This window comes from Buteo buteo, chromosome 3, assembly GCF_964188355.1.
Source record: "Buteo buteo chromosome 3, bButBut1.hap1.1, whole genome shotgun sequence".
Lineage (NCBI taxonomy): Eukaryota > Metazoa > Chordata > Aves > Accipitriformes > Accipitridae > Buteo > Buteo buteo.
Genome location: NC_134173.1, coordinates 40,277,148 through 40,338,095, shown reverse-complemented (window position 1 = coordinate 40,338,095; position 60,948 = coordinate 40,277,148). Strand labels below are relative to the sequence as shown.

The window sequence follows — 60,948 nt, the reverse complement described above, 5'->3', positions numbered from 1 at the left end:
AGCTTGTCAAGGTGCTAGAGTAAAACATGAGTAGTTTTGTTCAAAGCCACCTTTCCTGGAAAGGGGCTTCTGTCTTTTCCTACCAGGCTGGATTTAGAAAGACTGGTTCTAATCCCATCTATTGGTGTACGTGGAAGCTTCTGACATTTGACTGAATTACAGAAAAACCCAAAAACCTAAACCACAAAAAAAGAATGCCTTCTCTTGAACATGCTGTCTAGAAATGCCTTCTACAAATCTACATTGAATTTCAACATTCCTACAGCTTAAATGTTTCATGAGAGCTGAGAGCATACATGCGCCAGGAGCATACCTAATGTGCTACAACCCCTAACAGCCAGTCGTCAGCCCATGTGAGTCCAGAAATATGTCACGGGATGGAGGCCAGATCCCCACCATAAATTGTTTCAATCTACAGCTCTGCTCCCAGTGGGCCGCACTATTCGCTCACATACACAAGACAGATACAAACAGGTTATGTCCGAGGTCTCTGCCTGGTGTGCATGAATGTCCTTATTTTGAGTACTTCTGCTCAAGATATTCTTCTGCGGGCAGCGGCACTGTATATGTAAAAGATTTCAAGTAGAAAGATACAAATTAAGGTACAGAAAAGTATAAAATAAATTATTTGATGGCAGCTTTGTGATTTCATTTCCTTGGGCAGATGACTAATAAGGATTGCCACATGTTTGTTTATTTCTGGGCTCACATCAGCAGTTCAAATGGACAATGTTTGGTGTGGGTTTTTCTCATCTTTTAGCCTAGTTTAATAGGTCAAGTGATATCCTAAGTTTTCCAAGTTAGTGATTTTATTGGACTGAGTTACTTCATTTGAACTTTAACATTGACAATAATGTAAGTAGAAACATGTTCAACAGAGGTTTTGTCTCTGAAAGAAGAAAACTTCAGCAGAGGTTTTCTGGGACAGCTGTTCTGAACCTGTGGCCTTTTGGGAGGGGGATGGTTGTGCCACACCAAGGGCCTCTTGGGGAATCCAGTGTACTAGGGGATGGAGAGACTATTGAATGAGTACCTTCCTGTTTTGTTTTGTGGTGAGGCATAAACTTCTCACTGGTTCCCGATAATTTTTTTTTTATTTTATTTTTTTAATCTGAATGTAACTGAATTAACAGTACTGTGCTGTTCTACAACTAATTCTACTGTTACTCCTGCTGCACAGCAAGGTAAGTAGTCCAGTCTGGAAGGAGAAGCATGTAAGTTGTCACTACATTGATTTATAGTCACTATAACAGAATGTAAACTATACTTTATTGTGGGTGCTATCTGGCTGCTATTATTTGTAGAGTACCACAAATCACATAGGCAATGTTTACTTTAACTGCTTTTAATTTTATATAGTGGCAGTAGAGCATTAAATACAAAACTTGAAACCAAAATTAACTTTCAAAAAGGTGTTTTAAAGGCATTTGAAAGAACACAAAGATTTAATGGCCTATCCATAAGGCTGATGGCAGAGTGTTTTGAAAGGAAGTTACATTGTATACATATTAACACCATTTCAAGTTTCACACCAGAAAACATCCTCCTCAATTGGAATGTAGACTGTACAGTTATAAGCCGCAAAGCTTCAGTCATCTTCAGGAACCTCATCAGAGCCATTCAGCTGTCTGTATTTAATAAGTGCTGCTTTTTTCTTTTCCTAGAAAACAGAAGATCCAAAAGGCACTTGTACTTTTTCCAGTTAGCCAGATCGACTTAGAACTCTGAAATACCCAGACTCAGCTTTTTCTTTGTCAGAGCAAACCTTGGCTTCGTTTAAGTGTGCAGCTAAGTTGTAGCTCTCTGGTTCCTAAACAGCTTTTTTCAACCTGAATTTTTTTAGCTGGAGCTCTTTCTACACCTGTGGCTAGAGCCATGAGCTCAGGTGGTTGGTTAATGAACTAGCTCTGTACAGGTCTGGCAGCAAATAGCTGCTATGGGATGACCCCAAAAGAGCTTCCCCTGGAAAACAGGTTATGTGCAACAGCTTATACTTTCTCTTCCCTGCAAATAGGACCATGAGGGCTTGTGCAGTCCCCAACTGCTATAAACCTATCCAGGGACCCAAGACAGCTGGGTGATAAAAAGGTGTCCATGAGCATCTCTTAGCACAGCTGAGATGAGCAACATACTTTTGGCAACTTGCACCCCACAGTACTTGTACCTTTTTTTCTTATCTACACCACTTCTATGCTAGTTAACACATACTCTGACATTAATCATTTTACTCTGCTGCTGTCTACTGGTTATTTCAATTTTGCTGGACTACCTATCCACAGAGGCCCCCACAGCATGATTTACTCATTTGTCATGCACTCACTCACTTGTTGGCCACAGGATGATACAAGTAGGTTTTGCTCTCTTATCCTTGCAAGCTCATTTGAAACAAACAAAAAAACTCTGCACAAAAATGTGTTACTACTAAAAATGTCTCACTACTAAAAATGTCTCATACCAGGTGACCTCTGCAGGAGATTTAAGTTTTCATTTTCTGTCAGTAGGAAGCAGAATGCACTCAAGTTTTGTTTGGGCTAAAAGTTTTCTAAAATTAAGTTTAAAAGAAGGACTTCAACATGAGAAAATCAGTATCAAACTAAACATTGTAGTGCAAGTTATAGTTAGAGCTCAAATGACTGTTATTATCTTAAGGGTCTATCACTACCATTATTAACATGTACACAAATTTTTAAGGTGGTCAGTTATGCACAAAGAATGTTGTATAGATAACTTAGTGTTAATAAACTAAAACCACCATGTAAGTCTTAGTAGAAAGCCAGGTTTTAATACAAAATTAATACCTGAGTATAATGGTCAAATTTATTCCCCTTGATAAATCACATACAAACATGTTTAGTGCCTTAATTCTACATTTCACATTAAGTTTTCCCTGTGTTGTAAGAGACCACTCTGTACTAGTGCTATTTGCAACATAAAAGATTTCAGACAAAACAGCTGAAGTCTTGCGCGTAGTGATCTTAATACATTAGGATTTTTCAATTAAAGTCTTCATTTTTCCTGTAGACTTCAGCATGTGCGGTCCAAACTGAGAAGGAAACAAGAAACACATTCAGATTGCTTTCAGCAGAAACCTAGTTGAACTATTATCCATAAAAGTTGTAAGTAAAATTAGAACTTGGGCAGAAATAATTTCCTTTATCAACCTGCTTCTCTGCATGTGGATTTCACCCCCTTCACAGCCACAAAGTAAAGGGAAACCTGTGTCAGCAATCAGCTGAAATCACTTGAGGCAGCTAACCATCTGCTGGAGCAGCTCTGACTAGAGATAGGTCACTGCCACAGCAAAAGAAGATAGATGCAGTTATCTTTAGAAGTTGACAACCAATAGCTCTAGTGGCAGTTTAACAGTATTTCTGTTCTTACTCTATCCTGCATTTTTGTGCAAGTCCTTTTAAAAACTGTATCATACAAGGATATTGTACGAGGACTGATCTTGCAAAGAAGTCACATATTGATAAGGAACTGATGACAGATGTTTATTAGTGCATTATGGATCAACATTCTATCACTTAACAAATTACAACCTGCAATTTTCTTGGTTTTTGAGGACTTGATCCTTAATCTCAAATGATGGATTGTAAATTTCAAAATTGGAGAGTCATGAAAAATTCATGTGTGAATAAAACATTGCCAGCTCATGTTCTTTTCCTTAAAGCCCCAGAGATGCTGGGAAAAAAGTGATTGATTCTTGGGGAATATCTAGCCTTTCAGTTATGAAGAACAGCCTGAACATTACAGGAATATACCTTAAAGGCCTAAACCAGAAGGCAAGTAAGTCAACATTAATAAGCTGAAGTACTCAGAAGTCCTGAGATTTGTGGCTTGGGAATCTTATTTTCCTCAGAACTTAATTCAGAGTGCAGACAGCTTTTAGAGTTTTATGTGCAAAGGAAAAAATAACTCTTCACTCTTCCTCTCCAGTTCTATAGCACAAGGCTTCAAGGATTGCTTATTAACAAAACTGATCTATACTAGCCTGTTTTTTAAGTAAGTGTGTATTGCTAGAAACTTGCATCTTGAACATTCACCACTTTAAAAACCCCTTACTTCAATTTCAAATCAATCTGAAATAAACTAGAAGCCATTAACTTGCACCATGATGTGGATTTTAAATATAATTTCATTTTAACATTCTCACACTATAAAGAAACTGCTTTTATTTGCTCAGCATTTCCAATTATTAGAAGAAACTGTCTATACCAAGATCCCACAGGCATTCTGAACAATTTGCTTTCTGCATTCCTGGGAACGGCTAACATCTTTCAGGATCTTGCTTCAAAATTTCACTTACGCTATCTGAATGGTTAAGGTTGGTAATAACAGGCAAACTCAGTTCAGATTTGATTCTGGTATGAGCCCTTAGGAATCAAGTTTCCAGAATATCACATGCTTGTGGCAACAGAATGTATTTTTTGTTGTTTTTTTTTTTTTATGCTGTAACAGGGCTTTTTAGTCCTAGGGCCAAAAGAGTACACACAATCTTAAGACCTGATACTAAAACCCTATGATTTGCCACAACTCCTGGCATATCAGCAGTACTTCATTGGGTTTTGTGAACAGGGATGCTAACTTGTAGGTATTTGCATATGTTGGCAGAAGGACATACGTTGGCTTTCACAACAACTATAATTTAGTCCAAGCATGTGTTCAGAATCACAATACTCACCAGCACTACCTCAGTCTTTGTCTTTGTTTCAGTCTTTGGAATAACTTTTTCTGTTTCACTTTGGCTATCATTTTGGTATCGATACGCAAATTTCTTTTTGAGTGCTTCTGCTATTAATGCTGCAGGATCTGTAGGGTCAGCCACTTTAGATTTTGTACCTTCTGATGATCTAGAAAAGAAAATGAGAAGCATTAACATAGTCCAAAACAAAGCTTTAGATGTTGTCAATGCTTTTGTGTTCTGTTTGTCAGATGTTACATCAGCATCTCTCTCACCTTGAAATGGTTCCGAGTCATAAAACCAAATCATTAATGCAAATGTTAATACACTGATATTTATTTACATTTACTACCTTTTCACTGAGCGTAGTTTCACGCTGTTCATGTCTTTGAGGATTTCTAGCATGTTTGGTATTTCAGACTTCTTTGGCCCATTTTCTGTCAGATTCTGTCCAGAGTTCATTTTTTTGTTTTTCCTTTCTTTAATGAGTTCAATTGCAGACATACTCTGTTGTAGACCTGGGGGAGGGAGTGGTGGTGGAGGAGGAGGTGGCGGCGGTGGTGGAGGTGCAACAGCGATAGCAGCTGAAGCAGCTGGACTTGACCCAACTACAAATAAAACATGCATTACACATCAGTTTACTTGTAAATCCCCCTTATATCTCTCAGATGCTCAGGTAAGAATACAACTGTAATAACTTCAATTGCCTCCCCTCTGCCTTCTTTAGATTATCACATAATTTATTCATTCCTGAACCACCTAAGGAGACTCAACTGAAAAGCCACATAAAAATCCTTCTCCAAGAGTAAGAAGCTTTCTTTGAATTTCTAGTTCAAGTTCTATGTGCATTAATGTTTTTACTGCAATGGGATGGACATCACGATGTCTTTTAGTTATGTTCTGCTCCTAACGTTACCAATATTTCACTTTCTTCAAAGAGACAGGTACTGAGCTGGAAGTCACATAAAATCTGCCATGTGAGCAGTGTTTCTTCCTATTTACCATCACAAATAAGAAATTACAAGATGTTTAAATGTAAATTTCAGAGCTCAAATAGTGCTTAAATTGAAGCTTATTCCAGCTCTCTGAGGTTAAGGATTTTTAGGCCAGCTAATCAGATAGAGATTCTCACAATAATCTTGAAATCAAGTTCCCTGTACTCTTCAGGTAAAAATTGATGTTATAGTATCAGTAATAACTTGACAAATAAATGAAGAAACCTCTGCTCAACTGCATCTTTAAAGAAATTGGCAAAACCAGATCAAACCAGAGTTTTGAAGCTTGGAGTATGAAGTGTGTAAAGATACATATATAGATAATACAGAGGAGTCTTATTCTGTGTACATGTAGGCATACACGCGGTGTCATTACCATATTCTACCAGAAGAGGGAGGTAGAGATGATAAAATCAAATCAAAATTTAATTTTCCTAATAAATAGAGGTAAAGGGAAAATGATGAAAAATAAGTTATTGGTTATTTCACAAAACTGCACAATAAGTACAATTCCAGAGTGAAACCACATGATCCTTAAAACTACTTCATAGTTTTGAATATGAACAGTCAAGGAAAAATAAAGTAACTGCTGTCAGTTCACAGACAAAAACTAAAAAGCATCTGAAGAAGCAGAATATGATTTTATACATAAACATAGGCGATACTGTACTTGCTAAGTGACCTTAGGAAAGGGTGAAAACCAAATGGCTGTCAGCTGCAGTCAACAAGGGCCATCTCCCACTAATCTTTGGAGATGGTAGACTTAGAACTGGAAGGCAGTCAGAGGTAAGGGAAAGAGGAGAAAGAAACTCAGGAAAAAAAAAGAATTATTCTGTTTACTACCAGAAACAGTGCACTACTTTTGGTTCCATCTGGACAATGTGTCTGATCCCAGAAAACAATCTCCTCTCCTGTTATTTAAAAAACTTGAGATGTATATTACATATTCCAAAAGTGTACCTAGCATCTTATATGATTACCTGATGATATCAGAGAGCCTATTTCATTACTGGATGGGAAGACTTAGGTGTTAGTAATTAAATTACATTCTTTTAGTTTGGTTTAAGCCATCATGTTTATCATGAGATTTGCTCTGAAAGCTGTTTAATACTTCTTTACTCATCCACAGATTCAGAATTCTGGCAGACTTTCACACAAACATGAAGACTCTCGGAATACTAGAAAACACAGAAAACCTGGCAGATCTCTTGTCTTCAAGGCCTATTCTGTATCCCTTGGTTAGTATGCTACATCCGTCTACCAAACTAACCAAAACAATATGGAGAAGTGTTCCGTGTGCAGTATCTCACCAAAATGAATTAGCAAATTATTGATTATAAAAAGGACAAATTAATTAACTAATTTTTGCTAATAGTACAGCAAGTTTAATACCTGTTGTCAGGTGCTGTTGTTCTTGCAAGATTACAATTTTGGCTATTTGTGCTCTTAAAGTGGCTAGTTCATTTTCTAGAGCACTGATCTTCTGCAGAGCTTCCTCATTTGTGGACACTGTGCTCCTGGACACTGATTCTTCTTCCAATGGGTTTTGTAAGGATATCTGTCTGCATGGGGACTTTCCAGAATGATGTAGTTCACCTGAAAGAGGCTGGGCTGTTTTTGACCAAACTTCTGACCTGTAACAAAAATATCACAAGATTCCTTTTTTAAAGGCTTTGTAATAGATAAAAACTAAAGCAACGTTACATACAAATAAGGAATACAAGTTGAAGGCCTGACTTCAAAATTGTCTTTACACATATCACTTCCACCCAGACATTATATAGCTTAAAATAAATCAGAGCTTCACATTCTTTGTTTGCATCACTATCTGTATTTCTTCTCTTCCCCTAGCTAGCTTTTTGTGGAATCTTTGATTTCAGGAGAAAAAAGGAGTACATCCCCCCGACCCCTAGTCTACTTCTCTGCCTCATACCTATTGTATTTTTTGTTGGAATTAAGATTAAAACTTTTTTTTACCCAAATGCTTCCATTTTCCCCCCCATGGGCTGCAAATAGTCACTTGTAGTTGATTCCTTTGAAGAAGAAAGAAGAGTTTCTTAGTTCCACAGCATATTTTTGTACTTTTTGGACTTCTGAAGGGACAGTCCTCCATTTTAGCAGTGTTGGGAGTATGGAGTATGTGGAACAGCTCAGTGATGCAGAGGCTGCTTATCAGTAAATAAAAGGGTCTTTTATCTAGTTTCTAACACAATAAATAAAACTACAGAGAAAAAAACTTCATACAGTTTTTAAAACTGTAAAATCCATGTGCTTCCTTCCTTTTTCCCATAAGAGCAAGAAAATGCAACTCTGTTGCCTTCCTTTATTACTCACCAGAGCTCAGGCTGTGTTAAATACTGAGGCATTACTAAGCATCTGCAGTCAAATAAGCACTTAAAGGTTATATTCATTGAAGACAGCAACATTTTTAAACAGTTTATCTCAAGTATCTGACCACCTGATCTAGTTGAAGATGTCCCTGCTCACTGCAGGGGGGTTGGACTAGATGACCTTTAATGGTCTCTTTCAACCCAAACTATTCTATGATTCTGTAAGTAGAATTGATAAGGATTAATGACAACAGATTATCGTAAACATTATAACTGCAAAATATGACCACATACTTAACTCCTCAGTCCTCCTTAACTTCAATCCCAAAACTTCTCAGGCAGGTCTGGATGCCATTATTTATTCAAACATGAGAGTAAAAACAGTGGCTAGTGATAGGACTTTTCAAAATGTGTAGAATGGCTCCAGCCTAATACAGCTTAAGACCCCCACCGCCCTGGATGCATGGGTTAAGGTACTCCGGGTGCGCATCACGTTAGATCTGCAGCTGTGCTAGACTTAAAGCGAGAACCAAGACTTAAGGCTAGAACAAGCCCTGTGCTCTGACCACTTCAATCTGTGATTACATACACATTTGAGTCTTCCACAAGGCTGACAGAAAACATCAGTACAATTTGCAGAAATCTGATCAAGCAGAATTGAGTATTATCAAGGATGTTAAAATTTAGGTGGTGTTAACTAGATTGGAATAGAGAGCAACTAAAGCCGAGAAGAGAACAGGATGCTTCCTATAGCAGCCATCTCCCTGCTCTCCCTAAATAAGTAAGGCGGAAGGAGCCAGTGGTCACTTTATTCTTTGAAACCCGCCTTCTAGAAACTCTTTAAAGCAGAATAGCTAAACAACAAAGGGTATTTTCTGCTCAGAGCAGTAATGGTGTTTTAAGGAAATGTCTTGATTGGAATCTAACACTGTGGAAAAACATTATGCATGAATTGTCACTACTGCTTTGACTAGGGGTAGGGGAAAAATGATTTGTCATTTAGTTGCTTCCTCTATAAAACTGCATTCACAGAAAAAAACTATATCTGCAAGACTGTTTACTGAATTATACAGTGAATATATATTTAACAGTAACACCTATGTGATCTTGTCGAAACTGAGAATTTCAAACGCCTGGAAAACACCTAATGCATACAAGCTTCACTACATAATACTGTGTACAGACATAATAAATGGTGCACATTGAAATACTCGTATTTGCTAACTAATTCACTTACCATGCTTCATTATAAGCTGTTTGCCTTAAGGTCACTATATATCTGCAGGATTATTTTAGTCCCATCCCACATCCATCTGTCCCCCTTCCCCCCTTCACATGCAGACATCTCAGCAAATATGCAAGTCCTACATCTTTCGTAATAGGTTCTTTGAAGCACCAAAGAGCTATTCTCCCTGTTGTCTCCATTAAACATAATAGCTTTACAGTTCAATCCTTAAACAAAATGTTTCTGTGCAAACAAAAGTAGTATTGGCCAGTTAACTTCCTTTGCATCAAAGAGACTTTACAAATAGTGTTTCCCAAACCAGCATTGATTTCTGTGACTCCCCTCTGAGTCTGTGAAATTAATGTAGCAGTGCCAGAATGTTTGTTATGCAAAGCTTCACTGTGGCAAGTCATGTTGGAGGGCATCTAGGTCATTACTAACCTATTTCATGCTTTCAAATTAAGAACAGTATCCTCCAGTAATCTCTGAAGCCAACAATCTGTGCCTTTCTCTGGAAGGTTAGTTTGTTTAGAAGAAAAACTTCCTCTGCGCTACAGAACTGTACCTTTGTTTCTGGCTAGTCTGAATGGCAATTTGGGTAGGCTGGAATACAGAACTTCATCACTTCAGCCAACCTGTTTCATGCAGTTACAGTGCTATGTAGTACTCCTGGTCCAACCCAACAGTACCTATCCCATCATTCTGGACACAGGTACTCACATGCTTCCCTGCCAGTTTTCGTTACAAAGATTAAAGATGAAATATACACCATAATTTTTTAATTGCCTTTAGCAGACTGCAGAACCTTAACCAGAAAGGTGAAAAACGTGTCAGTTATTGGATTGTCAGGATGACCATTGCTACTAATTAGGAAGCTGTACCATACACCACCCCACATTAATGAAAATCTCAGGAGAAATGGAGAATCAGCGTTAGCAATTGTACCATACCACAGCACACATTTTTGAGGGGACAAGGTTGAAGCTGTCACATGCAATTCTTTGCAATAAATAAGTAGACAAAAACCAGTCTTCCTTGTGTAAAGTCAATCCGCTATATCTTCTCAAACCAGTCTTTCATTCATAATCCTGGTAGTCAAACCTCTACTACTTCTTTTCCAGACCCTACCTTTTCTATCACTCTTCCTTCTCTCTTCTCCCAGCATTCAAGTGCTCTCCATTAATTGCAATGCACAGTAGATTCTCATTGGACAGAAGCTAGGTTTCTTCCTCTCAGTTCAGAAGTTCAAAGAGAAGATTTGCAGAGCATACCTGAGCCTTGTAGAGACTTCACCTTCTTCTTGAGCAACCCATCCCACGTCTGCAAAGGACGCCACTGCATCTTCTCCAAGTTGATTAGGATGGTTTCCTTCTGTGGCATGAGAAGTAAGCTAAATTTTAAAGACAAGATTGAAGGTTTTAGAGTCACTATTCCCAGCCCAAGTCACACTTATTTTACCCAATGCTTTTAGTGAGGCTACATGTAACTATTAACACATACGTGCATGAAACACATCTGTAGACTTAGCACACTTATTTCTGTCCTGGGCTTAGCCCAGAACCATTTCACTGACTTCAAACTATTCAATCTAGTCTGCTGAACACTTTACTGAGGTTCACTGCTAACTACACATACTATCACATGACACTACTTAACACTACAAATCCAATGCAAATTGTTACCTTAAAGACAAACAAACATTCTCAAGTAGTTTGCTATACTAACTCAAATAATATGTTTTTAAATTATATTCATGACCAGTAGTTAAAAAAGACATTAAGGCTACTAGTACTTCTAAAGCCTTATGCTCTGATTTAGTGTTATTTTGAAAGTGAAATGCCATTGAAGTATGTTTCCCTTCCCCTCCAACTCCCAGAATTTCTGTAAAGGTATGTACATTACACCGTGAGGCGTGGGAAGCAAAAAGCCATTTCTACTAGCTCAGTAATCACAAAGACTTTGAGTGAGAGGTAGGGTGCAATCATAACAGAATACACTATTTGCTAACCATCTTATTTACAGCATGCCAAACAAATTGACCATTTTCCAGCATGTTTCTGCCACTAGCTTTATAGCTGTTTGAAGCCAAAGATGAGCAAGGCTACAGAGACTGGAACCTTTCTTAGATTTACAGTTAAGTGACCTGAATGGAGATCTGAAAAATTGTTTGGACCATCAATACATGCCCCATAACCACAACTATACAAAATGGTTTCAAATCTACTTGGAAATACTGGCTGCTTCCCTGGGTTAGACAAGGGCATGTGTACTCAGTCACTGGACTACTGAGCAGCCTGGGCTCAGTATCTTAGCAGATAAAAGCTACCGAAACATTTTTCAGTAATTTCTGTTCAGTCTGTCACCTTGAGTTACTTATCTCCAATGCAACTATGCCACCTCTTTTGCTTGTATTACATACAATCCACAGGCCAAATTTGCACATGACTTACTGCAGCTGTTTAAGTGCTGCCTGCTGCTGGTTGTGGCCAAGACACTAGTAATACTGACAAAGATGGTGGTAGTCTGTAACAGTCTGTGAAGACAGCTTGGATCCAGCCTGTTAGCACTTAAGTCAATTTTCAAGGCAACTCACCTCTGTAAGAGGAAACTATTATGTAGCAAAAACTATGAAACATTAGCAATAACCTGAATTTGTAGCAGACCTATCACAGTAGGACTGCAGTCTGGATGAGGTAAAACCATTTCTGAAGAACATCCACAGATATTTTAGTTATAGCCTTTGATACAGAAGTCCCAGGAAGATAGAAGTTGTGGGTTTCGGGTTCTTTTTTCCCCAGGAGTTGTTACAAACAGCTTTGGAAATCGAGATTAGTCATCTTCACCTCACACTCTCGCAACTTGTATGTGAGCCTTTATCACAACTCCCAGGAGTGTGTATTGGCACCATCAGATCATTTGGAAACAACAGGGTTTTTTCCAGGTAGCATCAGCACAGATGGTAATATGTTTATCACATTAACAGTTGTGCCTAATACCATCACAGTCTGCCTCTCTTTAAAACAGTCTAGAGAATACTATATTGCATGTTAGGATTTTCATTGTTTGAGGTTTCCTTGGCTTTTTTCTTTTTTAAAATAAAAAGAAATTTTCATGACCACAGCATCTGTATTGATGTTAATGGCAATTTAAAAAATCCATAATACCGTAGCCACTTCTTGCAGGTGATACAGATTTTCCTGATGGTAATGGCCACATGAGGAACTATTACCGTGAAGAGACTGAAGCCACATTTAATAAAGGCACTACACATACTTGCATCAAAAATAATTTTATAAATCAACAGTAAGGAATGCATTTACCACTGCCAGGTTTCCTGCATTGTGAGATAAATAACTTCTAATCCAACATTTAGTAGCAAGCCTTCTGTTATATTGTCATGCAAATTTCTTCCTTCTTTTTTATTTGTATTTATATGTAAACAGAATCTGCTTGTTACCCCATATACAGATGTTTCTTTTCTCCACCCCTAAAAACAACAAGGCCTTCCACAGCAATGGATTTCAAATTTCAAGTTAATGCAAGATTTTTACTTTAATTTAAAGGTTAAAAGCCAACATCCATCTCTTAAAACCTTTGCCTGTCTGTAGAATGATGCTTAAACAACTCTGTGACTACCCTATTCCTCCAGCTAATCTCAGCTGAAGAAAACTTGGACAAATGCTCTGCCAGCACCTGAAATGGAGAACAGAGAGCTGCAATCCAATTCTACTGGATGGCAGGAACTGAATGAAACAGTGAAAGTAGCCTGCTTTTCTTTCTCTGGAAACTACGTAGCTGCTTTCCCCGCTTCTTCACAGGCTTTTTTGCCTATTCTAGCGTGTATGTATGCTGCACACACACAGGGCACACCTATGGGTTTCGGACCCATTACTCTATTAATTTCTGAAGAAAAGACTAAACACGCTGTATTGTTTTGGCTGATGTCATAGAATCATAAAGTATCTCGAGTTGGAAGGGACCCATAAAGGATCATTGGGTCCAACTCCCAAAGAGTCAGCCTTGCCAGTGTTCCCACCTGGTTTCAAACCAGGGACTTTTCACATGTTAGGCGAACACGATAACCACTACACTACCGGAACACTGCTATAAAACCTGTCAAAGCAGGTTCCCTACTTTCTGTTTGCTCCAGAAGCTGAAAGCACAACAAGTATTTTTGTACATTTAAGGACAGAATAAAACCTCTAATTTCAAATTACTAATACAGTTAGAGATTAAACATTTGGAAATACTTCTTCAAGTAAGACAAACTTGCTATGATTTTTCAAATTAGTCCAGTAAATTTTGATGTTTGCTACATGCACACCGATTCCTTAGGAGACTTCTATTGAGTTATCAGGTTTCCATCAGACAAACAGGAGAAGCATGGGACTAGAACAGAGATGGTGTAGCTGAAGGATACTATCTTGAGAAACAGTATTGTAGGTTTGGTTGAATCTACCTAGGCAATATTGATAAGTTTAACTTTATTTTCTCCTAAAGACTACAGATAAACCTAAAAAGTATGCCATACAAAAGAACTATATGAACCATTTTCACTTGTTCATGCCATATAGAGTATATAAGGTAAGCTCTGCCACCACTTACTGAATACATAAGCAGCATTTAGCAATTAATTTAAATGTTCACTATGGCAAGATCCATACAGATACTACAACAGTCAGTAGACCTCAAAAATCAAAATGTTAGGCTACTACTCTTTTTTTTAGACTACTTGAACAAAAGCATGCTAGAAGAGAAGAAAGAATGAACATAACAGAGATATTCTTTCAGTATCTCCTATCCATTTATCATAAGGAAAATGGAAACCTGTGGAAAGTTTGTTGCTCTTAGATGAAGTTAGAAACACTGATGATATACATGCACCCTCAGATGAGGCAAGTAAGGTTTGCTTTGGTTTTTAAATAAAGTGACTTACAGCAAGGTTCAGTGCATGGTCCTTTCATAATATAGCTTAAAGCTGGCAAGAAAGAAAGAGGAAGAGACAGCTATAGGAAAGCATCACTTGCAACAGCATAAAAACAATCGAGACCAGTATTGAACTTCACTAAAGAATCTTAATGCTGAGGTAAAGACATAAAAAACAGATGTTAGCATCACACTTTTACATGTTCAGCAGTTTATATATTAAAATAGTTTAAAGCCTGCATAAACCATATAAATTTTAATGTGTTTCAAGGCTCAAATTTTGAAATTCGTATTTTTAATTCAACCAACTCTGACAATTGTACTTCTGTTTTTAGGATCCTTTCCTTTCATCTAATAGAAGATGAATGTTTATAATTAGTGTGCACAAAATCTATGCAAAGCTGACTGTCTAAGAGGAAAAAGGGCAAATATTTTATTTATTCTAACACAAAATTCAGAAGAAGACATATACGTATTTTTATTTTAACACTAAAAATATTCAGGAACAGATTCCCCAGATGTATCTTACAGCTCTTAGCAAGAACTTAAACCAGAATTCTTTTATGTACCATATTAAGAGAAGGCAGTATTTGGCTAACTATTTGCAAATGAGCATCATCTTCCCTTGTACGGTCTTTACAGTGCAGAAAATCAGACGCATTATAGGAGGACTTCCTTTCAGATCTGAGGCACACAGAGCCTTATTGCTGGCATAACTACTATGAATTATACATCCAAAAGTTTAAATCCAGCATGTCATTTTCTTGTCCTCACCTGCACAAATCCCCACCCCCGCAAAGCCACTAGTAGTGGGAGATGGTTGCCCCCCTAGTTTCTCAATGTAATTATTTAAGAGAGGTAAAATGTTAGCATGGCTTTCACTATCACACCAAAAAGGCTTCTGTGGTAATCTGAACTGTCTGATTTTGCTACTATAATTTCAAGTCTAAATATTGTTCATATATTTCGTATAGGCTAAAGAAATTAATTTAAACAGTGAAAAATTTAGCTGTGTGGAAATTACATTGTCTTAGTGTGGATGACGATTCCCACCATTCATCTTTATGTTTTCCACCCCTGCTCAGCCTAAGAAACATTCCCCTCTCAGCTTGAGTTTCAGACACTAAATTTCTCCAATTCTATACCCACCCCCTACCCCTAACACACACAGAGTTGAAGAGATTATGTGTAACAGCTTCCATTTTTCCATCTGTTCCTGAAGGACTTGTTATAAAAAGCAAGGGTTTTCTCCTCCTTAAGCTTTTACCCTCACTCTTTACCCTCCTACTATACGCAGTTGAAGTTAAAAGCAAACAAGTCAGAAAGCTACACAGAATTGATATTCCCCTTTCACCTATGCAGTGCTAGCCTTGTATTTAAACAAATAAAACCCAGTGTACTCATGTTATCTTGTTATTAATTTTTTACTTTCTGATAAAGTTGTTTATTTGCCCAAATATTTTTAAGTAACACTGTTCATCTTTAAATACATCTTAAGCCTAGCTTATAAATACTATTTATAGAAATAAGTTTCAAGCATTTTTCTCTTTTATGAATGTGGTTTTTTTGAAGAATAACTTTTTAATACTGTATTGTCTCATTTTAGAAATTCAAATTTCCTTAGGAAAAAAATTTGTTTAAGTTTCATTATGTGTGTTACAGCAACATGGATTCAGGTTTTAGGCAGTGCAGAAGCTGAAGAATCCACATTTGAAAAAAATCTAAACTGGAAGTGGAAAGAACTGAAGCAAGCTAATTCTCCTATGTGCCCAGTTTACCATATTCTGCTTTTACAAATCCTCTAGTCATTTATTTAAATGAACTGCATATTTGCTTAACACCTTTTGATGCAAGAGCGAATCCCTTTATTGGTGTAGTGAAACACATATTCTAAACTGTTGAGAACACCTACCTGAAACTGAACTCTTGGACACTGTATAAGAGAGAGGTTAGTACCAATTTTTCTTACAATACTTCGAGATGAACCATAAGGCTTGCTTGACCAAAGCACCTAGATGGGAAGGAAAAATAAGCCAGCTGTTAGGCTAACTGATTTTTATACCATATTGGAACAGTTTTCCCTTATCTTTCCATACTCTGCTTGTGCTAAACGTATTTAAGGTTATTCCTTTCATGCTAGAATAGAATATAATATATATACACTGAAATTTTTAGCAGTGAAATCCTTACATTCTATACCCAAATTGGCACAAAATCTGTTTTTGTCATTACAATATAGCTATGGGTGTTTAAGTTCAAGACAGCCTTTGCATTAAGTTTAAATTCAAATCAGATAACAGAAAGACTCAAGAGTTGGAAGCATCTTCAAAAGCATAATTTGTCCATTTTCAAGACAATAAAGAATCTGCATTGGGTCAGACATCTCTTTTTAAGGGGTTTCAAGAAAAGCCACTCAATCATGAAAAATCCATAAAGTCACGTAATTCTGCATTTCCCCAAATATCTTTTTTCTTTTTTAATTAAGAGCTCTTCTAACACAGGAATAGTGTCTTAATAAAAATAACTGTCAGCTAGCATAAGCATGAAAATGTAACTGTGAAATTAAAGAGCAAAGAAAAGTAAAAGGAAGAAAATAAATATATAGGAATGAAACTTTGTCCTAAAAAAATAATAATAATAAAAATATCTCTCTCTCTCCTTCCATTCACCTAGAGAAAAATGCCCACAGCACCTCAACACACCTGGCTTCATCAGAACTGTTTCTACTGCAATTCAGATTTCTTCTACATTATTTCAACAGGGATTGAATTTGCTTTCTTTTGTGGTGGGAATGTTTGCTCTACCATTTACCATAGTTGTATGAAATAAAATCCCAGGAGAACATTACAAAATGAGCCAGAACAGAAGCAAAAAAACCCCCAAACCCAGAGAGAAGCAGGAAAGATTTCAGCACGGGGAAAGGCAACAAAAACAATGCAAAGAAGAAAAAGAGTAACGGGAAGACTCTTAACACAGAGTACGTTGTCAGTAAACAATTAGAACACTGTATGGTAATTTAAAAAACTTGGCCAGTGTTTATTTATGGCTGTAGATATGAATTTACTACTCAGAGGTTAGTTTTTAAAGGCTCATAGCTTCAAGCAAACTCAACATCGTGTTAGAAGGTTGCCCAACAAAGAAATGTTAGATAAAATCCAGGCTATTAATATTGAAACACCCCTCATCTGGCATGGCAATATTGCCCATGTGATTAGTGTAGTGCAGCTGTGGGAGTTTCACAACACACAGCTGAGTAACTTTTTTGTACACTAAGCAAAGATCACTACTCTTACATTTTGAAGGTTCTATTAAAAAGAAAAATTTATGCTCCATGGTATTTATCCCCAGATTATGTTGTCTCAGAAACCTAACAGAAACATTTTGCCTATTTCTAAACAAGTATCTTTCTTTCCTCTGGCTTTATTGGAATGTATAAATTTTGACAAAATAAATGTGCACTGCACATATGCTATGCTAGATCCTCACATCAGAGCTGCAACTTTGCCATTAATCCACTCAGACCTATTTTTTCCATTCTATGAAACATACATTGTCTTGCTTAATATGCCACTAAGTTTGAACATAATTTTTTTCAATGCAGAGTATTCTATTGATTCTGCATTCTGGATGCCTCAAAGACAGACCTCACATTTGTGACTACTGTTTGTCTATACGTCTGAGCAAATAGCAGGTAGGTCAGTAGCCTTCAAGAAAAAGTCACTGACAAACAGCACTGCAGTAATACAGCCTCACTATCCACAACAGATTCTGATGTTAGAAGCAGAACTATTGGCGATAGCCTCAAAGCGATGTTGCATTGGAAAAAATGATACTAGTCAAGGGAAGGCTTAATTAATTACAAAAGTACTTCCACAACAGCAAAAGAACCTAAGCTAGATGCTGTCTTACCAACCTAAGTGCAGTGCATTTTAAACAAGTGGCAAAACTTGTTTATAAATTGCTCAGACCACAGACAAGATGTTGACTAGCACCTAGATCCTCAAAAATATCTGGTGCCCAAATGCCCTTGGGGTTGTTCAACAACAGTGGTTTGGTGCACCAAAACTTTAAATGACTAAGTTTTGGTAATTTGAGATATGCTGGGACAATATTTTCAAAAAACTGCATGCAAGCTGTGCCACAAGGTGTGCAAATAAAGTCATCACACTGCTCAGCTGACCTAAGAAGTCTCAGCACTGCTCTACCCAAGTTCACACAACTTCTTGACTTGAAGCACTGGCAGAGCAAGTCTACAAAATACTCTGAGTCATACCCTCTTATTGCATCAGCATTTTGCTGTTGTCCAGAACAGCTGACATTTGGAAATGTAACTGCATTATCACAAGCTTGATATAAGTAGAGAATGGGGGAAAAGAGATTAAAAACTTGTTCTGCCCCCCCTAATTAGGGTGAAAGATGTTGCTGACAATGACGACAGCAACACCCATGGTAGTCCAGCATATTCTCATACTTTGAATTTTTGAAGTTATGTTGCATGAAATCTCAGATCAAAGTTCAAATAAAATCCTAAAATATGGATTCTTATTGGTAATTTTAATTTACCATGTATAAACATTTTGCTCTCCATAGATTCCCAAGACTGATAAAAGGTTCTACCACAATAATCCAGAGTAAGAACCACCCTTCTAAGTACTGCACATAGCTGTTAAGGATTTCCTCATTGTTAAAACATTAAAATATTTTGACAACTTACAGGGATTGCTATATTGAGGTCAATAGTTGCACTTAAACCAGCTTCCTAAAGGTTCCAGTGACAAAGCAGTTGATGTGTAGCAGATCTCTCTCTCTGCCAAGCATTCAAATAAAACTCTAAATACACACTTTCCTCCAAGAGGAGAGCTATGCATGCACATTCCTCTGTTTCCCCAGTAAAGAACGCAGCCACGTTGCTCTCATGTACTGTAACAGTTTCAGTAGAGGTAAATATAGCACAATTATTATCATCCCAGTTTCATGGGGCTTTTCATAACTCCAAGGTAAGAGCAAAGAAAGAAGATTATTTAAGAATTAACATTACTGTTAAGAATCAGTTGAAAATTTTCCTTCAGCTTCAAAACACACATAGAAGTCCAGCATGAAAAGCAGTGTTTAAAAAGAAAACAGTTTGTTATTAGAGTTAGTAGGAACTGCATGGTATTTTTAACACATACAGTACTCAATACTTCAGTGTCCAAGTTTTTCAGCAATACAGAATCATGCAAGTATTGAGTATACTTAGTGTTCTGCTGGAATAGATAAGCACAAACTAAAATATATGAAGTACTTTCTACACCAGATTTTCTGAAAACATGAAGCAAGTTTGAAACACTTACTGATTCCATGTTTAATCCAACTTGTTCAAAAGCCATCCTAATTAAGCGCTTAAGCCAGCAAATCATCTGGAACGGAAAAAGCCTTTCCAAACTTGGATTTAAGCCTTCCAAACCTACAGGGCGGCAGAGGTTCCATAGTACTTCTGAAATGAGAAATGTAAGAATTTTAGATGCAAGTTGTGGAACATATACAGAAGTAAACTGCTACATGTACTCCTAAAAAAACAAGCTTTAGAAACAGTTACTGAAAACAAGACATGTTAGGTGACAACAGTTCTTAGTACTGCAAAGCACAGGCATTCAGAAGGCATTTACTTAATACAGGTGACAAAGATTTTTTAGCAGTGTCATTTTTAAGAAATCAAAGCTGTTGCAAAGTTAATGACTAAAAAGCTGGGGAAATGATTGTTCACTTGAGCTTGGACAGATGATGGTGTCCAACAACTCTAAGTGAGCACCAAACCTTATGGAATGCCTGCAGCTGGGAACTAGCACTAAGATTAAAGGGCCATACTCCTATCTAAAACTCATTTCTATGCAGGAACAAACTAGAGAAAGCTGATCACCCCTCTTCATTTACATTCCCTGACAGCTTTGTTGTTCCCTCCTTTTTCCCACAACTGAAGAGAGAAAGGAAACATGGAAAAATGACTAATGCAAGAAAATGACAGGAAATAGCATAGATGTGAGACCTGAAAAAATTCAAGTGATTTATAAAGTTGGACAGATTTCAAATTCTGTCTATTTATATATGCTACTATTCACTTAAATCAAGATGGTTTTATTGCTCCTCTAGTGAAAATAGTGTAGTTTTTCTTTAACTGTGTTCTACGCCAGTCATAACCTGGACGCCACTGAGAACTATATGCCACCAAAACCAAAAAAGAAGCCATAGATTTAGGTTTTCATTTGTTTTGCGTATCAGGCTAGAAACAACGCTCTGTTGAACCACCCTGAGCAACGTATTTGTAATATGAACAACAGTGTTGCTGAAGCCAATATATATATATACACACACACAGAGTGATGACTAAAACAACATAGCAGCAAGGAACTGCTACTCGGGAAGTTTGAAAGTCAAGAGATGGAAAAGCTATGCTGTTTGAAAGTGCCCACAAGCATTACAGTTAAACCATCACTGTTTCCATTACAAATGTTTTTTTTCAACAGTTTACAGTTCCTTAGTAATAATGTGCTTCTTGTGGAAACTTGGCAGGAACAGTGCAACTCTACAGTTATCTTTTTTTAGACAGGCTTAAAAACAAAAAAACAAAAAAACAACCAAACCAAAAAACAACTGATATTAGTTTCTCATCACCACAGAAAGTAAAAAACATTTCCTAACAGGATTTTCTTTTGTTTCTGAATAAACGAGTAATAAACTACTAATCTATCAGCTAAAGGAGGACTAATGAAAATGTAAGATAAAAAGTTATTGAAAAAAAAGTGAACCAACCACCATGAGATTAGAATGGAAACTGCAATCATTATAAGAAAAACTACAGGGAAGAATAATGGGCTACTTACCAAACAGCCATGAATATAAGCTACAGTCGTACATAATAAATAAGTCATGAACTTCTTTCTGGAAAGCTGGAAAAGTCTATTAGGGAAGCATTACCATCTACTTGATCTATTCTTCCTTTGGGCATCTGTTATTCTTCCCTTAGACAAGCTACCATACGGACTGTATGGATCTTTGATCACATTGCACCTGCTGTGTTTTTTAAAATAGGAAGAATAAAAGTCTTTCTACATGCCCCATATTAGATTTGGCATCATATCTGGCACTGCAGACATGCAGTGACATAAAAGAGACAGGAATGCTCCTTTAAAAGGGAAAACCTGTTCTGAAAGTGTGATACATGCGATGCACTCTGCCTCATTCCAAAGTTCAGACTTGCTGAACGTGTAGTGTGGAAATCAAAGAGAAGAAAAATGGAAGCCATGTCAGGACAATTCAAACATAAGAGAGAAAAAAAGGTAGAGACTGAATTGCTGAGCAAGGACAGGGCTGGCTGGAAAAGGCAAGTAATAGGACTATAAAGGGATGACTGTATCCTGATACATTGCTCTTTCAATAGATACCAAGGTCATTAGTTTAAAAATCCCCAGATGCAATCAGAGTCATGTTTTGTTTGAGGAAGTGGAAAAAAAAAAAGGTATTATTTTGTTTCTGATCTACTGGGAGGACTGAGTCTTTAATAAGAGATACAATTTGGACAATAGTGAAAAGAGGGTGTTAGAACTTCCTCTGAGGAAATCAGAGCAGGTCTAGAGAGTTTCCGTGAACTCAAGAAACTGAGAGGTAAAGAGATAAAGGAATGACACAAAAACTGACGAGACAACCAACCAATTAAAGGCACAAAAGCAGATGCAGAAAAAAAATAGCATAATATTAGGATGACAGAATAGTATAAATATGATGTAGTAAGTTAAAAAAGGCTAAGGTACAAAATGGGTTCCAGCTTACAGGCATAAAAAAAATCCTACACATGTATTAGGAGTAAGCAGGAGACAAGAGATACAGCCACGATATAACAGGAAAGCAAGCAATGAGTGATACAGCTGGTCAGTGTATTCTGTGTTTTCACTTGAAGATGGTGGAAAAGACAGAGGAAGATGTTAGAACAGGTTATAGACAACTCTGAAAAGTTATAAGCATCCAGGACAATAGTGTCTAATGAAATTCACCTTGAACAGCTCAGAAATTAGCCAAAGCAATTTCTGAAATATTAGTAATTACTTTTAGAAACTTCTTCAATGAGATCCAAAAGACCCAGGATAAAAGCAGGAGCGTGATGACACAAAGCATCAGGAATAGTCCAAAATACTTATCCTGCCCTAAAACATTTAGGTGGCCTTTTATAATTCCAGGTTCCAAGACTTCAATGACCAAACACTAAAGAGCTTTCATTCAACAAAACAACTACTTCAGTAAAATGATTATTTATAGTTCACATTATAAATCATTGTTTCTTCTGTAGCCTAAATACTTAAAAGTACCTAAGACTGGGGTCATCAACTCCTTGCTCTTGCCTATGATCTGTTCTCTGCTTTTGCAGAAGAAAGTGACCGAAGTCAATCTGTAAGAGTGCAGAGTACCAACCAATTCCTGGATTAGTTTCCTTAGGTCCTGGCACCAAGGAAAACCACCATGTTTTAACAACCTCCAGCTAATTTGTTATCTAAAAGGAGATCTAAAAAGAAAAAGCTTCCCCGGACAAACTTGATATTCTTTTCTTCCAGACTCTATTGCACTATACCTTTCTTCATAAATCTCAGTTATTTCACAATTATCCTATGTGCCAAGAACAGAAAGGGTTCATTCCAAAAGAAACTGCTGAACAGCAAGAATGAAACCAGTAGCAAATTTTTCTCTCATGCTCTGTACACATGCCAATTTCAGAAGCAGGAGTTGTATGTTTATTGCTTTTAGTAAGCTAGAATAACACCTCTTTTAAAATATTGATGCTTGTTTTATTTATCCTCTATCTTCTTTACACTACCTAAACTAAAAATAGTAGTAGTTTAATCCCTCTAAAATTTCCACAGCTGAATTACTACAATAAAACACCCTGAGTGATAGTAATAGGGCTATAAAACATGGTCCTTCTCCTGTGCTTAAGCAAAACCATTACAACAATAAGCAGTAATCATAGGCAAGATTACCAAAAGAGGTTAGAAGAGTAGTAACATAAAGAACTACATTTCACTGCATAAAGCACGTGGGGGTTGGAATTTCATGGGTTCTTCATTTATAAAACTCTACTTACACAGAAATTAGCAATGCTTAAAAACTTACTCTCTGATATGGAAACATGCAGGAATTCCTTGGTTCAGAAATGAGGAGGTCTACATTTCTGAGTGCCAGGATTCTCACTTTAGCCTCCTTGAACTCTCTTTTGCCCCTGCTTTTCTCAACCACTTTTGCAGGTTTCATTCAAAACTGTCATATCAAATATCAGCCTAGAAAGCTGAAAGACAATACCACTTATAAATTACAAAATGTTCATTAAATAAATATAAAGGCTCTGGTGGCTGCACACATAAGGCATACCACTCAGTAAATATGAAATGGAGCCCTTTGCAAGGCTTTCTGGAGAGTCCTACACATGAAAGATGAAAAGAAAATAAAATCAGATGCAACTGCTTTCAATTTGAAATTCTTCTCTGTGTATTTTCCAATGTTGTATTTGTCCAAGTCCCTTCCAAATTATGAGTTGTCGCTCTTAAAAAGAAATACGATATTCATATTTTTCTTACTGAAGCAAGTTTCTCTCATTCATGTAAGATCCCCACAAAAATAAAAGAGAATGACTTAAAGGGCTTGATGCAGCAAATCAGCCTTAACAAAGAATTAACAAACGTATGAAATCTGAAAAACGAAAGGACTAGTCTTTAAATTGAAAGGGTATGGATAACAAAGAAATACAAAACTTTCAAAGCAGCATGGTTTCAAAGGAATACCAACCACATCAAAAATCACGCGCAAAAAGAGCAGGCCCCTCCTTATTTTAGCAGGCAACTAGGGCACGCATATCTTCAGAGTCTTTAAGACTGACACGTGATCCAAGCTCATCTCATGAAATTATGTCCATAAGGAAACATATTAAAGAAATAATAAAGAAAGATAAAGCCAACAAGAAACTATCAGAGCAACAGCAAGCCAAACAGGCAGGAAGAATCTTCTAATAAAGGACTAGACCCTCTCCCAAATCAATACAGACCAGTTATAAGTAATATAAGTATTTGGCAGAGAACACACAGCCAAATACAGAGGTCTATTTTTTGGCTTGGAAGCCACAAATAATGAAGCGCCTCACTACTTTCAGAAAGACCTGTTTGGAAAGATACACAGAAAGAGATAAAAGTCAGTGAATACTACAGAGACAATCAAAGGCTTATCTAAGCTAGTTATCAGCATGAAATCTAAAGCAAGAATTGAAAATAATACATACTTGCAATAGAAGTTGCTAACACTTTCTTAAAAGTATAGCCCAATCGCACATACCTCAAAGTGCAAAACCATATTCATCACGTCTTACCTATGATACCACTATCTTGCCAACTAAGGATGGAGAACAAAAAAAATCCATGTTTCAACACTAGTTTAATCAAAAGCCTTTGCTCAGCTGAGATTATACCTACATGGTGCAATATGATACCATGGAGAGGTAAGTGAAATCCTTCAACATCTCTAAACCATATGGTATTACGCTATACAGACATAACCACACACCTACACTTTCCTGCCAGACATACAGACCTCCCTAGTCATTGCTGTGAATGCCAGTCCTTCTGCTACATCTTTGAGAAACAAAAGCATGCAAATTTTATTAACAAAAGGGAGTATCTGTCTGAAAAAGCATTTAAAATGTTCAATCCTCCCCCCCCCCCAAATCTTCCTTTGTAACAATGTTGAGTTTCTACACACAGCAATCATATTTCAGCTAGTGACCTCTGTTAAGAAACTTATTTTGATTCAGCAACAGTTAACTGGAAGTTTTAGAGCTGATGTGCAGAAAACTCAACTCCTTTCTCTTTTCTTTATCTCCTGGGTAAAAAGCAGTGGGTATCAGAAGACAGAATTATTTCCTTTTCATTTAGTCTTTGTAAGTCTTGTCTTCACAAGAGCTACAGAGGACTACGGCTGTCTGAGGACAGAAGATAAATATTAATGAAGTCTTGCTGATGCCATCAGAGAGAGATCAATGCCCTACGGTTGATGTCAGCATTCAAACTTTACTCACTCTCAGTATTTGGCAACTCGACAGCTTGTTAAACAAAATAAAAACCAGCACCTAGCAAGTTACTTATTTACGACAGTTGCAGAAGAATGTAAGCACGGCAGCAGCATCACTAAAGGCATACAAAGTAAGCATCGTAAGTTTGCAGAAAAGGAAAATTAAGCACCAGACCCCTTGAGGCTCAGCTCCTTTTCCCTCTATATGCTATCACTGTATTTTAAAGCCGCCTTAAAAAACTGCCCTCCAGCTTCTCCAGGTTATCTTTTATCTACATGATTTCCCGTGACCTGTCACTCCCATCACAGCAACGTACGAGGGTTTCACTTTCGGTCAGCTTGCCTGCAGAAACGACAGCTTCGACCCCAACACCCCGAGCCGTTTCCACGCTGCTCTGCTCCTCCGGCAAGGCGGCACAAGCACGGCACCTGCCCTGCCCAGGACGGGCCCTCGGCGGCGCCGCCGCCGCGCTCACGGGGGGAAGCGGCGGCTCCATCCCGCCGCCCTGCCCGGGGACAACGGCCATGAGCGGGGCCGCCCTGAGCGGCCCGCACCCACTTCCAGCCGAGCAGCTGCACCCCCACCTCCCCTCGGCGCCGACCGGGGAGCTCCGGAGGGCAGACCCCACAGAAGGAAGGGCAGACCGCACAGAAGGAAGGGCAGACCGCACAGAAGGAAGGGCAGACCCTCAACACTCCCCCCCCACGGGGCTCCCGCTCTGAGAGGGGCCCCGGCGGAGCCGGAGGAGCGCGGCGAGCGCTGCCCGTCGGCAGCGGCCCGCAGCACACGGGGAGAGGCGTGCTAAGCGCAGCAACCTCCGGGCCCGGGTCGCGCTCCTCCTCGCACACCGCTCCCAAGCCGGGGTGAGGCGCGACGAGAGGGGCTGCCCAGGAGGAAGGGGAGGCCCACGGGCCGCCTAGGGGAAGGGGCCGCCGCCCTCCCCTCACCCACCGTCCGCCGCGGCCGCGCTCCCTCACCCGCTTCTTCCACCGCGGCTCGCCACCCCCGCTTCCCCCTCCCCGCCCCGGCAGCCAATCCGCGGCCGCCTCGGCGCCAGCCCGACCAATAGTCGCCGCGCCCGCGGGAGGCGGGACCTCGGGTGCCCTCCGCCAGCCTGCCGGCGCGGCGACCTTACCCGGCAGCCCCTGGGCGCGGAGGAGACGGGTGAAACCGCCCCGCCCCTCTCGCTCACCGTGACCGCTGGGCCACGTGACCAGCCGCGTCCAATAAGACGGGGCGGGGGGAAGTACCTTCGGTGGGCTGGCGGTGGTGGGAGCGGGGCGGTCGGCCGGCTTCGGTCGCGCCTCCGGGGCCCCTCGGCGCGGTTCCCGCTGGGCGCTGGGGCAGCGGAGAACGGCAGCAGCCCTACCCGATCATTACCGACCCGGCAGTGGCGTGCTTGCCTGGAGCAGGCTTGTCGGGAGCGCGGGAAGTGCCGGTGTCGGGAGTGCTCGGGGCCTGGCCGGGGGGGGGAGAGGCCTCCTAGCCTTGCTCCGGAGCCCCGACGGTAACTGACGACGCTGCCCGGCAGCTGCTGCTGGTTAACGGCGCTCGGGGGTGCGGCTGTCGGCTGCGGCACCGCCGGTGGCTCCGTGGCTGGTGTCGGCTGCGTCCCGTTAAGGCGTGGGGGCAAGGGGCCCGGGGGGACGTTTCCCCGTGCGGAGCCGAGGTTTAAGGGCCGTCCGGGAGGAGATCCCGGCTGTCTAAGCTCCGCTGGGAACTCGCGCGTTTCAAAGCTCCGAAAGTTCAGCTGGGGCGAGTGGAGGAGAGGAAAGTGAAAATGAAAGACTTTTGCGCCTTGGTGGGGGGGACGGACCCCAAACCTTCACACAGGAAGAACATCGGCTCGTAGTAAAATAAATTTTAACTGCCCGGCTCTTCTGGGGTGGGGGCTACCCGCGCCGGCTTTCAGAAAGGGGGTAGGTACTGTGTCCCCACGCAGGACGAGGTGTGTTTTACGCTACGTTATGTTACAGCACGGTTTACACGAGCGGTAGATTCAAGTTCTGGTGGTGACCATCTATGGAAAAAAAGTTATTTAAAAAAAATGGAACTACGGCCCCTGTTTCCCCCGTCGCGACCTCCCCCGCGGGGGTCTGCGGCCCTCTCCGAACTGCAACTCCCGGCATGCGGAGCGGCCAGGGGGCGGGGCAAGCCGCCGCCAGCCAATCGCGCCTCGCTAGGAACAAAGCGCGCCGCGAGTGGCGGAGAGGCGTGGGCGGGCCCGCGCCAATCGGGTCGCGGAGTGGTGGGGGGTGCCGGGGTCAGAGCGGGCCGTGGCGGGTGGTGCGTGTGCGGCGGGCCCTGCTGCCGGCCTCCCTCCTCCTCCTCCCGCCGCCCTCCGCAGGCCGTGCCGACCCCGCCGGCGATGGGGGCGCGGGGCTGAGCTTCTCGGCCGGGGACGTCTTTTGCGACGGTACGGGGCCGGGGCGGGGAACAGGCCGCGCCGGGGGGGCGGGAACGGGGGACGCTGGGGAAGGGCGGGATGGCCGTGAGAGGGGGACGGCGAGGCCGGCTGAGGTCCCTCTCGCTCTCCCTAACCGCGTCGCGGAGCTCGCCTCAGCCGGTCGCTGGAGCGTTGTGCCTCGGCCGGACGAGGGGCCCGGGAGCTGAGCCCCGGGGCCTTGTCGCCAGCCGGAGTGTCGGCGTTGCCGCTTCGGGAACGCTCAGCTTGGCAGCGGAGGTGTGAAGCTGCGGCGGCTCCTCTCCTGGGCCTCCCTGGTGAGGACACAGAAGGGAGAGGGAGACGGAGAGAGGGATCTGCGGTGCCTTTGTTGAGCTTTGATCTCAAAGCTACAAGGAGGAGAAAAGAGGGGGTACCTGGCTGACTTCTCTGCTAGGCCCCTAAACTCTAGATAACTTCCTAAAACTTTTATAACGGCTTAATTGTTTTTTTCATAACAAAGCGCTGGGGGTCCTGGTTTTCATAAAATCAGTTGTCGTAGGTGATGGAGAAGATAAGGACTTCAGTTGTCTCCTCAGTTGTGGCTGAGGAGAGAGGGAGAAGGGTCTGGGGAGGACGTGAGTGTGGCCTAATGGGATAGGACGGGTGTAAAATTTGGTTTCATGATTTTTCGGGAGTTTAGAAGGAAAAAGACAAGAGGTGATCAGGATGGAGAGAGTTGTAGGAATGATCTGGTGCTCGGGATGCAGAACTGGAAGTCAGAGGCTTTTGTTAGCATCAGCTCAACAACTGATTTGATTTTTAAGTTTTGAATGAGTTCCTTTGCCAACTATGAAAAGTAATACTTAACAGAGTTTGTTGTGGGTTTTGTTTTGTTCGTTTGTTTTTAATTTAGAGTTTTCTGCTTTAGAAATATAAATTATTATTTATCGGTTGAGCTGCTGTATCTACCAGTTGATCTCTTTTGGACTTGTGATAGTCAAGAAAAATAGCCTGGAGACTAATCACTGGCATGAACTTTTCACATTAGCACCCTCCTTCCTGAAGGAAGGACCAGTGACTTAGAGATTAACAGCATTTTTTCGACGTGAAAAAGGTCAGGAACTATCATAACCAAAATGCATGTTTGTGGTTTGTTGTTTTTGATGAATATGATTGACTTGTGTTGCTGAAAGGCCTACCTTCAGTAAGAAAACAATACCATGTTTGTACAATATTATGTGTTTGGGAAATGATATTAAAAGAATATGACCACTTCCAAATTCAATTTGTTTTATTGTTATGCATGGGAAAAATGAGAGAACACAAATTAACACTACATAATTTACTCACACTTCTGTGCCTTAAGAAAAGTTACTTGCATGAGTTGGTACTGGCAACACCAGGACCCCAGTTAGCATTTAATAGTTTCAGAGGTACATAATCAGTGTTTTGAAGGAAACTGGTTTTTTTGCACCAAGATGTAGCGTTTTCTCTGAGTAAACATATGCTTTTGTGGCCTATTAAGTAGTTATTCCTTATTAAACAACTCTGGAATCTGATACTGTCAAGCTAACAGGTGTCTCCTTTGAAACTGATATGATGGCTTGGACTTCAGCTGGAGCAAGTGTGACCTGCTGTATTTCTTTTTAATGAGAGGGTACTAGTGAAAAGAAAAAAAAAAACACAAAACAAGCCCCACCCTCTAAACCCCTTTTTGCCTTTGAATGAATATGGCATTACAGTACTTATTTGACATGTAGAGACAGATTAAAACTTGATGTTCTCTGTTCTTGATACAGTGTTAATCTTTTGCTGGCTTTTCTGGTTCATTTTTCTGTAAAATTGATTATTGCTAAAGGTACTCTGAAAATAGAAATTTTAATTTTACACGTGTTTATACAGGAGGATGTTTATAGACTTCTAGGGTACCTTGTTGTAAGAAAACTATGGATTTCTCAGAAATGTTTGTCAGTAGTGTAAAAAATGCAACATAAACACACTCCCTGACTGGAGTGGCTGACTGGTCTGAAATTACATAGAGGAAACAGATCAAAATATTATTAACCAAGCCTACCTGTTCTCTGCATAGGAAGTTTAGATTTCCAGTTTACAAATTTCAAGATCCACATCCTTATCAATTCTGTCTGCATTCCATGAATTCTAGTCCTTGTTTTTTATACTTCTATGCTCATAACAAATCAGTGCCTTTGTGCTTTTGTCTTCCCTGTGTTTTAATTGATGATAAATGTTGTGGTATTAGTAATAGAGGTTTGTTGGGGGTTTTTTTAGCAGGTATTTTGTATGCATGGTGCAGAAAAAATGAATTCTACTATGAGTGAGGAGCCTGATGCACTATCTGTAGTTAACCAACTCCGAGATCTCGCAGCTGACCCATTGAACAGACGGGCCATTGTTCAGGATCAAGGATGCCTGCCAGGTCTTATTCTGTTTTTGGACCATCCCAACCCTCCAGTTGTTCATTCAGCTTTACTAGTAAGTATTCTGGAGATAAATTTGTATGTCAGTAGGACATTTTGTAACTTTTGTTAATATGTCTTTAACCAAGTAAAAAGGCAAAAAATAAAACCTGGTTTTATGTTATGTTTGATACTCGTTGTATGTGGGTTTTTTTTAAAATATGTATTTCAAAAATTGTTTAGCAGTGACACATTCCAGGGGAGTTTATGTTTTTTGGAAGAGATTAATTTACTTTGCATTTTTTTCCCTAATACAGCTATTTGACTTTTTGTGTGGAGGGAGGTAAGCGCCCTTAAATCTCTTAAGATGAAGTCATGGAGCTTGGTAAATATACACAGTGATTCAACATTCATATTGTAAAAAAAAAAAAAAAAAAAAAAAGGATAATTTAGGTTAGAAGCGACCTCCAAAGGTGATGTAGTCCAATCCCATATTCAAATTAAGTGTACTCAGGTCATGGCACAGGGTTGTGTCTGCTTGGTTCTTGAACACTTTGAAGGATGGAGATTCCGTAACCCCTCTGGCCCCTGTTCCAGCACTTGACCACCCTCACAGTATTAAAACCAAACAACCAACCCCGCCCAAAAAACCAACCCCAAATCTGTTAATATCTAATACAACTTGTTCCAGCTTTTGTCTGTTTCTTCTCATTCTAAATCATAAATGCAGAAGTCCTGATTTCTCATTCTGATTCTAAATACTAACTTAAAGTGTATTTCTTCCTTAGAAACAGGACAAACAAAAGTCAAGATCTTCTTAAAAGTCTAATTCCAATTCTTCTAAAAAGATTTTTAAGTTACTAATATTTATGTGGTGCTATTTTTTCTGTTTTTATGTCATTATTGAAGTCTAAACAATGAAACTAAAGAATAAAGAGCTATGGCTTTTACATACAATTATACATTATTCTTTATACCATTAAGACCTATCTGTACCATAATTCTGTATTTTTCATTTGTTTTACTTTTCATAGTGAGTATTAGTGGACTTCTTGGAATTACTTCAGTGTTTCTGATGCTCTTCTGGGTTCAGGGAATGAGGTCCCATAATCCAGAAGACCTGTGTCCTGCTAATTGGTTTTTAGGTTAGCCTTGCCATAGCATTTGCCAGACTATAATGTTCTTCACTGGAAGAACTTTGAGTTGAGTTTACAGTTCTTGGGAATACGTTGCATTGGTTTTCTTTCCAGTGCAGTTTCCTTAGGTTGTGGTCTTAAAAGAGGATCTTGTTTGGATGTCTCACTCTTTCCTTCCTTTGGGCTGTGTATTCTCACCGCTTGCCCGAGATTCGGTAATCAGTCTGTGATCATGTTACAAAAATAAACCCTACATAAAAAGGACTGACTTTGTCAGATTGATGAGGGCTAATCCAGTTCACAGTGTGGTTCCACAGCCCCCAATATCATTCAAGTTGTGTTGTAAGGACATCTCCTTGGATGGGAATGGGAGACAGCTGGATTGTTCCATTTAGTGATAACCTACAGTTAGAGTAGATTAAGAATCAGGGTTTAGAGGAGACCATGCTGTATCCCAGGACCTTGGCTGCAGTCAGAAATGGGTCAGTTTACTGTGAAAACATGTTTTTGTCTGCCACTCAGACTCCTTGTATTCATGAGTTCTTGAACCTCTTAGGTTCTGTAGCTTTTGATATCTTTGCTGATAACTTTTTAGTCTTCATTTTTGATTTTTCCATTCTGAAAGGTCATTTTGTTTTGGTTTTTTCTAGCCATCCCATTGGTCAAAAAGGTGCTTCCATTCGAATGGCAATCATTAAATGTGATGACTTTCCATTAAGTTTGTATCTAATAAGGAGTTGTACAGCATTGACTTTAAATTTCTTGTTGTATTATTCTGTGATTCCCATAGCTGAAATGATAAATAATCTGTATGATTCATACTAGTTCACTATTTAACTTTTTTGATATGTGGTAGAGTCTCTCAGGGAGAGTATTCTCCTCCCCATATGCGGTTTCAGTTCAGTCTTTCCTTCTGCCTGATCAAGAAGTGGTATATTTTTTCTACAGTTTTCTCTAGTTTTGATTCCAGGAATTCTTTACAGTACAGTTCAAATGCTAAAAGTTTTGAATGTTCTAAAAAGAAGTAACCCAGGCAATACTACTTAGGTTTTTTTCCTCCCTCTTAAATGTGGACTAAAATTTAAAAAAAACAGGACTCTGAAACTGCATTAACATTTCACTTATAAAACATCAAAGGTGTCTTTTGTTGTTAAGATTGACAACAGTGCATTTTTATATTCAAGTATAGAGATAGTCCTATTGATTATGATGAAATTACTTGTGAGCTTAAAGCTAACATAGATAAGTGTTTTGCTGAACAGAGATCTGAGCCAAAGTCCGGAATAGTAATCTTCCTTACGCCTTCAGTAAACTGCAGTTTAATAAGCATGAACGATCTGACTTCTTTGAAGGTGCAAGGCAGGAGGAGATAAGACTTCCTAGTGTTGAAAGGTCAGGTCACTTAAGTTGTTCTGATAACTTTGTCTTTGGTCTTACTTCAGTGGAAGTTATACTTCTCTGTAGAGTATGTAACAGATGAAAAGAGACTGCCTCCATTTTGATTCATAATTAGCCGTTAAGAGAATGGGTTTTTCTTTGTCCAACAATGTTACATTGATACTAAATTGCCTGAGCAGACTAATAAAAATGAGAAACTTTTTCTGTGAGTAAGGATACATTTCTTAACATGAAAGTTAGTAGCTCAGAGCTATCATTCAGGCATTTCCCCATAGTTGAAAAGTAAGAAAATAAATGCATATATAACATTTATAAACTGCAGTTATTGATGCTGATCCACATCAGGAAATAGCAAAAATTACATTTAGAGTTTTTATCATGCCAGACAGCTGTCAGACTTTCTTAAAAGATAATAAAATGGTCTTGAATTTTACCTAATAAGTACTGAAGATGATTTAGAAAAAAACCCCAGATAATTAGTTCTCTATCTCTGAAGGGATTAAGGAGCATGTTATTTTAAAAGCACCTATTGAGCAGCATAGCTATTATATGACTATATTTAAAGAATTGGTGCACTTCTAAACCTGGCTATCACAAAACCCATTTTATAAGCCATTGTATTTGTGTATTGCAGGAATTTGCAAGTGCAGTTCTTGTACCTACATCAATAAAACACTGATTAAAGCACAATGCACCATACGGCTTTAGTTCCTTCTAAGAAAATTTTGTCTGTCAGCACTAACAATAGAGAGATGTCAGTCCTTCTGTTCACGAGACATTTTAACTGGAAGAGTATTATGTTAGGAGGATCATGCAAATATATAGTTGCTGACTGGGGTCAGCAATGTGAAGTTGTGCAAAGAGTCTACCCTGAAAGTCAAATAAACAAAACCTTGGGCACCAAATAAGTGTAAATTCCCAGTTTAGGTCACAATAACCTAAGCAGCTTGCTGCTGCTTGTATTATTCCTGTATGGAGTGATGAATATTGTAATTAGTCTTCAGAAGCTTATAAATGTGGTAGACCTCTTTCTGTGGACAGTAGAAACTTGGTGGTGGTGAGTTTTCTAGTACTGGGGGAGCCCATAGAATTGATGGAAATTATACTAGAAGCATAATGTGTAAAAAAATTAATTCAGATCTCAGATCACATAAATGTTTGTTGGAAGGGACTTCTGGGAGTCATTCACTTCAGCTTCCTGCTTGAATTGGGACTGTCACCAACACTCAATCAGGTCAGTTGTAGCTTTGTCTTGTTGATTCTGCAGTTGCACTGGGTTATCTGTTCCAGTGTTGAACTACCTTCATAGTGGAAAAAAGTTTTTGTAATACCTGACTTGAACTTCCCAAGCTGCAATTTGTGGCTGCTTCCCCTTCTTACGTTGTCTGCTGTTGTAGAGGAAAGTTTGGCTTAGTCATCCTCCTTAAAGGCTTTTTGAGTAGTTGTAGACAGCTGTTAGATTGTCCCTTACACTCTCTTAGCCAGTATAAACAAACCCAGTCTCTCAACCTTTTCTCATAGATTAGATATTCTATGCTTTCTGTGTATTTATAAGAATAAAACAATTTTTTAATGTTCACAGTAGGTGATAGTACTCTTTATCTTCTTACTAGAACTCACATTGTGAATGTTTTGCAGATGTACACTAATAAAAATGAATGATAATGTACTGGACATATTACTGATTTGCTGTCGTCCTCTTTCTTTTAGGCTCTCCGCTATTTGGCAGAGTGCCGTGCCAACAGAGAAAAGATGAAAAGTGAATTGGGTATGATGCTCAGCTTACAGAATGTAATACAAAAGTAAGTTTATGATGGATTGTTGGATCCAAAGACAGTGTAAACATAACATTCTGATGCAAAGTAAAAATTCAACTATGAATTTGTATAGTGAGTTTTTAATATTGCATTCTTCCTTGTTGAAGTTATGGGGCTGCAAGCAATTAAGGGTTTTCATTTTACAGTCTAGCAAAGTAATTAGACTGTAGTCTACAAGAAATGTTCATTTGAAGGTCATTTGCCAAACAACAGATTTCTTGCCCTGTTTACAGATAACTGATTTTGTCTCTTCCCTTTAGGTTCTCTTATCCTTGTCATTGTATAAGGGTGCCTTGCACTAGTGCATATAATGGAATTGGTTGGCATCTGCCACATCTATTCCTTGAATCCCACCTGTGGGAAGGGATATTGTATATGCAATGTATTTGTTTCGATGTATTTTTGAAGGTATGTATCTGCAGTTTTGTGTTGAGGAGACATCTTGCAGGTGGAGTAGAAGTTAGTGAGGTTTGTAGTGGTCTCTAATTTCTTTATAGAACGTATCAACTGGGTTATGTCCCTTGAAATTTGCGACTGTTGGATTTTGTTAAGATTGCTAACTCTTGTCTTGAATACTGGAAGATGTGTGGGTATATGCACACTGGAGAAGATGCACATGTGCGCTTATCAATAGAAATTAGTATCGTGAACTAAGATGAATCATTATTAGCAAAAAGGACCCCCAACCTCCTTCAAAGATTAGTCTGTCATAGCAAAAATTAGTTTGCCATCAAGTTATCAAAAGGTGATTATTTTACACACAGTTTGATAGTGCTCTAGTTAACTGAACTTTTCAGATGTGAGGGACTGTTTCCTGAGGGAGGAGAACAGTCATATTGCTGCACTGAGATGTGTCTCAAATGAATGTTTAAAACAATTATTTATAAAAGGATGAAACACACATAAAACTGTGTATTAAAGATTCAAGTGGAAAGCTTTTGAATCTTTAATATGTTAGTTGAGTCTCTAGTGTATCACTTGTGGTATAAGTTATAAGTTTATTTTGGAAAAAACCCAAGGCTAGACTTTGCTAGTTCCATCATCGCATAGCCCCTTCAGTTTTTGGTGGTGTATCTTTTGTTGTTGTATTTCTCTCTCTCTCTGACACTGCTTATCTAAAAGTGTGAACCTGAAGAATTAGAGGGGAAATTCTCATCTGTTCACAAATCCTATGTGATATGTGATCTAAGAAAGATTAAAACTGTTTACCTTTAAGTACTTCATTAATTCTGCTGAAACTAACAAGATTATGTATTGGGATGAAGTTCAGCATTGTGCCTAAATATCGTCTTGTTACTCACCAGTTACCCAAAACACAAGGATTTAAAGAAAAGTCTTAAATAGGATGATGAACTAAGTGACTGGAATGCAGAAGAGAATAGTTCTCAATTTTTTTGAATAATGTAATAATTATAACTTTTTAAAATTATAGGTGGTTTTAATAGGATGTACGGGGGAAATGGATTAAGTCTTACAGTATTCACAGTTAAGGTAAAATATACAGAAGTCTTTGCGACTTTTATAATAACAATAAGAACTGAAATGTTTAGGTAATAACATAAGCATGTGTTTCAGAAGAACTTACTTTTAGTATAGACTACATGTCTATTTAGACCACAGAGACATCCTTAAGAAGTTGTTGAAAGGGAAATGGTGGTGCATTATCAGTCTCTGCAGCTTACCAATATTACTCAGGAAACAGTCATAATTAAAACTTTTGTTTAAAGAATTTTATGGAAATCTCTTTGACAACATTTTTTTCTGTGTTTCGATTTCAAGGACCAAAAGAATGTGAAGCTCAGAAACGTGCAGAAAAGGAGAGATAAGTCAGTAAAAACTGGAAATCTTGTAGGTGTTCTTTTTTTCTAGAAAGCTCCTTGGCAAGAGTAAGAACATACATTTGATTTGTATGCTTGTAACATTTGGAAAGTGTGATATCATGAAAATTTAAATACATAGCATCTTCAAACACAAGACTTTGTCGTGTGCTTGTCAGGATTTTAGGCTTTAATGTTGACAGGAAATGCTGAAGCTAAGTTTTGTATTGCCTGCAGAAATATGGAGAAAGATGGTAGAAAAGTGCTGAGAAGATAGATGTAGAAATATTTTTGTCACAAAACCCCAATGGTTTGGGGTTGTGGGTTTTTTGTTAGAAATCTGTAGGGGAGAAAACAAGGTCTCCACCTTCTTCAGATTTGCTTTACAAAATGCAGAGTCTAGCTTTTAATGCGATTTCAGTTTACTAGAAGATATTGTAGTCCTTTGAACTGAAACGAAACATTAATAAATGCAGTAAGAAATGCTTTGGTCTTAATGACTTCATGTTATGCATTCTAGTGTACTACTTAGAATCTGCGTATCTAGCTCATCGCTCTATCTAATCTAAAATCTTTTGATTATTTCCACAATCTAATTTGGTGTTTAGATTATTTTTTTTGGTGATGTGTTATAAAAATGCAAATAAGTCATACGAAGAGATACGAACTTCTGTCAGTATTTTGCTTTTCCAGTTATTACACAGTTCTTTCAAGTGAGACAGAACCCAGCATCTTCTGGAGCAGAAGTGGTAGTCACTGGATTTTTGCTCTTGACAGGTTAAGCACATCCTGTGGTCTGAATCTTTCCCTTTCATCAAGGATTTTGTAACTCTCACTGTTCACTTTCATTGACTTCTCACTTAACTAAATAATATTCAGTGGCTTTCCCTGTTCAGTACTGAATCGTGACAAACTGTATTCTGCCACTGATAAGGCTGTGTTATGACTTTTCAAGCAACGAAATGGAGCTCGTGTGCGCAGAGGCAAGTCACAAACTGAATATTTGTCATGTTTCAGACTTAAGTTGATGTTCAGCAGCGCTGAACTGACACTGTGCTTAGGAAGTCAAGAGTTTGTTTAGAATTCCAGTTCTCTTTTACTTTCAGTTATGTAAATCCTGAAATTTGAGGGTTTTTTTCATCATGTGAGTGTCTTTATAAGCCTTGAAGGTCTCTGTGTTAGAGACCTCAAGTTCAGCTGTGAAATTTCATGTTGTAACCTGCCTACAGCTAACCAGTCTTAACAGATCTTTAAATGGTCAATACCGTCAACTGGAAAATAGTTGGAGTTGGTTTGCTACTTATGATTTCTTCTAATAGTATATGGGAGCCTCAGGCACAGGCCAAAACCCTTTTGTTGCAAGTAATACACAACCAATGGAAGAAGAATATAGCACTTGTTTAAACTCATTATTGTGAAGGTGAAGTACCATTTCCTTCATAAGACTACTGAGGATGAGAGGTGAAATTGAATGCTACCTGTTTACCCAGTGATAAGCAGTAAATTATACTCTGTACTGCATCATGGAAAATGGGTGGGAAGTATTTGAAAGACATCCAAGTTTAACTGTAGTTCTTTGAGGTACCTTCATGTCTCATTTCATGATTTATCAGTCCCCTAGTATTATTTGATCAGCTTTTTGGTATTTGCTTGTATTAAGCATTATAGCTCATTTGTGAAAATCATTGTGCTGCTTCAAATGAATGTTTGGCTGACTCCTTAGTTAATACTACATTTCACTTAAGGAGCAAAGGATTGGTTTTAGGTTCACTATGACAGTGATTTTCAAGATGTATGAACACTGTTTTTCTCTAACAGAAGAGTAACAGATTTTAGATGTAGAGACTGGAGCTTATAGGCTCTAAAGCAGAAATATGAAATGTCATCCCTGAAGAGTATAGAATAAAAATTTGAAGGCAGTGAGATATTTATATATTTAAGATTTTTTTTTTTCAAACTGAACTTGATTTGGAACATGTATGACTTTCTGAAATACTTCATAAGAAAGGCTTTATACAATTCCACATTTTCTAGGACATCTGAGAAGCTGTTCAAGTTTCATGGAATACTTGCAGAACATTTTTCAAATATAAAAATTGCTGTTGCCCTATTCTATACTTGCTGGTTTTTTCCTTAGTACAGGAGATTTCTTTTTTGGTCATCCGCATCTGCTTACTTTTAAGCGAAGCTTGATGCATCTTTCCATGTTATAAGCTAGACGTAGTAACTGTGTTAGAGAGAAATCAGACCTTTAAAATCCCTACCTGCATGTTTCCAAAGTTTGGTGGGGTTTTGGGGTTTTTTTTTGGTTGATACTGCTTTATTGTTATCACAAAAATGTTTTACTCCCTTGCCAGGTGACTGAGTATCTGTAAGTCTAGAAGTGTTTGCGTAAGTAGGTGAAAAGGAGAGAAGTTGAGGCTCATTGGAGAATGGTGTTTCATTGTATTCCAGCAGTCAGCAGCAGTTATTTAATATTGAAAACTGGTTTAGTTGCTGGCTTTATGAATTGTATGGAGGACTTAATGTGTCCGTATGGACTTTATAAAATGTTATTAGCAGCTTCTAGAATTAAAATTAATTAGGATTTATAGCCTACAAGGAAATATACTAATTTGTGTTCAGAGTGAAAGTGACTTTTGATGGACAGTAAAGGTCAAAGTTCATAATTTTTCATAATCTTTATGAGCAGCATAATGGTACTGTTTAAATATAACGAACATGTATTTAAAAAAAAAACAACTGATGAAGAGTCAATATACTAAATAGCTCTTATTATGGAACGGCAAATTACTGAGAGTAAAATTCCAATTACTTAGCTAAAAGAGCTTTTCAAGATAGTCTTCCTTTGCCAGGGTGTCAGATTTAACAAGCTGAACTAAATCCAGTGCATTAATCAGCTCTTCCAATTTATTACTTGCCTAAGAAGATTAGGGCAATTAATATGTGTTTAATTAGAGTCCCTTGCAGATCTGGTAAAATACATGCAGTCTATAATTGCTGACTTCTTACTCAATTTTAATTTTTGGTAGTCTTAATTACCTATACTATTTGAAAATTTAATTATTTGTTGAAACCAGCAAAGTTTAAATTTATGATGTCTGACAAAAAAAAAGCCAAGTATTTCAGGTAGTATTTGCTGAAATTAAAATAGTAGGGATGTAGCATCACAGTAGTTTTATCATTTTTGTTATGTGACATACTTGTTTTTCTCTGTGAGAAAGGAGCAATGGTTAGGGAAGACGGGGCAAAGGCTCTGTGTTAATTAGCAAGAAAGCAAACTACATATTTAGAGGGATATCTGATGATTAAGCGGATGTTGCCGTATCATAACTGGCTTCAAGATAATACTTTGTGACAAATTATCGCTAAAAAACTATGTAAACTTTTCACATTTACTGCGTTTATACATTTGTGCTATTGATTGGAATACTTAAATTTTGATCTGCAATGGAGAAGGAAATAGCTTTTGACAGACTGTAGAGATTCTATTTTTCTGTACCTGAATCACTTAGTAATGTTATTTTTGTAATCCTTGGTATGTGGGGTTTTTTTACACATCAAAATTGAGAAATAGTTGCGATTGGGCAATGGGAAGCATGATTCTGTTCCATGATTATTTGGGGGCTCTACCATACTTGTGATTCTGTACTGAGAAGTTGTGTTTTTGGAGAAAAACATCGTTATCCTATGTCTTAAATATTCGTGTGAGCAGGAGGTTCCAAAAACTTTGCTTTTGGAAGTGATTTACAAATTGCTGTGTATCACCTGGAACGAGAGTAATACACCCATTTCTCTGTCTACTCCATGTTAACTTTCCTGGCATTTCCTTTCCTGGGAATTTCTCAAGCCTCCTTGTTTTACCCACTTTGTTACATTTTGTCTGTTAGAAGGTAAGTGCTTCTAGAAAATTACACTATTTGGTTGCTGGTGCATCTCGGCTGTGGGGCTCCAGTCTATTCAGTGCTGTAGCAATGTGCTTGTTAATAATAGATGGCCATAGTAGGAAGACGTCTGCAGGCTGATTTATTCAGCATTGTTAAGCAAAGTGGCTTAATGTCCCCCTCCCTCTAGTTTCTTTAAGGAATGTTTTTATTGTATATTTTGTTAATCTTACAAGTTTCAGAAATAGATTGTTTTTTGAAGTTATTTTTGAAAAAGCATCCTCTGCCAAAAAAACCCCAATGAAATATTAGGAAATGTAGGAAACATCAGTATGTCCTCTTTAAATATACCATGTTGTTTGTTCTGAGTGTCTGAGTGCTCCTTTTGTCTGTCAAACAGCTTCCTGGTATTTGGAGATTATATATAGGAAGGAGTGGAGCTGCAGGGGAGAGGATGGGTTCAATGCTGTGGGCTACCTAGGTCAGTAAGGCATGTACTGAGTAAAAGTTCTTGCTCTTTTTTGCTTGGGGGTCATGACAAACTAACAAGAATTCAGACTTTCCCACGGTTCAATTTTTTTTAAAATGTTTCAAGACCGTTTTTGTATTCCTTTGTATTTGTAGAATATTTAGTGTTATGAAGCATATAGGAAGTCATGATCTTAACACAGAGATGCAGGCACAGGGACAAATAGTAATAATAAATAAAACACAAAAAGCATTAAGTAATGAAATGGTGTAAAATCCTAGTTTTACAGCATTGGTGTTAACCTGGACTTTAGTCATGATGTAATGGGCTTTCTGGGAGAATCTTGTGGGTTTTGTGAGATAAGAAAATAAGATTTAAAGGCTTGGAAAGATGGATGTTGTTTCTAAGAATAGTCCAAGACTTGACTGCCAACAATTCACATGTAACTAGTAGTAATTTACATGTTAAAATATTACTGTGGGTTTATATTTTGCAGGGGTTAACAGAAATTAGCAGTCAAATAACTGTTCTAAAGGTTTATTATGAGAGGTGCAATTTAGGATGAGCTTATTGTTTTTGTTTGTTTGTGTAGAATTGGTCACTGAGGAAGAATATGAAAGTGTGACCAAATGGAACAGTCTGCCCTGTGCCCTACAAGATGTATTCAATGTTCTCTCGATGTGCTTTTGATGTTCTGTTTTGTTTTTTTAATCACGGGTCCTCTCTGTAGTCAAAGAGGTATTACAAAGTCAATGTTTCTTCTTGCATGCAACTTTCTTTGTGAGCTCTATACAGTCAGTACTATTTCTGTGCTCAACAGTTTAGGTGATTGTCAACCTCTAGATTTGGCTTTTTTGTGTTTGTATTATTTTTATCATTCTGTCATGTGTGTAATTTCTATTATAATGTTTTTGACTGCTGTCAGGAATACAGTTTGATTTCACTTTTTGCTCTCCAAGCTGCTACTTTTACTTTGTAACATTCCATTTGGTATCTGGTATCTGTATCGGGACTCTTGGTTGTGCAGTTTTTCATCATCTGATGTCTGTCTCAATTTAATTCAGGTACTATACATCTGTAGACTTTTTAGTATACCAGTTCAATAAAATAATAGTTCAATAAACTAGCTTTTGGTATACTAGTTTAATACATTGCACACTCAAAGGAAACAGCGGACCAGCTACTTTTGTTACTGGTTTCTGTGCAGCACTTGCAGTTAATGCACAGCTTTCTTGATATGTCCCCCAAAAATTGCAGATTTTTTTTTTTTCTATTAAACCATAAGTGTCTGGATTACCTCCTCCCCCCTTCCCGAATGCTGCTCAAGCAAGAAACACAGTAAGGTGCTGGTGTATGATTAGAACTTGCATAGTTTCATGTGGGTATTACAGGCAATAAGTGCCGCAAAGGGAAATGCCTCAAAAAATATTAATGATGAAACAGTCTTCATTAGCAGTTTCGGAATGGAGCTGTTATTTCAGAAGAAAGTGAATTTTACTCTGGAACAACTAATGCAAAGTAAATATGTTATTCTGAATTAGATGTATTTTTATTCAGGAATGTGTTTTTGTACTTTGTTGTTTTGCAGTACATGCTACAATATCTTCTTCTGCATGATTTCCATTGAATTTTGCAGGTATCCTATGTAATAACTTGGAACAAATGAAAATTGTTAGTGCATTCTGTAATTACACAGTACATGATCAAGTTCACACGAAATTTTTTTTTTTTTAAAACCTTGGTGCATGCTTCAACCTATTTTGCATGACTGCTGTCCCTTTGGCTAGCAGTGAAGCTGCTGATGCTAGCTTGCTTTAAAAAAAAAAAAAAATCCAGTGCCAACAAATAAGTAGTTCAAGAGTATGAAAACAAGATGTTTAACTCGTTGCTTTCAAAGTTACCTACTTCAAGTCTCTGCTGAATAGATTAACTATATTAGCAAATGAGTCAAATACAAAGCTTACACACAGATATGCCTACATAGACACCACCTGCATTTTTTTGCTCTGGTACAGGTTGGTGCTGTAGTTTAATTCTTATTATTCACACAGGTTTTGTTTAGAGAAGCCTTTATCTGTAAGTTTGCAAACCTTTTTTTTATTTATTCTTTTTTTTTACTTTTCCCAGTAGATTTCAGGGAAATAGTCAGATGAAGTTTACTTCTCAAAATTAAAATAGACACCACCTGCATTTTTTTGCTCTGGTACAGGTTGGTGCTGTAGTTTAATTCTTATTATTCACACAGGTTTTGTTTAGAGAAGCCTTTATCTGTAAGTTTGCAAACCTTTTTTTTATTTATTCTTTTTTTTTACTTTTCCCAGTAGATTTCAGGGAAATAGTCAGATGAAGTTTACTTCTCAAAATTAAAATAAACTGTGGTGGTTTTTTAAAGACATAAAAGGATTTTCCTGACAATTATATACTATCATCATATATTATTATATGATATACGTAATGCTATTAGCATGCTGATAATACAAGAAGTGGTATTTGGCTCCTTCAAGACATTCCTAAAATGTCTCAGTACAGAGCCTAATTCCAGCACTGTCAATACTTCTGCCTGGTTCCTACAGCATTATTACTGGGAAGGATTGGCTTTTTAATGCCAGTATTTGATATCTGCCACCAAAAAGGACCAGAGAGAGTTGCTACCCTTACGATTTATTTTTGTTTTCAACCCCAATGAAGCTGTATAATAAACGTGATTTCTGCCATATAAATACATTAAATGATTACTGTTCATTAGCAGGCAAGATGTTGGAACTAGCTACTGTGAAATTCAACATGGAGTTTGTGTCTGTTATGCAGACTCTTGTCTAGCAAATGCTACTCTGAAGCCTTTTGAGTTTAGTTGAGTAACAGGCCTTGATTTTTTTTTTTTGAGATGGAGAATATGTCCATATGGTAGATACCAAGCTGTGGAAGATCAAAAGTTGATCTTCCATTTAGCATATAAATAGCAAGAGTTAAACAAAATTAGATGAATAGCTGGGTTAAACATATGGCATATGTTCAAATCTGTTATCCCATTCTTGAAAGTTTGTTCTCTTCTTGTGATCAGAGGACAATAGAATGAATCAGGGAAATCTTCTAAGCATGGATAATTACTCAGTTTGCTAAATGTTTAAGATTATATCACAGTTGCTGATTTTACAGCAGTTAATGGATTGTACTGTGATTTTACTCAGATTTACAAGTTATATTTAATATTTAGGCTTTTTTTGTTTTTCAGCGGTCTTCAGAACATCCCAGCATTTACGTGGGGTTTCTCTAAATTTCCAGGGTCAGTAGGCTCGTGACTTAAATTGAGCTGGAAGTGGCGCTGGGAAATCCAATCCTCACTCCTAATTTCAGTAAGGTATCACTTGTTTAGTACAAAATCAACTTCAAGACATCAGGTTTCCTCGTTCTGTTCCAAACTTTTCTTAGTTTAGTGTCTCCTGGTCAAATTGTCACAGCTAGTAATGTGAGTAGGGTCTGGAAGACTTGCCAAGTGGCAGGCATCTTGGAAAGCATTCTAGGAAAGTCTGTCTGACCTTGCCTTGTTTCCGAGGTGTGACAGCCTTCTAGTAAACAAAGGTGACATGTAGTCAGCACATGGTTGATACCATCAGAATGCAGTCACATAACACAACTGCACTCAGGCTGTATGTAGGTTCATCAAGCAGTCCAGCTGCTTGGGTTTTGGATTTGGAGATTCATAGCGCTGTAGCCCACTGTGTCACTTCAAAATCGCCCAGTCCTACAGGTTCTATTGTTCTTCCTGTTCTGTGCCTATGAATTATTTTTCCTGTTGTTAGCCCGCTACTATGATTGTGTGGTGGGTTGACCCTGGCTGGATGCCAGGTGCCCACCAAAGCTGCTCTATCACTCCCCTCCTCAACTGGACAGGGGAGAGAAAATATAACAAAAGGCTTGTGGGTTGAGATAAGGACAAGGAGAGGTCACTTACCAATTACTGTCACGGGCAAAACAGACCTGACTTGGAGAAAATTAATTTAATTTATTACTAATCAAATCAAGAGTAGAATAATGAAAAATAAAATCAAATCTTAAAACACCTTCCCCCCCACCTCTTCCTTCTTCCTGGGCTCAACTCTACTCCTAATTTTCTCTACCTCCTCCCTCCCAGCAGCGCAGGTGGATGGGGAATGGGGGTTGGGGTCAGTTCATCACACCTTGTCTCTGCCGCTTCTTCCTCCTCAGGGGCAGGACTCCTCACACTCTTCCCCTGCTCCAGTGTGGGGGTCCCTCCCATGGGAGACAGTCCTCCATGAACTGCTCCAGCGTGGGTCCCTTCCACGGGGTGCAGTCCTTCAGGCACAGACTGCTCCAGTGTGGGTCCCCCATGGGGTCACAAGTCCTGCCAGAAAACCTGCTCCAGCGTGGGCTCCTCTCTCCACGGGGCCACAGGTCCTGCCAGGAGCCTGCTGCAGCGCGGGCTTCCCACGGGGACACAGCCTCCTTTGGGCATCCCCCTGCTCTAGCATGGGGTCCTCCCCGGGCTGCAGGTGGAGATCTGCTCCCCCGTGGACCTCCCTGGGCTGCAGGGGGACAGCCTGCCTCACCAGGGTCTTCCCCACGGGCTGCAGGGGAATCTCTGCTCTGGGACCTGGAGCATCTCCTCCCCCTCCTTCTGCACTGACCTTGGGGTCTGCAGGGCTGTTTCTCTTACATGTTCTCACTCCTCGCTCTGGCTGCAGTTTCTGTGCCGCAGCAACTTTTTTCCTTCTTAAATACGTTATCCCAGAGGTACTACCGCTGTCACTTGATGGGCTCAGCCTTGGCCAGCAGCGGGTCTGTCTCGGAGCCAGCTGGCATTGCTCCATGGGACATAGGGGAAGCTTCTAGCAGCTTCTCAGAGAAGCCAGCCCGGTAGCCTGCCCCTTGCTACCAAAACCTTGCCACACAAACCCAATACAGCTTGATATGTTGTTGTTAGCCAACATAAGGATCCTGCTGTCTATATTCTTGAGGATTTTGACTTCTTTCTTTTTAAGAAAGCAGGTGGTAATCCTTTTTGTTAGCTGCTGTATAATGTTATCTGTTCTTTACTGGGTGTTTTGGGGCTAGAGGGAACTGAGGTGTACTGTAGTGGGTAGCGTGGTAATAGCACCGTACTGGGACTGTGAGAAAGTGTGCGCTGAAGTAATGCTCTTTTTCAAGTTGTTTTCAAATGACTTGCCCATTGCCTGGAATGAGTCAGCAGAGCAGCCATATGCTCGTGAGCCCACCATATCATGGGATGCACTAAAAGCTCACAAGAAAGAGCAGCATTCTTGAAGATAACAAAGAATCTTGCCCTGGCACTGGAGCAGAACAGCCAGAAAAACAGCCAGATCAGATAACTGTCTTGAAACAGATTGCTTTTTCTCTAATACCATGCTCTTTCTTTAGGCTTGTCATTCATGCTCAAAGTTTCATCAAAACCATGTCAATCACTGTGTCTCACTTCTAGAATCAAGGATTAGTGATTTCCCACCCACCCTTACAGAATGTAGCAATTCTTTGCAGATTACTGCTCCCGTTAGTTATAGGTAGAGACAATTTCTGTCTTAAATATAGGAAGAATGGGCTCTGAAAGAAGTTGGTCACCTGGAAGCAAATACATCAGTGGTCTTAAGGCATAGTTGATATGAATATCAATTTGTTACCCATTTTTTAACCATAATTAAATCAAATGATAAATCTCCACCAAGTATATACTTGAAGGTTTCTAATACAGCTGCATTTACCCAACAATGTATTTAGACAGAATTCATGCCAATGCATTAAGTTCTTACTTGTGCTTTTTGTGTGATATAGGATACTACATTTATTGCAGTGAATGAGGTTCATTACAGAATTAAAACGATGGTTTAAAATATCAGTACGTAGGATTGTAGAGAAAAATGTTCGTTCTGCTTTACAGGGGCAGTACTTGCATTTATGAAAAGGATTGGGATCAAGTGAAAATATCTACTTTATGTGATTGTAAGTTTTCTCAAACTTTTTGGAAAGGTGTTTGGGTCATTCTGGAAATGGAGTCTCTCAAACTAGTATTCTGGAGAAAAAATACATTCAGTCCTTTGTTACATTCACTGACTTGCTTTGGATTTTTCTGTGATAAGACTGTAAGTTAAATCTGAGTTGTTTTTACTTTTAATTTACGAGTAGGTTATTTGGTATGGGATTCAGCTAAGTTCTTGCCAAATATCTCAGCCTTGACTTGGCTAATGAAGACATTTTTATTCTTCAAACTCTTCATGTTTGTTAGTCTTGAATTGTGTAGTGGATTTTTTTTTAATTTATTTTAAAGATCTGTGCTTGTAAGGTACTATTTTTCCATTAGTATGTAAACTCCTTGAGATGTCAGTACAGGAAATTTTACCTGAACTGACTTTAAAAGGTTGAGATCTATTTCCTTATTTTTGTGGGCTGGATTAATCTTTCCTTCGCCACTTCCTTTGCTAGCTTTCTTTGCTTTTACAGACCTGCTCTTAATATTAATTTTTCTGTGTGTTGCTTTCTCAAGTACTCACGAGCAAGAGCATAGTGATGACCCATACAATGCATGTCCACCTTTTCTGATTGGCTGTAACAGCCTTTCTTCATGAGTTGTAAGGCTGTATGCCATGTCCCCTCACTTATGGGGCCATGCATACTGAAAATATATATAGTACAGACACTCTGTATGTGAAAGTCTCTATTACATGTGTATGGGTGGTATACTGTAAATGCTCTTGTATATAATTTTCCTTGCTTGGATTTTAACAGAGTTTTGGGAAGTGGGCTCTTGTATGATAGAAAGAGTCTACCTCTGGTTGCCCTCTTCTCACAGAGGTTTCTCAGCCTTGTGCAGGGAATGAGCTGTAGCTCTTCATGTATCCTGAGGTGTAAGTGATGCCCCCTTCTAAAGCTAGAGGTTGAGAATGGTCTGTCTGTCTTTGGCTCTCTTATTCCCTAGCACCCCTGGGGAAAAAGGTCCATTTGTACAAGGCTGAAATTACATCAGATTTGGTTAAGAGAGAGAGTAAAAATGTAAACTCCTGATTGAGCTTATATACATTGACATTTTGATCTATGTTTTGAGATTACTTGAGATTAAAATATTTCTTTGATATTCCTGTGTGATCTAATTTTTTGACTCTATACTGAATTGATTGAATACAATTACTGTGCTAAGTATAATTATGAAAAAATGCTTTAGATCAAGGGAGAAAACTTGGAGCAGTGTTTTCCTAAAATCAACGTCATGTTTGAATCGGTAAACTATTGGATTTTTAAGTTTTGTATTAAAGGTGTCTAAATTGTTATTATAAGGTGTAATAAGCTCTATTAAAAGTTTCTAAATTGTTTTTATAACATGTAATAAGCTGAATAACTCGATGACTGTGGCTAGTAAGATCATGCTATAAGTTAAGGTGAAAACATTCGAAATGTCAATTGGCAAATTAATGACTTTGAGAATGAAGCCTCCCCTTTTCCATCTGGCCTTGCCTTTAGTTCATGATGCCTTAAGATAAAACAATTTAGGACTGAGTGGTGAACTGTAAGTCTAAATGTAGGAGCAGGAAATTTCTGAAATCAAAATAAAATTACACAGCTGCTTATGTTTCAGTCTAATTATCAGGTGCATTAATGTTATGTAAGCTGTCATGCAAAACTCTTTGGGAAATAATATGTAAGGACAGTAGTTGGCAGGAAAATGAAATACATTTTTGCTTTACTTACATAAAAGCCTAACTTCTAAAATACTCTTAACCTGAAAAAATAGGTATCTCCAAGTAGGTAAAAATGGATATGCTCCATGTACATTGCTGTTTGAATTTACCTAATGACTTCTCAAATTGTAATGTGTGTTCACAGACTTACAGAATGGTTCAGGTAGGAAGGGACCTCTGGAAGTCATCCGGTCCAAATCCTCTACTCGAGTAAGGTTGCCTAAACCATATTGCCCAGAACCATGTCCAGATGACTTTTGAATATCTCCAAGGAGGGAGACTCCACAACCTCTCTGGGCAATTTGTGCCAATGCTTGGTCACCCTCACAGGGAAAAAGTGTTTCCTGATGTTCAGAGGGAACCTCCTGTGTTTCAGTTTGTGCCATTGCCTCTTGTCCTGGCACTGGGCACCACTGAAAAGAGCCTGTCTCCATCCTCTTTGCACCCTCCCTTCAGATATTTATATGCATTGATAAGATACCCCCCTGAGCCTTCCAATCTCCAGGCTGAACAGTCCGAGCTCTCTCAGCCTTTCCTCATCAGCCCCTTAATCATCTTCCTTGCCCTTTGTTGGACTGTCCAGCATGTTCATATCTCTTGTGTACTGGGGAGTCCAGACCTGGACACAGCACTCCAGGTGTTGCCTCACCAGTGCTGAGTAGAGGGGTGCGATCACCTCCCTCCACCTGCTGGCAACACTGCTCCTAACGCGGCCCAGGATGCCATTAGCCGCCTTTGCTGCAAGAGCGTGTTGCTGGCTGATGTTGAACTTCATGCTCACCAGGACCCCCAGGTCCTTCTCTGTAAAGCTGCTTTCCAGCTGGCCAGCCCCTGGTCTGTGCTGGTGCCTGGCAGTGTTCCTCCCCAGGTCCAGAACTTTGCACTTCCCCTTGTTGAACTTCATGAGGTTCCTGTCAGCCCATTTCTCCAGCCTGTAACAGTCCCTCTGGATGACAGCATGACCCTCTGGTATATCAGCCACTCCTTCCTGTTGTGTGTCATCTGCAGACTTGCTGAGGGTCCACTCTGCCCCATCATGCACATCGTTAATGAAGACAGTGAACAGAATTGGATCCCGTATTGACCCATGGGGTACACTGCTAGATACTGGCCTCCAGCTAGATGTCATGGCCCTGATCACCACCTTCTGGGCCTGGCCATCTAGCCAGTTTTCAGTCCACCTTGCTGTCTGTTCACCCAGTCAATACTTCATCAGCTTCTGTATGAGAATTGTATAGACAACATCCACTGCTCTCCCCTCATCTGTGAAGCCAGTCATTTCATTGTAGAAGGCTATCAGGGTCGTCAGGCATGACTTCCTCTTTGTGAATCCATGCTCATTCTTCCTGGTCACCTTCTTGTCCTTCATGTGCCTGGAGGAGATGGTTTCCAGATTTGTTCCATCACCTTCGCAGGGGTCGAGGTGATTATCAAAAGCCTTGAAATTTCATGAATGGGTAATTAACTTTGTCGTCTTACTGTGGGTCATGGACAAACAGCAAGTACAACCAAAAGCAGCATCACTGTAGAAGTGAGACTTATGACACTTCTCCTTTTGATGGAATCTGGGATGTAACTGAATCTCTGGTAAAGAAAAATACTCTCTTTAATTTGAAAACCTCCTGTCTTTAGGTTATAAACTCAGTAGAAATACTCTAATGAAATGCCATTGTAGTATGTTTGTTATCTGTTTGGCTAGTGTGTCTTTAGAGCACAATGTATGCTACTAAGGAAATGCATGTAATAGTTTCTGTGCTTGTGCACAGGGTCTGCTGTACTTTGAGCAGGGTTATGGTAACATCTGTTTCCTCTGATACAGGAGTGTGTATGTAATGCACACATATGTATATGTACATATATGTTTATTTTAAAATATATGCATAAAACATTATAGCTTTAAAAAGGATAAGGTGGTCTTTTACACATACACACACATCTCTATATAACCCCCTGTATATATTTATAAATGTATTTATATCTTGTCTTTCTCCAAAAGGAGAAAATCCACTACATTAGTCTTTCTCAGCCTTTGTGCTTTTTCTAAAGGAAGAAACATAACTTTCTATGTTACCTTTACATCAGATGCAGCTATGCTAGGAAGATTGTCAGGGCCCTTCTATTATAATTTATGATACTGTGTGTATACTTAAGTCATGTGCTGGTTGTACAGCCATAATGCTATAAGGTGCTTACACAGTCTTTCCAAGCATGCATACTCAACCCACATCACATATACCTTTGGAGTTGTAGCCACTAATTTTCATGTCCTTTAAGTTTAGCTAAAACTTTTTTTTAAAAAGTCTTGTTATGCTAATAAAACCTCTGCAGCACTTGGACCATGTTTACAAAGTTCTTTTTAATTGTGAAGAAAATGAGAACTATTTCTTGTATCTTCTTCCGACAGATACAGCACATGTCACTTGGATTCTGTGTTCATATTACTCATACAGCCAGCCTTGGTTGAACGTAGTGGAAAGACAGGCAGCAATCTAGGATGATGGGAATTCAAGAAGACAGTGAAAATTAAAGGTTTGGGTGTCTGACAGGCATCTTCTGAGTCTTGCTGAAGTAATGTAAGATGTTACAACCTCTGTTAGTCTGCTCTAACTAGGGACTACCATTTCCCTAGCAGGGTAGCAGAACACTGATCATAGAACAGCCCAGGTTGGAAGGGACCTTGAAAGATCATCTGGTCTGACCTTTCCTGGGAAAGGGAACCTAGATGAGACTATCTAGTGCCCTGTCCAATTGCATCTTGAAAAACTCCAACAATGAGGACTCTGCCATGTCCCTAGGGAGGTTGTTCCAGTGATTGATTTTTCTCAAACAATCTCTAACTGCATGGTAACTTCATAGTAAGTACCTGCACCTTCAATGGTGAATAAAGTGCTATGCTAGTGTGTGAATGCAGGTGGCAGAAAGATGAGCAAGAGTTCCCTTCTGCTGCTCTGATGGTAGCAGGAGGCTGGGTCGGACAGCTGTGAGCAGTCGTATCTGAAACTGCTGACGTGGAGGTGCTGGGAAGGCCTGTGTCAGTGTCCTCAGAATACTCTTCTCTTAATGTTGCAATTTTTTCTTATTTCAGGCAACAAAACCACAGCCCATGTGTTAGCCTTATTTTTTTAAAAAACTTTCACTATTCTACTATGTTTTAATTTTACATGTAGCTTCATTGTATTTATCGTTTTGTTACCAATATAGTGTATAAAGAAACAGAGTCAGCATTGAACGTCACCTTGGCTTTACAATAGAGAGGGTTTACTATACTCACTTCCAGATAGATACTTTTTTCTTTAAAGGTAGCATCATCATAGAATCACAGAATGGTTTGGGTTGGAAGGGACCTTTAAAGGTCATTTAGTCCACCCCCCCCCCTGCAATGAGCAAGGACATCTTCAACTAGATCAGGTTGCTCAGAGCCCTGTCCAGCCTGACCCTGAATGTTTCCAGGGATGGGGCATCTACAGCCTCTCTGGGTAACCTCTTCCAGTGTTTCACCACCCTCATCATAAAAAATTTCTTCCTTAAATGTAAAAGGGGTAACTAGAGTTATCATCTGTAACTTAGTGGTAGATAGTAGTAGTCCTCTGTTTGGAAAAATACAGGAAATTATCCAAGTAGTTTGTTTCAGTGTGTCTGTGCATGCGCATAACACTTACCTGTATAGACTTAGTTTAGGGATATCTTAGAATACTTGTATCGAATAAGAGCAGATTTAAATTTGTGTTTTCAAATCAACAGGTTGTTTCAATAGTACAGTTAATCTTAGGTCATTAGTTTTCCAAGAACTACGGCAACTATAATGTTGGGAGCACAAAACATGTATGAAAATCACTGTTGATTTTTTACTTTTAGGCACTTACATATTTTATATTTGTTGACATATTGATAACTTTAAATTCTCTTTCTTTCTTGTTTGTGTATATATATGTATATATATATATATTATGGCTAATATTAAGTATATTTTATTTCTCATTTGTCTTTCTGAATTTTTTTTAACCCTGGGATGCAATAGTACAACTGTATTCAAGCACAAACTTACCAACAGCATAGTGGGTGCTCTAAGTGGGATAGTGACATTTTCAATAGTGTGCTTAGTTAACTGTATTTAAACTTACAAAAAAAAAAAAAATCATCTATTGTAAATCAGGATTGTTGTTGTTGTTAGAATTTCCCAAAACTAATGGGTGGGTGAATTTCTTACTATCTCGATGGTCACTTTTGCACAAGCTAATGTATTACTACCTCAAGACATCAGCTTGCATGACTTTATCATCTATTCTATTACTTTATCTAATAAATCGTGGAAGGTTAAAGTTGAAATCTTTGAGTTCCCAGCACTTGTTGCTGTGAATTAACATAAGCGTATTTTTCACTGTAGGAAAGCAGAATGTAAGCATGTATTTAAAGTTGAACATATGCTGAAATGCTTTGCTATTTTAGGTCTTGGTTGTTTGCTTATTACCCCCTTTTCTTTTTTCATTTTTTCTTTGGATGCTATCAATGTACTGAATGATCACAAGAACTCACATTTTTGTTTTCCTTTCCAAATGGTGCTGTTCAAAACAAGGTGTAGGAAAGGGAGGGGGGAAAAAAAGAAAAAGGAAAAAAAAAAAAAAAAAGGTTAGCTGGGATCCCCAGAAGTTAAGAGCTCCTAACATGCTTGCTTCAGTGTTCTTTCTTGCCCATATGGTAGGATTGAAAACGTGTTTAATGTATGGTAATTAAGGAAGTCAAATGGAAAAAAAAATAAATCTAAAGGTACTTGTTACTTACTTAGTGTTTGCTAAACAAAGCAGCAAAGCTGTCATGCATCATTTTAAGATTAATTGCAAGTTGTTGTGGTAATGATTTTGTTTCTGTACATAGCTTTAAATCACTGGCATAATTAAAACAGGGCTGAATTTGGACAACAGATTTATATTAGTACCTTATTAAAATTAGTTTTAATCATAAGAAATTAATATATGTTCAGTCTATTATCTATGGTTTTTTTCTATCTAAAAAAATACTATCATATAGTTCATACCATAAATTTTAGTCTAATCAGAAATAACCTTTGGATTCTTCAAAGAAATCTGGGATTCTGCTTTGCTGTTCGTGCTCAATAACTTTGGAGAAGAAAACATTTGGAAAGATTACAGTGAAATTATTTTTATTATGTACCAAGGAAAGTGGGAAATGAAACGTATCACAAGGCAGTTGGAGATCTTTTGTTTTTTTAAAAAAAAAAAAAAAAGCTTGACGCAAACGAAGTAATGGTGGTGTACTGAGCCATCTACTACCATGTTTGGTTTGTAGTTGTCAAACTGATGTAAACTGTATTCATGTTGTTTGAGAACACAGACTTTTTTGTGATGATACCAGAATTAACAGATGGACAAAAAAATTGGAGTATGGGAAAGGAAATAGTTTTACCTAATTTTTCTTCTCCCCTTTTAAAATTTTTGCTCTGCGGTGACTGCATAATTGTATTTCTGTAGCACGTGGAGTATTCCTGTTGCAAGGACATAATCAGCAGCTGTTTGGAGTACTAATGTAAAAACAAATATTTGCAAATATTAATTTATTTTTTCTTTAAGGACCACTACACCGGGAGAGACTAAACTTTTAGCTTCTGAAGTCTATGATATCCTTCAGTCTTCCAACATGTCAGACATGGACAATGTGAATGAGATGAATTATCGTCGACGGAAAGCACAGTTTTTCCTTGGCAGCACAAATAAACGTGCCAAGACAGTGGTTTTGCATATAGATGGCCTTGATGATTCGGTAAGGAAACCTTCAGCATTTATGTAAATAAGACATGCAGTACTGAGATGTTTTGCCCACAAAAATATTCGGGCTACTTGTGTGGCATCGTCAATTGTCAGCAATTTCCGTAAATCATATTTTGAATCACAAGATATGTATAAAATCTTGCATAAATTGAGCTTACTCAGAATATCTAAGGAAGATGTTTTAAGACAGTTTCCTTGATGGCTTTTTAATTACTCTAAAAAACCTATTCTATTTCTACTTCTCCTAATTTTCTTTCCCTTTTCAAGAAAGAATGGAATAAACAAGGTACCTTCAGCGGTTTCACTTAAGATATCTTGTGGTTGCATTGGTGTGTCAAACTAAAAAGTTTCCTTTTAGATATGAGAGATTTCAGACACTGTTTTTTTTTGTTTTGGGGTTGGGTTTTTTTATTACTCTTAATTTAGAAATGCTGTATTTTCTTTGAGCTGGTTTTGCTACATCTTTTCATTGTCTGTGAGATCTTTTCTACTGTAGTGACCAGAATGGCATTTGAGTTAATGAGGTCTCACTGAGTCTTTATGTAATGTCAGAATAACTTCTACGGATTTATCTACCATACCCCTGTAGATAACACCCCAGGGCCATGTTTGCCTTTTTACGGCTGCCAAACAGCATGTAGACTGTTTAAGCATGTTATCCACAAGTGCCCTCCGGACTCTGTATCTTCAGTTTTGTACCCATTTTAAATGATCAAACCTGATCCTTTGCTTTGTTGCTTTACATTTTGCCAAGTAAGCGTGTCCACAGGCCCAGTTTATCAACAGCATACCCGTCGTACTGTTTTCATAAGACCATAGTTAATTCCTTTCGAAATAACATGCTGCTCTAGCTCACTTTATACAAAGTAAATATTTTTTACAGTTTTGTCCTTCCAGCACTTGCTCTGTCTAGAAAGGCAGTGCTTTGTCAACACCATTTGCTTTTGTACTCTGAATTTTAATTCAGTCCAATCAGTTGTCTCCTGTTTGTTTTGTTTTTAAGCTTGTAGTTGGTTTGTTTGTTCACAGGTATCTCCAAGCAAGAAATTTCATCCACATCTACTTTGTGAGTTAGATATTCTGGCTATAGTCTGATTCTATCTTAAAAGTGTTTCTTTGTGTTCTTCAACAAATGGAACTTCTTGAGATTTGTGGAGTTTCTCTTAAATGCTGAGGCAAAGGTATTCTGAAAAAGCATAGGATATTTAGATACTCAGCTCCAGAGAGCAAAACTGCAGGCTTCTGTAGTTGCCTAGAGCACACCAGCATGTTTTCTTATCTCATTGTTGAAGAAATGAAAAATCTGACTGTGCAGTGGCTAGAGATGGCTAGCGTACATAGCTCTGTATTTCATCAGATGATTAAAGAAATGATAGTGATACTCCAGGTGCTCACTCAGCAGTTAAACATCCCTATAATGCTATTTTAAATGTCACGGTAAGTTGGGACTGGGAGGATGATGAGGGATGTGAACAGTAGAAGTGGCTTAGTTTCTTTCAACAATTTATTCCTGACTTAACTGGCAAAGAATATTAGGTGGCACATTTGTTAAAAGGCACAGTAAATAAATGCAGGGCTGTAAAAACTGTGTTCTCAGTTTCCCTGTGTTTTGTCATTTAGATTTGAAACAAGAAGCTGCTGTTAGTACTGATTGTAAATCCTAGAAATGCTTGTGGATTTTGAAACCTCAAATAGTAGATATTCGTTATTTCAGAAAGGGAGGGGAAAGGTCATTTGTTGTTTAGTGTGGGGTCAGATGTCTTTATTAATTATCAAATTTGATGATAAGCTTGGGGGAAAAAAAAAAAGGAAAAAATGAAGCAATACTTCAGGAGTCTGTGGCATCCCCCTCAGTAAGTTTTCTAGTCTGTACATTTTAGTAGTATTTGTTAGGGTATGGTAATCAGGGTTCGGTGTGCAAGAAAAGAACCTAAATTTCACCTGTCCCACCCTGTGCCCATGCTTCAGGAGTACCATGCAGAAAGATGTCTAGCTGTGTATTGCTGGGGTTTGTGCCTAACTGCCATAGTTAGACATACTTTGCAAAAGACATTTGTGCAGCAAGGCTGGTGAGTGCCAAACTTCCAGCTTTTTAAGGAGTCTGGACCTTGGTAAGTTTTGTCTTTAAGAAGTGATTCACCAGTTATCTGATCACTGAAAGCCTCATTCTGAATTAAGCTGAGGTACCCGTGATTTAACCTGGGATCTCAGAGTAAAAAGCCAAATTCTGTCACAGAGTTGCTATACACCCATGTAGGCATAAATTATTTGTTTAGGCTAATAAGCTATGAATGTGTTGCTTCTTATGTCCAAAAGTAGTTTCAACTTTCACTCATGTGATGCAGCCTATCATCTTTGCATCAAATATTTCCTGTATATAGGAAAGGTAGCCTATCTGGCAAAGTTATTTTTGTAAATCTCAAAAATGTTAATTATTTCAATACATAAACTTACACAAATGCATTGTTTCAATATATATGCTAAACTGCTAAAAAAAACCCCGTTTTGGTTAGTTCTTCTAGAGCTTAAAAGAATTTCATTTGTTTGTGCATGAAACTATCCCAAATACCAACCAGTGATTATTTGATAACTAATACAAATATGCTTTGAAATAACTTATTATTTAAAACCTTGCAGAAACTTGCAGTAAAAGTTAAATACATCATTATTTTGAACCTGTGAAAGGCTGTCAGTTTATTTCTGGTACAGTGCATCTTTTCTTTTTTCCCCTTCTGTGCTAGCAGTCTCTCCAAGTATATTTTAATCCTTTTTGTTACAACCATCTTGTGCAAATATTAAAAGGAAAAAAAAAAAGAACATTCTAAGATAATGTAGAATAGATGCAACTAGTACAGGTCAATGTAATGTTACAGCACAGTAGGTGATGTCACTTGCTTTAAACATAACGTTCTGTGGGTTATCAACCAAATATTTTCCCTTTGAAATAAGAATTAAGCTTATGCTGTGCAGTAATGTCTGTGAGCTGCCACAGATGAAGCAGCTGAAAGATACAACAGCTGCTTTGATGCATTCAGTCAGTATGGAAGCAAGGTGTCTGATAAATAGCAACTTAAACACTAACTACTCATCAATGAGCACTTCAGTCAATCAGAACTTAACCAGAGGGGACTGTTTAGCTGATCATACGGAGAAAAACATTCTTTGCTTTTCAGCACTTTTCTCTAATTATTTACAGTTGATTCCATCCTTCTTTGACTTCTAATGTGTAAGCATTTTTTTTTTTGTGGCAAGAGAGTCTAGTATTTGTGCACTAAAATATAAGTCTTAGTTTTTCTTTTACAAAAATGTGGTTGAATAACCATCTGCTCTCAGACATACAGGAATTCCTTAACAATTAATTGTGAGCATTTTCTCATGGTATATTATAAAAGTACTTTAGTTGTGGGGTGTTTGTTTGTTTTTCAGTCTCGAAGGAATCTTTGTGAAGAAGCCTTGTTGAAAATTAAAGGTGTTATTAGTTTTACCTTTCAAATGGCTGTTCAAAGGTGCGTGGTCCGAATTCGCTCAGACTTAAAAGCAGAGGTAAGTGCTCAATAACGCTCCAGATTCTCACATTATTGCATGGTGTCACACTAAGCTGTTGGTTTTTTTCTGTGTACTTGTAGGCATTGGCAACAGCAATAGCGTCAACGAAAGTTATGAAGGCACAGCAAGTTGTGAAAAGTGAAAGTGGTGAGGAGGTAGGATTTGTTATCTTTCTAAATACCAACTGTTTTAGCTTGGCTGTATCTTTAATACCAGCACCTCTGTGCTCATAACATCTGATGCCAGGCAAAATTTTCTAAGTGGGAGTGCTACACATACAGTACAAGGAGAATAAAGGGTATCCTATGTCAGGACATGTATCCATAGAACAGTTTAACAGAACTTATTGTTCAGAAGAAGGATAAAAATACTGTAATTATTTCTCTCCTTACTGATATGAAAAGGATCACAGTGAACCTTTTTTTTTTTTTTTTTTTGGCTGCAGTTGCTGAAGTGTTTTTATTTCATAACTACAGTGAAAGGGCTATATATTTATTTGATATTTTTCTTTCCATGTTACAAAGCTTTTCTTCTGTATCTTCTTTTAAGTTACCACATTTGACATAATTTTAATCTGTTGTGTTTTCTCAGATGCTGGTTCCATTCCAAGATACTCCAGTGGAAGTAGAGCAGAATACAGATCTACCTGAATATTTACCAGAAGATGAAAGCCCTACTAAGGAACAGGACAAAGCAGTGTCTCGTGTTGGGTCACACCCAGAAGGTGCAGCAAGCTGGCTCAGCACAGCAGCAAACTTTCTATCGAGATCTTTCTACTGGTGACTTGTATTTGGTGTTAAAAGACTGTGTGAATGAACCAACAGGGGGGCCAGTTTTCCATTGGTGTGGTGAACTGCCAAGTGCAATTTGCAATAAATCATCACAAAAATTTTAGATTAAGCAAATGTATGCTGCATTTTACATTTTATTGGACATTTAGCCTGATAGGGCAGGGGTCAAAGGACAGAGGCCTCCAATCAAATTGTTCTTTCATTTGTTTTTTGTGTAGATTTTATTGCTTCACTTTTTAAAAATGGGTCCACTGTTGTATACCAAATGTTTATGCGTATAGAGCTTTAAGTTTGACTTCACGTGAAACACATGATAGGGAGAATCCATTTAACTCAAGTCTCAGGGCCTCTGTGAAAGAAAATTCTTAATAGCTCTATCTGTGCATTAAATAAAATGTCCTTTTTATTTCTGCATCCCTTTGGACTAACGTTACTTTGTTTCATTTTCTAGATTTTGACTCCAGAGAAAAATACAGTCTGCCTCTTTTTTTGCCCCCCTCCCCCTTTTTTTTTTTTTTGCCAACCATGTTCACAGCATGAGCGTGATGTTCCCCTTTTGCTATTAAACTAGACTCACTACAGACTTGAAATCTATAACCCCTTTCTGTATATTGAATTTTTTTCCAGCCTGCCCTTAACCATTGGAGTGCTTGAGATTAAGAAATAAGGGATTGAATAAACACAAATATGTATACATACATTGTACAGTAAATAAACTAGAACATATTTGTAATGATGGGTGTGACTGACTGATGTATATAACTAATACATACCACTGACTGCTGTTTAGGCTAGCTGGGAAAAAAAGCTAGCAAAAAAAGCTGTGGTCTAATGTAGTGATAACCCATTGCAGTTCTGTCTGCAGAGAATAGAGGGATGTAGACTGTATTTGGTTAAGCAATGGTGTTCACTGTTAGCAACTATTTAATGGTAACTGAAACTTTAAACTTGAAGAATAAAGCAGAATTGAATGCCTCTTTTGCCACAGTGCCACACTCATAAATTTTGACTTTAACCCTTTTTATTTTTTTTTACCTAACAAATCTGATACGTAATTACTGTTCTCCTAATGTCTTTCATGAGACTCCTATGAAAGTACATCAGCTTGGATAGGCTTAAAAACATATGCAAACAATTGGCTTTACCTTGTTACTTACAGACAGCATAGGTTTAAAGATGTCTTGGTAATTTCTGTGACCAGAAGTGATAATAAAAGCAAAACTTCCGTAGGTAGAGAATAATATATATCTGAGCTGTTAGTAAACACTGTCTGCCTGAGAGAATTCAGTACACAGTGCTCGATCAGTGCAGTGCCACTGCTTTGTTGCACAAGAGAAATACAGCTGAGAACTTTAAATAATGTTATAAACGTCATTATACAATGCTTTTTTGTGGTAATGTATTTGCTATAATATTAATTATGTTTACCACTTGGGAGACTCAGAAAAAAGGTCTAATGCATCAAAGTTATTCCCCTGTGCCTATGCATAAGGAATTAAAAAAAAAAATAAATCACTGGCTGTCATAATACGACGGAAATGCTGAAGAAATGATAATGTAAAATAATGCAGGTCAGAGTTCACCCACCCAAGTTAATTGTCATTCTAGGATAAAAAAGAAACAAAAGCTTGTTGGCAGACTAGATGTCTCATGTTTTTTAATATATCTAGTTTATTTTTGATTCAGGTTTACACGCACAGATTGAAAATACAGGCTTTTCAGGGCATGTATTGCTTTAAATATGTAATACTACTCCTATTGCTGTCTAGAATGTTACAGTACCAAATGTGTTTGAAAAGTCCTCTGTTCTATAGCCATGAATGCAGAGTTTTATTTTTCTGCATTAACATCTGTTTGCATTTGCATTACTGCACATCTATTTACTAAAAGACTACACCCTTTGGATATTAATGGTTCAATACCAGTAGGTATTACAGTTTGTTTGTGCATTTGGTCTGTAGGTGTGCTTTTATGACAGTATTGCAGCTCTTGTAGAACAGTTTAAGGCATCTGTAAAAGTTTTTGAAATATATTGTAAAATAATAAAGAATAATATAACTAAACAAAATATGACTAGTGCCTTTTTAAATGTTCTGACATTCTTTTAAGCTATTTGTGGTATTAGAAGGACATCTTTTTCATCTTTAACAGAGAGGTCATAGTGAGACCTTTGCTGCATATCACAACAGGACTTTTGTGTATGTTTAGAACATGCTTGCATTTTAAACAAAGTTTTTGTAAAAAGTATGTAAGTAGAAGCTACTTAAAGACATTGTTTCAAATTCATTCTTAGGTGGTTTTTTGGACATTGGCTTTTTTTTTTTTAATAACTGATGCTGCGTAGGTCATATTTCATTAGGGAAATTAAGAAGAATCAATATTCCTGGAGAAACCTCTTATTTTGAAAACATAAAAAAAAGACACAGCACAGAGTCATTAATTCTATGCTTGTACTTTTTCAGAGGTCTGATTAAGGATAAGAAAGCCCTTTTACTCTGGCCTAAGGACATGACCAAAAAAAAATTACTGAAAAATTAGAGGCTTCCAGAAAGAAGCTAAAC

At 38.4% G+C, this 60,948-nt stretch overlaps 2 protein-coding genes across 6 annotated transcripts; one reads left to right on the top strand and one right to left on the bottom strand.

Moving 5' to 3' along the window:
• Positions 1-1,329: 1,329 nt before the first annotated feature.
• On the bottom strand, positions 1,330-26,272 carry MTFR1 (mitochondrial fission regulator 1). 2 transcript variants are annotated; one of them, XM_075023368.1, is made up of 8 exons: positions 26,218-26,272; positions 19,494-19,636; positions 16,073-16,171; positions 10,506-10,624; positions 7,072-7,313; positions 5,037-5,292; positions 4,685-4,853; positions 1,330-3,043 (listed from the first exon to the last, which is right to left on the bottom strand). In XM_075023368.1, exons 2-8 carry the CDS (start codon positions 19,557-19,559, stop codon positions 2,984-2,986), a joined length of 1,011 nt encoding a protein of 336 aa, XP_074879469.1. In that variant the 5' UTR covers positions 19,560-19,636; positions 26,218-26,272; the 3' UTR covers positions 1,330-2,983. The 2 variants fall into 2 exon arrangements, with proteins under 2 accessions (XP_074879469.1, XP_074879468.1); XM_075023367.1 differs by having other exon boundaries at positions 26,192-26,255.
• Positions 26,273-27,486: 1,214 nt separating this feature from the next.
• Positions 27,487-60,464, top strand: ARMC1 (armadillo repeat containing 1). Of its 4 annotated transcripts, XM_075023365.1 has the most exons (8): positions 27,490-27,656; positions 28,540-28,740; positions 29,916-30,119; positions 34,288-34,379; positions 53,853-54,042; positions 57,477-57,593; positions 57,677-57,751; positions 58,188-60,464. In XM_075023365.1, exons 3-8 carry the CDS (start codon positions 29,928-29,930, stop codon positions 58,377-58,379), a joined length of 858 nt encoding a protein of 285 aa, XP_074879466.1. In that variant the 5' UTR covers positions 27,490-27,656; positions 28,540-28,740; positions 29,916-29,927; the 3' UTR covers positions 58,380-60,464. The 4 variants fall into 4 exon arrangements, with proteins under 4 accessions (XP_074879467.1, XP_074879466.1, XP_074879465.1 ...); XM_075023364.1 differs by lacking the exon at positions 28,540-28,740 and having other exon boundaries at positions 29,919-30,119; XM_075023363.1 differs by lacking the exon at positions 28,540-28,740 and having other exon boundaries at positions 27,491-27,656.
• Positions 60,465-60,948: the final 484 nt, after the last annotated feature.

Bases quoted from the DNA above. Each gene is read 5' to 3' on its own strand.
- MTFR1 (XM_075023368.1), bottom strand. From the start codon at position 19,559: ATGATTTGCTGGCTTAAGCGCTTAATTAGGATGGCTTTTGAACAAGTT. The intron at 5,293-7,071 runs GTATTAAACTTG...TTTTATTTGTAG, and splicing joins ACAACAGCACCTGACAACAG to TTGGGTCAAGTCCAGCTGCT. The intron at 3,044-4,684 runs GTGAGTATTGTG...TTTCCTTCTCAG, and splicing joins CAAAGACTGAGGTAGTGCTG to TTTGGACCGCACATGCTGAA.
- ARMC1 (XM_075023364.1), top strand. From the start codon at position 29,928: ATGCATGGTGCAGAAAAAATGAATTCTACTATGAGTGAGGAGCCTGAT. The intron at 34,380-53,852 runs GTAAGTTTATGA...TTTTTCTTTAAG, and splicing joins TTACAGAATGTAATACAAAA to GACCACTACACCGGGAGAGA. The intron at 57,594-57,676 runs GTAAGTGCTCAA...GTGTACTTGTAG, and splicing joins GCTCAGACTTAAAAGCAGAG to GCATTGGCAACAGCAATAGC.